The sequence below is a fragment of the Oncorhynchus clarkii genome, chromosome 16 (assembly GCF_045791955.1).
Source record: "Oncorhynchus clarkii lewisi isolate Uvic-CL-2024 chromosome 16, UVic_Ocla_1.0, whole genome shotgun sequence".
NCBI classification, from domain to species: domain Eukaryota; kingdom Metazoa; phylum Chordata; class Actinopteri; order Salmoniformes; family Salmonidae; genus Oncorhynchus; species Oncorhynchus clarkii.
In genome coordinates, this window is record NC_092162.1 from 44406517 (window position 1) to 44478605 (window position 72089).

At 41.6% G+C, this 72089-nt stretch overlaps 4 protein-coding genes and 1 pseudogene across 6 annotated transcripts; 1 reads left to right on the forward strand and 4 right to left on the reverse strand.

The window, feature by feature from the left end:
- Positions 1 to 4563: 4563 nt before the first annotated feature.
- LOC139367319 (osteoclast stimulatory transmembrane protein) lies at positions 4564 to 6650 on the reverse strand. Its single transcript, XM_071105534.1, has 3 exons — positions 6608 to 6650; positions 5102 to 6116; positions 4564 to 4944 (listed from the first exon to the last, which is right to left on the reverse strand). The coding sequence occupies exons 1-3, from the start codon at positions 6628 to 6630 to the stop codon at positions 4564 to 4566; spliced, it is 1419 nt and encodes a 472-aa protein (XP_070961635.1). The 5' UTR covers positions 6631 to 6650.
- A 1955-nt stretch (positions 6651 to 8605) lies between these two features.
- LOC139367631 (solute carrier family 13 member 3) lies at positions 8606 to 20466 on the reverse strand. The gene is made up of 13 exons (XM_071105900.1): positions 20332 to 20466; positions 19451 to 19716; positions 19091 to 19254; positions 16761 to 16821; positions 16470 to 16649; positions 15985 to 16110; positions 15819 to 15911; positions 15441 to 15545; positions 15220 to 15317; positions 10532 to 10644; positions 10146 to 10307; positions 9342 to 9479; positions 8606 to 9226 (listed from the first exon to the last, which is right to left on the reverse strand). Exons 1-13 carry the CDS (start codon positions 20446 to 20448, stop codon positions 9041 to 9043), a joined length of 1809 nt encoding a protein of 602 aa, XP_070962001.1. The 5' UTR covers positions 20449 to 20466; the 3' UTR covers positions 8606 to 9040.
- An 8420-nt stretch (positions 20467 to 28886) lies between these two features.
- Positions 28887 to 29902, forward strand: LOC139367632 (melanocortin receptor 3-like; annotated as a pseudogene).
- A 7128-nt stretch (positions 29903 to 37030) lies between these two features.
- On the reverse strand, positions 37031 to 42471 carry LOC139367633 (uncharacterized). Of its 3 annotated transcripts, none has more exons than XR_011626875.1 (6): positions 42044 to 42263; positions 41647 to 41771; positions 41078 to 41285; positions 40673 to 40836; positions 39443 to 39574; positions 37433 to 39092 (listed from the first exon to the last, which is right to left on the reverse strand). XR_011626875.1 is itself a non-coding variant. In XM_071105901.1 (6 exons), the coding sequence occupies exons 1-6, from the start codon at positions 42078 to 42080 to the stop codon at positions 38882 to 38884; spliced, it is 795 nt and encodes a 264-aa protein (XP_070962002.1). In that variant the 5' UTR covers positions 42081 to 42263; the 3' UTR covers positions 37433 to 38881. The 3 variants fall into 3 exon arrangements, 2 of the variants coding, with proteins under 2 accessions (XP_070962003.1, XP_070962002.1); XM_071105901.1 differs by having other exon boundaries at positions 39525 to 39574; XM_071105902.1 differs by having other exon boundaries at positions 37031 to 39574; positions 42044 to 42471.
- A 10969-nt stretch (positions 42472 to 53440) lies between these two features.
- On the reverse strand, positions 53441 to 55193 carry LOC139367634 (transcription factor 15). Its single transcript, XM_071105903.1, has 2 exons — positions 54584 to 55193; positions 53441 to 53692 (listed from the first exon to the last, which is right to left on the reverse strand). The coding sequence occupies exons 1-2, from the start codon at positions 55070 to 55072 to the stop codon at positions 53627 to 53629; spliced, it is 555 nt and encodes a 184-aa protein (XP_070962004.1). The 5' UTR covers positions 55073 to 55193; the 3' UTR covers positions 53441 to 53626.
- Positions 55194 to 72089: the final 16896 nt, after the last annotated feature.

Genomic DNA, 72089 nt, shown 5'->3' on the forward strand with positions numbered 1-72089 from the left:
GAAAACTAAATGTTAGTCTAAAAGAAATGTAAGATAATGTCTAGAAGCTTTTTATAGTGGAGATCAAGTTTAGAAATTACCTGGCTGGGCTGATGAGACAGTGGATTGCGCAGTCAGATGGAACAGAGTAAATAGGCATTTTAATGTCATAGATGTAGCCGTTGGTAACCTGTGGAATAGCCACCAGATGGAATGCGGTTTTAACCTATCAGCATTCAGGATTAGAACCACCCATTGTATAGTGGGCTGTAAATACAAATTATTTATGGAGATATGGCCATGTGAATCCTGTTCAATTAGAACCTATGTAGCTTGTTGGTGTTCATTTTAGGTTATTACATCTGAAATGGCACTATAGCTAGACATATTTATGGAGTAGTTTACTCACTTTGTGTAAATACTGAAAGGCCTCATCATAATGGGTTACCTGTCTCTCTGCTGGACATATTGCATTCCTATGGGATTTTACCTAAAGTGACATGTAAAGGGCAGGTTTCTTGTCACATTTCTTAAAATTGACACAAAACAGAATAGCGTATTATCTGTATATCACTGCAGTCAGTAGACTTCAGGGAACACCCATACAGTGAGGGAAAAAAGTATTTGATCCCCTGCTGATTTTGTAGGTTTGCCCACTGACAAAGAAATGATCAGTCTATCATTTTAATGGTAGGTTTATTTGAACAGTGAGAGACAGAATAACAACAAAAAAATCCATAAATGTTATAAATTGATTTGCATTTTAATGAGGGAAATACAATGGGGCAAAAAAGTATTTAGTTAGCCACCAATTGTGCAAGTTCTCCCACTTAAAAAGATGAGAGAGGCCTGTAATTTTCATCATGGGTACACTTCAACTATGACAGACAAAATGAGGGAAAAAAATCCAGAAAATCACATTGTAGGATTTTTAATGAATTTATTTGCAAATTATGGTGGAAAATAAGTATTTGGTCAATAACAAAAGTTTATCTCAATACTTTGTTATATACCCTTTGTTGGCAATGACAGAGGTCAAATGTTTTCCTGTATAAAAGACACCTGGGAGACAGAAATCTTTCTGATTGAGAGGGGGTCAAATACTTATTTCCCTCATTAAAATGCAAATCAATTTATAACATTTTTGACATGCGTTTTTCTGGATGTTTTTGTTGTTATTCTGTCTCTCACTGTTCAAATAAACCTACCATCATGGGAAAATCAAAAGAAATCAGCCAAGACCTCAGAAAAAAAATTGTAGACCTCAGCAAGTCTGGTTAATCCGTGGGAGCAATTTCCAAACGCTGAAGGTACCACGTTCATCTGTACAAACAATAGTACACAAGTATAAACACCATGGAACCACACAGCCGTCATACCGCTCAGGAAGGAGACTCGTTCTGTCTCCTAGAGATGAATGTACTTTGGTGCGAAAAGTGCAAATCAATCCCAGAACAACAGCAAAGGACCTTGTGAAGATGCTGGAGGAAACAGGTACAAACGTATCTATATCCACAGTAAAAGCGAGTCCTATATTGACATAACCTGAAAGGCCGCTCAGCAAAGAAGAAGCCACTGCTCCAAAACCAACATAAAAAAGCCAGACTACGATTTGTAACTGCACATGGGGACAAATATCGTACTTTTTGGAGAAATGTCCTCTGGTCTGATGAAACAAAAATAGAACTGTTTGGCCATAATGACCATCGTTATGTTTGGAGGGAAAAGGTGGAGCTGAAGAACATTATCCCAACCGTGAAGCACGGGGGTGGCAGGATCATGCTGTGGGTGTGCATTGCTGCAGGAGGGACTGGTGCACTTCACAAAATAGATGGCATCATGAGGAAGTAAAATTAGGTGGATATATTGAAGCAACATCTCAAGACATCAGTCAGGAAGTTAAACTGGTCGTAAATGGGTCTTCCATATGGACAATTACCCCAAGCAAACTTCCAAAGTTATGGCAAAATGGCTTAAGGACAACAAAGTCAAGGTATTGGAGTGGCCATCATAAAGCCCTGACCTCAATTCTATAGAAAATTTGTGGGCAGAACTGAAAAAGCGTGTGTGAGCAAGGAGGCCTACACACCTGATTCAGTTACACCAGCTCTGTCAGGAGGAATGGGCCAAAGTCACCCAACTTATTGTGGGAAGCTTGTGGTAGGCTACCCAAAACATTTGACCCAAGTTAAACAATTTAAAGGCAATGCTACCAAATACTAATTTTGCGTATGTAAACTTCTGACCCACTGGGAATGTGATGAAAGAAATAAAAGCTGAAATAAATAATTCTCTCTACTATTATTCTGACATTTCACATTCTTAAAATAAAGTGGTGATCCTAACTGACCTAAAACAGGTAATTTTTACTGGGATTAAATGTCAGGAATTATGAAAAACTGAGTTTAAATGTATTTGGCTAAGTGTATGTAAACTTCCGACTTCAACTGTATATGGCATCTTTGGGACATTTTTATTGTTTTACAGACCTCCTCAAACATTTTAAGCCATCATTGTGCTGTATGTACCAATTATTTATGGAAATATGGCCATGTGAATCGTGTCCAGTACAGCCCCATGCAGCTGGTTGGCGGCTGTACAAAAACCCTCAGACTTGATAGAGCTTCATACTACTGCGATGAACTTGATCAATCAAGTTGATTTCACCTGTTGACTCTCTCTCAATCTTAACATTAAGCCTTAACATTAAGATGTCATGTAATTTCCTTATTTTCGTTATTAGTGATCTATTGGTTTAATAAATGCATCCTAATCACCTTTACCTTTTATGTTATGCAACCTGCTTATGATCTCTCTCCTTTGTTGCAGAACCATACTCAAATCCAACTTTACCATGTCAAACCACAAGTCCTTAATAAATATGTGGCACTATCTCTGTCATCCGTTTTCTCTCTGACCGGAGCAGAGCAACCCTGGTGATATCTATCCAACCAGTTACCTATCTTTGGTTCTTAGCCTACGTTTCAGCGGCCATTTTGGAAATGATTGCCAGGGGTAATGGACACAATCTGATATAGCACTATAACCAGAAATACTTCTTTAGACATGACCTAGCTGTGCGTGAAATTTGGCATTTGACAAAGCTGGTCTTACTTTTACATGATGCTTCATTAATGACATTCAATTTCTATGCTAGCTTGGATTTGAATCAAGATATGAAGTTACATCCAAGATATACAATTTATTAACCTTTTATTTTGGTACAGAACCAAAGATTTATGTGAAGAGAAATTATCTGAATTATACATTTTGTTCCAGGCCTCACAGCAACAAAGCATAAAATATTAGACACTTGAATTATGAGGTAAAGATGAAGAAAAAAGAAGACGGGCAAAATGGCTGGATAAAAAATAGATGAACAGGCGTTCTAATAATACTCTAGCTAAAAGTGCCTTCTGATGCCTTCTGGGAGTTGAAAGCAGTGTGCTGCTAAAAACGCTGAAGCATTTTTGTGGTATGACAAAAAAAATACAAATATTAATCACAGAGGTACAGAAACGGTTTTTGCTCTCAGATAAAGTTTAAGTTTTAGGTGTCATATGAAAATGAGTTTCACACAATCTAATCCTTCATTGACCAGAAATAATAAACGGTATAATACCAAAACACTAAAATAATAATTGTGATTGTTATGCACATTTTAAAGCATGATTATATTCATTCATTTGTAATAACATTTGGAAGGCCCACACATGACACGACTATGTGTCACAATATTTGCCCTCTGAACATTCATCTGAGTCTAATTAATTGAATTGGACAAATAGTTTGTTGACACAGATTTTCAATGAGTTTGTTTTACGCTCCTTGTTATGAGAATTTTCATAGCCTATTTGTACCTTAAAAACTTCTCAAATGCACTTAGTGTTAGTGACACCTAGTGGGGCTAGGTGTCACCTAGTCGTCTGTTGATTGTGGAGTTATCCCTTGCTGTAAGAAACAAAGTAATAAATGGTCTTGTTCATTACATGGAGTTAAAAGTAGTTTTAATTTAAAAGGGAACTCAAAGCCATTTTTATCAAATTCTTTAAAAGCATCAACCTTTCACAATATAAAACATTGAGTGAAAACGCTTGTGATTGTCTGTTATATGGTATTTATTTCTTCATTAAGCCTACAAACATGGTTTCATGAGTGTTGTTGAGACGAGGCAACGTGGGCGTAAAAGGGGTGCTCCACGACCAGGACAAAGGTCATATGACTGTGACTCAGTAACAGGATGCCCTGTTCTGTTCTCAACAGGCCCTTTGGCTCACGGAGAGCAGGATGTTGGCACTGAATTCATCAATTGTATTTTAACACAAGGGATAAGCATGCTTGTATCACTTTGAAGTTACATTTTTTATTCCATGTTTTTCATTTGTATATTGCAGAATCAGTTCAATCTGAAAATATGGACAAATCGAATGAACAAATTCTCTCAGCTGACAGCTGGGGAGACTGAGGAGGGTTTTCTCCAATTCTAAAATAAATCTATTATTACGGCAATAGCTCAAGAGGAGCAGTGAACGTATTAAAAGCAGAGGTCTCCCTAAACTACATATAATGACAGCAAGTCAAGCTTCAAATTACGTTTTGGTTTGTGTGAACGCGGGTCTCATTCACAGCTTCAATGAAAAATATATTGTTTTCTCTTGTGTCCTGTTTCGCTTGTATCTTCTTCAATAAGAAATTAATTCTTTTTTCCTCCTGCGTTTTGAAGAAGGATGCAGACACTTTCCTGCGGATGCGCCTGGCGTAGACCTCCAGTAACACCATGATGTAGCTCACCAGACAGAGTAGTCCCAGGAAGACCCTCACTCTCAGGTCTGGTGCAGAGGGCTCAATATAACAGCGTAAAGCCTCTGGGCTAAATGTCCAGTCATACTGCTTGTGGAGGTTTGCCAGTTCTGTATCCCTACAGATAGCTGGGATAATACATAGACCTGGAAAGCGCAGGTGAATCTGTCAGAGAAAAGAGAATCCAGTCCCCATTTGTCCACTGTGTTATTCAATTTCTATATCATTATTGATCTCAAGGCTACACATTATATAATGTCACATTATGTCCTGTGATGTGCCCGACCTCATATAGAAAAGTACTGTATCAATATTGACCTACCTTATATTTCACAGCTATGCTGACAGATGTAGCTGGAACATCCAGCAGCCAAGGCCCACTCACTGTAACTAGATGGTACACAATGTGATCCAAAACCATTATGAAGATAATAACAATAAAATACAAAGTCACCACTACTATGGGAGCAAGACATTTGGTAAATTCCTGTTTTGTTATTTTACAACTTGTGGAATTAACCATATTTTTCAAGTTAGTTGGCTCTATCTGGATTCCATCCTCAGATGCTTTTTGCAGCAACTGTCTGGTGATGTAAACATTGTCAAACTTAACTGAAATGACATATGACTTCAGGTAGTGGGCTGATTCAACTATCAGGTAGATTAGAAAGATGGCCGCCAGAATCCTGTTTGACAGAAGTTTATAATCCTCCAGCAGTTTATTGGCACGTGAAAAGTCACTCTCAATCTGTTTGCTTACAGTAACAAACGTATTTTTGACCTTTGACACATCAATGTGTGTAAAATGATCAAATTTCCTCAACCTGTTAACAATATTCAGTTCTTCCTGTTCCACTTTGATAGCCTCTCTAACAAGATCTCTCTTTGCTTCTTGAAACAGCTCAGATGAGTTTAAAAGAGAGTGGACAAAACCTTCAGAGGTGCACTTTAAAACGTGCATCACCACTCCCATGTTAACGGTTATGTTAACGATGATGCTCAACGCTAACACAATCACAGAGGTGGAAATGATCAGCTTGCGCCCTTGTTTGGTGCCCAGAGTGGGCAGGATCATAGTTAGCACACAACGGAGAGGATGACAGAGGAACGAGAGGAAAAGGATGGACACGCTATAGATGCAGGCAGCAGTGCTGGAGGTACCACTGTCATATCTCAGGATCTCTGTCATCCAATGGTAGAGGAGACCACCAGTCACCATGGCGATAATGAAACACATAGAAAGTAACGTCAGGACCTCCTTGGCAGCCTGGGTCGGTTTTGAGTAAACATCCCACAGATACTGTAGAGTGGTCTTCATGGCACCCCAAGGTTCTTGCCTGAAAACCAATGATTGTGTGAATTCAAGTTTTGTTAGTTGTATGTACAGTATACACGTGGTATACACCGTCAAACGAAGTGCTTACTTGCAGGCTCCTCGACAATGCAACAACAATAACAAATAATAAAAGGTAAGAATACGAACATAAAGTAAATGGCTTATTAGAATAGACTAAACATGAAACACATTTTAGAATTGCACTGTATTCTAACTAGGCTGTGAATTTGATCAAACTGTAATATCCACCATTCTGACTATCATCATGTATTGTTTTAATATCAACATTATCCAAGAGCAGAATAGCTTATTATTGTGTAATTAACACTTTAATAAGCCAGCTTTCTTAATTTCACAAGAAGGACCTAGCACAATTCACTGTGAAAATAATATACATTTTACCATAACATCAATTTCTTAAATCATCTCTTAAATAGCTGTCCAGTAACCTAATGTCTCTTTCACTCAAAAGACTGAAAAATGAACACCTACCTCAATGAAAAGCCAAAGCCCATGCACTCAGTAATGCTCTTCATTCTCCTTGGCAACAGTGCATGTGAAGTTACACAGTTGTCTGATGGGGGTAACTGTAAAGCTTGATACAGGAACTTATCATGCACAGTCATTGCCACATAGATGTGTAAGACGGTTCCCAAAGGGAACAGAAGGGCTCTTGCTCATGCTCACATGCTGACACACACTCCCTGACATTCACAGGCATAACAAATCAACACATGATGGAACATGCAATACTAGGTGACTAATCATTTAGGGAAGTACTGGTGAGTTAAAAGGTTCTATATGAGCATTGTGGTATCCTATTTAAAGGTCGAAAACATAACCCCGTGGGAGGTCATACTACTACTGACTAATAGGAGGGGGGATTGCTATGATCTGGGAAACTATGAGCATGTGAGCAATTGTGCGAGTTTTCCAAAATAAAATGTTTAGCTGGGTCTTTTTAAAAATGTCCCTTTGTATTACAGTCAATTAATAAGTATATTTGATTGGTTGAGCATCAAGGTTGAGCAGTTTCATGTTGGGTCATCATTGGGTTTACTTGATAGCTTCCTACACAAATAGCGAGCTAGAACAAAGTGTTAATAAGATATTCATTTAAAAAGATTAAAAGCCATACAAATAAGTTATTGTCAAACTTCCTTTTCCAAAATGTTGTGTATTCCTTTTCCAACAAGTTCTTCTATTTAACAAAGTGTCATTGTGTTCTGTTGTAGTTCGTCTCATTTAATGGCGGCTCCACCAATGACCCTTCCTCTCTTACACTGAGTAACTACTTCAGAGTTCTGCTGAGTTAACCATGTGCCAGACCTTGAGACTTTACATAGCCAAATAGACACTATAAGGAATGTACAGCCCTTCACCATTCTTTAGAGAAACAGGGGCCAAAGTATCACCGCTTGGTTCCAGACACATGTAGAAATTGTGTTCCAAACAAATTTCAATGCGACTTTCTTTCAAATGTGTTGTTCGCTTGTTTGTTCGCCTCATTTGGCTTATTGGGTATCTTGTTTGGTGCTATCAGGCATAAGGCTGTTGAATGAGACTTGATTCCAGTACATTTTATGCTGTGTCACCTGGGTCAATGATTAAAACTAAAAAGGACTATAGTGGCATGGCCCCCGTCTGAATATCATCTCATGGTTTGAGTTGCTCTGTAGTATATATTACTGTGTGGCATGTCTGTCGGCGCCTGCTCACTGACATCAGCTAAATATACCAATTCCATGGATTGACGAAAAAAGAAAAGAACACATTTGCTGTTGAGTTTTATTTGGTAACAGCAGTAGTATTAAGAAAATAACAAAGCTCCAAAATGTGCATTGATAAAACCTAAACGTACTACACAATATACAAACTACGGTGGAAAATTGTTAATTCGATTTCCACGTACCACATTTCAAATGATTACTTCAAATTAAATAAGGTCAGAAAAGCACGATTTCTGTATTTTAAAGACATGATGAAAAGTAAAAATGACCTTCTGTGCGTAACTTAGAATGTGTTAAAACATGTGCAGCCTGTGACCCCATGGGCTAGGTAAGTATTTTTCCATTAATAATTCACAAACTCCTGTTGTGCATCAAGACAGTCACAGATTATCCAAACTAAAGATCAATGGAGGATCAAGTTCAAGTGTGATTTACTAGTAGGTGGCGGACTTGGAGGTTGAGCGTTCAGTGTGATGAAATGGATTGGGTCTATTATCACCAAGCAGACTGCTAACACCCTAATCAATAAGGATTATCCTCACAAACACTATCTAGGGAATGTTACAGTGACGAATGAGACAGACACTCGCAAAGTGGCACACTGAACACCAGAGGTCACTAAGATGCAAGGCATTTCAGCAAGCATAGCGACAGAATGATGACACAGACATCACCGGTGTCCGGACAAAAACGGTGTCCGACATGACTTGTTGTATAACTGTGGAAGAGAATGTAACAACAGACAGACCAACCACTGTCACCCCCTGCCCTGCCCAAACAAATTAACTTCAAATGGAAACTTGGCATGGGGACCTAAAACAAACCAGGACAAAACATTGGACACATCTGGGAGACCAAGGGTTCGTGGCATGTGACAAGCAAGAAAATTAGCTGATAGAACTTAGTATAATCTACACGACAGAGGAAGTAGAGCACAAGGAGAGCCTGAACAACCAAAAAATCTAAACTCATATAGTATACAGTAGGAAAATGGAAGAATCTAGAAGTGTACAGTACATTCGCAACATGGTCTAGCCATCACACCATAGGCTAAATAACTTAAAGTAACTGCTAATGCTCCCCAAATCTATAGTTGACTTTTGTACATATTCAGAAATGCTGCTCTAGTATTTACTATATAATACCGTATAATACTTTGTATTGGATAAGCTTCAGATCTACAGTATGCAGTGTATCACAAACTAGTAAGGTTGAAAGGTGGGACGGAGGGGAGTTGTATATCTGTGACAGTACTGGACATGTTGACTGGACGGGCCCAGTCTGGATAAGTCTCCAAACTGAACATGGCACGACCCCACGTGTTCATGGCCAGAGAAACTGATAAAATGCCCAAAATGTTCATCACAAAGCCTGTTTTCACCTGGGAACAGAGAAACCAAACAGATGTAAATCACCTATCTACTAGGATAGAGTATGTTTAAGTTTAAGAACAGTCTGAAATATGGTCACACAGTATATTGGCGTGAGGATCTTACCATGTCCTTCACCAGAAGATGGCCAGATGCAAAGGCAATGGAGTTGGGAGGGGTGGAGACTGGCAACATGAAGGCAAATGAACATCCTGTTGTCGCAGGTATCATGAAGTAAAGAGGATTCACCTTGACAAACATAGCCTGTAGAGAGGAGACAAACACAGTCATTGATATTATTTTGCAGAAATATTGTGTTAATGGAGAATAATAATACTTTGAAACAGTTTTCTGCAGATTAACACAAGTAACACAAATGAACAAAGAGTGTGTGAATCCACATCGCATTCAATAAGTGGCAACGATATTCCTAATTCTTAGTAACGTATTTGGCTTAGAAATGTCGCTGGAGATAAGTAACTAGGGTGTCCTTGTCAGGGTGATACTGGTTGGGTGATATTATTGCTTAGATTGAACAATACTGTAAGACATTGGCACAGACAGACGAAGACAACTGGTTACTGATAACTGTGGTTAATGTCCAACCGACCAAACAGCCACGGTGCTAAACTGACAGATCTGTTAACCCCATGACAAACACTAAAAAAGTAAATTGCTGTAGGAGATTAGAGTAGAGAACATCAACTTCCCCATTATCTTTTCCCATGGGGGGGATTAGTAATACAGTGGAGTTCAAGGCTTTATGGTACTGTAGTTCACAAGGGTATTCAAAAATACTACACACAAATACGCCTTTCTTCAAAATGAGTGTCGACTGACCTCTTCATACCCACAGGGTACTTCATTCTTGGAAACATCTAACTAAATGTTGAGTGTTGTGGGCATGTCATACAGTAGCTGACAGCTCACCAGTTCAGCAATGACGGGCAGGAATATGATAATGGTGGCGGTGTTGCTGGCGAACTCTGTGAAGCAGGCCAGGAAAGCGGTGATAAACATGACTGCCACAGCAGGAGGGACCTGAGCGATAGGCTGGAGGTAGGCTCCTATCCACGCCGCCAGTCCTGACTCCTACACCACAGGGACAGAGCATCAAGACAGCCCTTGACTCAGTAGTAGCAGAAATAGGTCAAAAAGTATAGAAATCACCACACAACAGCTATTCGAATGTACACAAATGAGAATGTGAGTTAAAGGGATTTCATATCTATGGTGTGCACCCTTAAACATGAAAGGGGTTTACCCATAGAGATCTTAAGGATGAATGATTCCATATGTAAATGATATGGTTTTACCTCACATCCCTTGGCCATGGCAAAGCCTCCACCCAGCAACAGAATGATATTCCATGGGACACATTCCTGTGCTTTCTTCCATGATAGTAGAGGAACATATGGAGTATTTGGTGCTGTGGAAAACATGACAGGGTATGAAATCGACATCTGCCCAACAGACAAATCCAGGTCAACCACCCAAATATCAGAATATCTAACCTGCAAGGAGCTTTGAAAAGAGGCAATAAAGAAAGAGCTGGAGCGAGGGGTTCGTGGTCAAAGTAACGGTTATCGAATCAAATTGGATTTGTCACATGCGCCGAATACAACAGGTGTAGATTTATAAGCTGTTAACCAACAATGCAGATTAAATTAAAAAAATAAAAGTAACAAATAATTAAAGAGCAGCAGTAAAATAACAGTAGCGAGGCTATATACAGGGGGTACAGGGGGTACCGGTACAGAGTCAATGTGCGGGTGCACAGGTTAGCTGAGGTAATTGAGGTAATATGTACATGTAGGTAGTTATTAAAATGACTATGCATGGATAAAAATAGAGAGTAGCAGCAGCGTAAAAGGGGGGGGGGGGGGGGGGGTCAATGCAAATAGTCTGGATAGACATTTGATTAGATGTTCAGGAGTCTTATGGCTTGGGGGTAGAAGCTGTTAAGAAGCCTCTTGGACCTAGACTTGGCGCTCCGGTACCGCTTGCCGTGCGGTAGCAGAGAGAACAGTCTATGACTAGGGTGGCTGGAGTCTTTGACAATTTTTAGGGCCTTCCTCTGACACAGCCTGGTATAGAGGGCTGAGACGCAAAGAAAGTTCAAGGAGAGGGGCTACAAGAATGATCAGATTAATATTGCCATTGAGAAAATTCAAAACAAATGTGTTTTCGGACCTTCCCTTGGTCGTATTCTCGCGGGGCAGAAATCTCAGAGACCAATTGGTAAACTCTGATTTACCACCCCAAGATATTCCTGAACAACGTCTATCTACTAGATGGAAATTACAAATGTAATGGCTGTGCTCAATGCAATGGCACTTATAAATGTAGATCCTTCAAACACCCACAAACAGGGAAATCAATCCCAATAAAAGGTGTTATTACGTTCTCCACTAAGGCAGTTATTTATATTATAACTTGTCCTTGTGGTAAAAATTACGTAGGTAAAACAAAGAGTGAATTAAAAGTACGTATCTCAGAGCATCGTAGCACCATTAGGTGTAAAAACTTTACTTATCCAGTTGCGGCCCACTTCTTGGTGGCAGGCCACTCGATTTCGTCTCTGCGTTATATTGGCATCGAACATGTCACCCTCCCTAGGAGAGGGGGTGACCTTGATCATTTATTGTTAAAACGAGAGGCTGCCTGGATCTTTAATTTAAAGACCCTTGCGCCCTTCGGTCTCAACGTAGATTTTGATCTGAAGCCATTCTTGTGATTATTGTGACTTTGCCATTGTAATTGTTTGTAAGCTTGTGTAGTCAAATTAATCTATGATCGTATGCTATCCATTTGTTGTTTGTATGCTGTTCTTTGCATGACATTTTAATATTTGAGAATTTACCAATGATATTAGGCCACTCTTGGCCATGATTACAGACACCTGTGTCTTTTGACACTATATAAACGAGTCATCCCGCAGTGTTTGTGATTATACCCTGATGAAGACAGCTTGGCTGTCGAAACGTTGGTAATTACATTTTTGCATCTGAGCTCCTAGAGTGTGTGGCTCTCTTTTATTTTCAAGTTTTCTACTCCGCTAGCCAGCACCTCGTCTTAATAGGTGTGCGTTTCTTTTTCTTCTAGATAGAGGTCGTGGATGACAGGAAGCTTGGCACCAGTGATATGCTGGGCCGTACGCACTACCATCTGCAGTGCTGTGCGGTCGGAGGCCGAGCAGTTGCCATACCAGGCAGTGATGCAACCCATCAGGATGCTCTTGATGGTGCAGCTGTAGAACCTTTTGAAGATTTGAGGACCCACTTAGTGGACAAAATAAGGCTGGTTGGGGTTTTGTTTCTGTCTCGGGTACCGCTCTGCCGGACATTTTTCATTTGTCAATAAGTTAAATGTTTTGCCCGGCAAAACATAAAGTTATGAATATAACTACTGTTCCCTGAAGGGAGGGAACAAGGTACAACATCACTATGGGGAGTTGTGCTTTTGTAGTACAGAGTGAACTGACTGAAAGGGAACTATTACTTCACAGGCGAATTCTTAACATACCTACTCAAAATAGTTTATAATAAAGAACATTAAAGAGCTCAATGCCAAACATGTACATATTCTAATCTCGCTGGAAAAATATGAGGGTAGAACATGAAAACACTGGTATTTCTGTTGCATAAGAAGTTGTGTGCTATGTTAAACCAGTGGGTGAACACAGAGCAAAGTACACAGAGCAAACCAAAGTGTGGCAACACATTTTTGAGGGATTAATAATAAGGGGCGACAGTCTTACCTCACGACGGGACTCTGCTCAGACTCACTAATCTACGTCATTAACATTCCTCGGGTTATTTACAGTACTTTACAACAGAGCCAATACAAGTTCTGCTTCAGAAATGGATTAATGAAATTACCAAAAAATTATTCTGCCTTAATAGGAGTCAATGTTACTGTAATTTCTGTCTGGTGAGGCATGATTGAATAATAATGTGACTTTAAAAACCCAGATCTACAGTGCATCTACAGTGCATTCGGAAAGTATTCAGACCCCTTCCCTTTTTCCACATTTTGTTGCGTTACAGCCTTATTCTAAAATTGATTAAATAAAATACTCCTCAATCTACACACAATACCCCATAATGACAAAGAGAAAACAGGTTTTTATAAAAATTTTAAAACAGAAATACCTTATTTACATAAGTATTCAGAACCCTTTGCTATAAGACTTGAAATTGAGCTCTGGTGCATCATGTTTCCATTGATCATCCTTGAGATGTTTCTACAACTTGATTGGAGTCCACCTGTGGTAAATTAAATTGATTGGACATGATTTGGAAAGGCACACACCTGTTTATATATGGTCCCACAGTTGACAGTGCATGTCAGAGCAAAAAACAAGCCATGAGGTCTAAGAAATTGTCCAAAGAGCTCTGAGACAGGATTGTGTCGAGGCACAGATCTGGGGAAGGGTACCTTTCACGCCCTGACCTTAGAGTGCCATTTTATTTCTCCATTTGGTTAGGTCAGGGTGTGATTTGGGGTGGGCATTCTATGTTGTTTGTTTCTATGTTTTGGCCGGGTATGGTTCTCAATCAGGGACAGCTGTCTATCGTTGTCTCTGATTGGGAATCATACTTAGGCAGCCTTTTTTCCTTTTGGTAGTTGTGGGTAGGTGTCTTTGTTTGTGCATGTATAGCCTTACGGAGCTTCACATTAGTTTTTGTTGTATTATTGTTTTGTTGGCGACATTTGCAAATAAAGGAAAATGTACGCTCACAACGCTGCACCTTGGTCCATTCCATACGACGATCGTGACAGTACCAAAACATTTCTGCAGCATTGAAGGTCCCCAAGAACCCAGTGGACTCCATCATTCTTAAATGGTAGAAGTTTGGGACCACCAAGAACCAGATGGTCACTCTGACAGAGCTCCAGAGTTCCTCTGAGGAGATGGGCAAACCTTCCAGAAGGACAGCTATCTCTGCAGCACTCCACCAATCAGGCCTTTTAGTAGAGTGGCCGGACGGAACCAACTCCTCAGTAAAAGGCACATGACAGCTGGGTTGGAGTTTGCCAAAAGGTACCTAAAGGAACCTCAGACCATGAGAAACAAGATTCTCTGGTATAATGAAACCAAGATTGAACTCTTTGGCATGAATGCCAAGCGTCACGTCTGGAGGAAACCTGGCACCATCCCTACGGTGAAGCATGGTGGTGGCAGCATCATGCTGTGAGAATGTTTTTCAGAGGCAGGGACTGGGAGACTAGACAAGATCAAGGGAAAGATGAACAGAGAAAAGTACAGAGAGATCCTTGATGAAAACATGCTCCAGAGTACTCAGGATCTCAGGTTCACCATCCAACTGGACAACGACCCTGAGTACACAGACAAGACAACGTAGAAGTGGCTTCTGGGACAAGTCTCTAAACGTCCTTGAGTGGCCCAGCCAGAGCCCGGACTTGAACCCAATCGAACATCTCTGGAAAGACCTGAAAATAGCTGTGCATCGACGCTCCCCATCCAAACTGACAGAGATTGAGAGGAAACAGAGAATAATGGGAGAAACTCCCCAAATACAGATGTGCCAAGCTTGTAGCGTCATACCCAAGAAGACTCAAGGCTGCAATCGCTGCCAAAGGTACTTCAACAAAGTACTGAGTAAAGGGTCTGAATACTTATGTAAATGTGATATTTCATTTTTTTATATATATACATTTGCAGAAATGGCTAAAAACCTGTTTCTGTTTTGTTATGATGGCATATTGTGTGTACATTGATGAGGGGAAAAACGATTTAATCAATTTTGGAATAAAGCTGTAACCTAACAAAATGTGGAAAAAAGTCAAGGGGTCTGAATACTTTCCGAATACAATGTATACAGCTGCTTCACTCCATCTAATCTTTTGATTTGAAAAGATACAGTTTTCTCTATATCAGTACAGAAAGGCTGTATGATTTGAGACAGTGGTATTTTAAATTTACATATTCTAAAAATGTATTTGTCATTATTTGGGACATATCCTTTCTGGTACTGACCTCTAGAATCAAACCACCAGCTAAGAGAGGGCTTTTGGGAAGGGAAGAAGAATAGGATTGACACAATGATCACTCCAGTGGTCGCATCTGACACATACCTGCAGGAGGAAGAGAATGAAAGAAGAGGAAGTCATGAAGCGGCTGGTTTCCTCAAGCCTCCAGTGAATTATGCAGACATATCCTAGTTAACGGGCAGTGGATTGTCAGCTTGTCTCTCTTACCCTTTGTTGAAAAACGTGGACCATCCAGTTACAAATTTAGGATCTCTTGTAAACAGGAGAACGGCAAACAGAATGAAAAAGAATGCGATGGCTCCTTCTGCAAAACTAAAATGGAAGATAGGAAATGATTGTCTAAGGAATTCGACATTACCACCGACATATAGTCCAGAGGGTCTAGAACAGGGGTAGTCATCTTTAGTCCTGGAGGGCTGCAGCAGGCGTTTTGTTCCATCCCAGCATTAACGCACTGATTCAAATAAACAATCTAAAACGTGAACAATGTGGCCCTCCTGAACTAGAATTAGCCACCCCTGGTGTAGGGCATGATTTAAGACTGGAGCATGTTGCCTGTGATTTAGTCTAGAGACATGTCCTTACTTTATGGGGCCTAGTTTTCTGTAGTCTTCATCAATTACGGCCTCAGCCTTCACCTCTGCTTGTGCTCTTTCGTCCTGTTTCTTCACACACAACCTGAACACAAAAAAATAGCATGAAAATAATGTGGAAATATCTGACAGGTAGAAGAAGGTATTCACCATCATACCGTGTATTCAAGCCCCCGTAGAGGAAAGAAATCCATATCCATCCCAAGATGAGGAAGAACACCATAAGAGGAAATGCGAATGCAAACCAAGAGCCAAAATTGATCAAGTCGCACTCTGGGAAGTAACTAGAACACAAAAAAGCAACTGTCAGAAACGGTACAGCAAACGTGAATAAAGTAGTTTTTTATGGTCTAAATGTAACATGTTATTCGTACACAGCTATTTGCCAGTTAAATCCTAACAGGCCTCTAAGAGGGACGTCTGAAGTTCTACAATGTCTGAAACATCCCAGTACCTGTGTCACTTGTCTCGTCTTTTTTCATAATGGTTAAAAGTTTGTACGTTGTACAAAACCCTCTACTAGACCTCCTCAGAGAGACATTGTCACCTTACAGATCATTATTGCTCTATCCAATGGGCCTGAGAGGGTATGTTCAGATGCAGTAGGAGAAAGTGAGATCAGCCAAGTCTTCAACTTGGGTACCTCTTAAGTTGTCCAATGAGGATGAGGTTTGGTGCAGTGCCTGTCAGGGTGGCAGTCCCTCCAATACTGGCAGCGTACGGGATACATATCAGGAAGCCTTTCCACACCTTCATCTGGTACTCTGACTCTGTCCTGATCTCCTCTGCAGTACTCCCATCTGAACGCTCCATCCGATCAGGTCTTAAGATATAATTATACCAACATTAGTAAATAGCTACACGATAACCATGAATCCTATTCTAACAACATGAGAGCTTCAATTGTTCAGTTTGTTTGTGTTTTCTTTCTTACCCGTCTATAGACAAGATCTGTTTTTCAGAGGGCAGTGCATGCAGCTTTACTCGTGCTTGACCTGATGGATGTTGAAGTGAACAGGTTGTGTTAGAGTTATTCTCTCCATTGTTTACTCTGCGGTGACAAATGACAAAATATATATATTTTTAAGGACAGGCTTAGACGACATGACAATTCCATATTGAAGACCAATTTGAACGTGATTTAGGCGGTCATCTAAGTGTAAATAATGGCTACATTTTTAAAAATTAAAACGACCTCTACTGAGAATCAACACGTTTCCCATGAACCAATTACTGTGATGCTACAGTATCCATAGCTATAGAATGAATGAGACAAGCTATAACAGAGATATTTAAACATTTCTTTCTCATCAAAGCCTGTGAGTTCCAGTTTTCTAAGTAGGTTGTCTTTAGGCATTCGTCATATTTAATATATGACTTGAAAGGCGGCTAATATGTTTAATCAATTATCATTTGAATATTGACATGTTGTGCACCGAAGTTCCATGTGATGGAACAGGTAGTTGTAAAAAAGTTCACACCTTCAGTTACCTATTACAGTTTTAGTGTGGAAATATCACTCTTGGCTTTAGAAAGTTGAAGTATAGTATGTTTGTTTTTGTAAACACTACAAACAATTTGCTTTACAGTGTCGAAAAGATCAAATCTGTCCTGGCTTGGCTACTTAATATTTTTTATCTTTTCACTCGATGTACACTACTGGCCAAAAGTTTTTGTACACCTACTCATTCAAGGGTTTTTCTTTATTTTACTATTTTCTACATTGTATAATAATAGTGAAGACATCAAAACTAGGAAGTAACACATATGGAATTATGTAGTAACCAAAAAAGTGTTAAACAAATCAAAATATGTTTTATATCTGAGATTCTTCAAATTAGCCACCCTTTGCCTTGATGACAGCTTTGCAAACTCTTGGCATTCTCTCAACCAGCTTCACCTGGAATGCTATTCCAACAGTCTTGAAGGAGTTCTCACATATGCTGAGCACTTGTTGGCTGCTTTTCCTTCACTCTGCGGTCCGACTCAACCCAAACCATCTCAATATGTTTGAGGTCGGGGGATTGTGGAGGCCAGGACATCTGAGGCAGCACTCCATCACTCTCCTTCTTGGTCAAATAGCCCTTACACAGCCTGGAGGTGTGTTTGGTCATTGTCCTGTTGAAAAACAAATGATAGCCCCACTAAGCCCAAACCAGATGGGATGGCGTATCGCTGCAGAATGCTGTGGCAGTCATACTGGTTAAGTGTGCCTTGAATTCTAAATAAATCACAGACAGTGTCACCAGCAAAGAACCCCCACACCATCACACCTCCTCATCCATGCTTTACGGTGGGAAATACACATGCAGAGATAATCCGTTCACCCACACCGTGTCTTACAAAGACACTGCGGTTGGAACCAAAAATCTTCAATTTGGACTTCAGAACAAAGGACAAATTTCTACTGGTCTAATGTCCATTGCTCGTGTTTCTTGGCCCAAGGGAGTCTCTTCTTCTTAATGGTGTCCTTTAGTACTGGTTTCTTTGTATCAATTTGACCATGAAGGCCTGACTCACCCAGTCTCCTCTGAACAGTTGATGTTGAGATGTGTCTGTTACTTGAACTCTGTGAAGCATTTATTTGGGATGCAATTTCTGAGGCTGGTAACTCCAATGAACTTATTCTCTGCAGCAGAGGTAACTTTAGGACTTCCATTCCTATGGCAATCCTAATGAGAGCCAGTTTCATCATAGCGCTTGATGGGTTTTGCGATTGCACTTGAAGAACCTTTCTTCAAATTGTCCATATTGACTGACCTTTATGTCTTAAAGTAATGATGTACTGTCATTTCTCTTTGCTTATTTCAGCTGTTCTTGCCATAATATGGACTTGGTCTTTTACCAAATTGGGCTATCTTCTGTATACCCCCTACCTTGTCACAACACAACTGATTGGCTCAAATGCATTAAGAAGGAAAGAAATTCCACAAATCAACTTTTAACAATGGACACCTGTTAATTGAAATTCATTCCAGGTGACTACCTCATGAAGCTGGTTGAGAAACTGCCAAGAGTGTTTAAAGTTGTCATCAAGGCAGTGTCTATTTGAAAAATATAAAATATATTTTGATTTGTTAAACACTTTTTTGGTTACTACATAATTCCATATGTGTTATTTCATAGTTTTGATGTCTTCACTATTATTCGACAGTGTAGAACATAGTAAACATAAAGAAAAAACATTAAATGAGTAGGTGTTCTAAAAACCTTTGACCGGTAGTGTATATGGGACAGTTGGAGAAACCCTACACAGCAACTCACCCTCTGTCTCGTCTTTCACCTTACAGTTTTCCTTCAGAGTGGCCAGGTCTCCAAAGAGACTCTCCAGGATGGCGTTAGCAATGGGAAGCATCATGGCCGTTGTTGCGGTGTTACTGAGCCACATGGACAGGAAGGCAGAGGTGATCATCATTCCCAAAATCAACCTGCATAGAGAGATGTACATATGGGTCAGGAGTAAGTGGAGTGACACATCAATACATTTAATCTTTCTGATAATATGATTATGTAGGCTATATTTTGCCATATGCAGGGCATTCACATTAGATAATGGAAAATAATCCCAAAATATAAATTATGATGAATTTATTACTGTTGTATATGGCGATATAGTCTTCTCACCAGGCTGGTTTGACTCCAACAATCTTAAGGACTTTCAGAGCTATTCTGCGATGCAGACCCCATTCCTCAATAGCTGACGCCATAACAAGACCACTGAGAAAGAGAAAATTGGTATCGAGGAAGTACTGGGGGCAGACTTTTTTGGATGGAAGAATTCCCATGGTTGGAAAGAGGCAAACAGGTAGCATGGCAGTGACAGCTAAGGGAAGAGCCTCTGTGCACCAGAACACAGCCATCAGCAGCACCACGTACAGGCATTTCCCCTCCTGCAAAACATAACAGAAACATGTTGGTGAACACCCAAGAGGAAAAGCCAACTGTACCATTTACAAAGGTGATCTATTTAATTCATCTTTGTATCATGCTGTGGAAAGTTAAATGTACAAGGAATGTACCTTTTTAATGTGACTGGATTTGCAAAATTAGGGGAGAATTGTAAATGAAGAAGTCTTTGAAGTTATTAGTAAGGGCTCAGATTGGGCTGTGGTTATGATTAAGAAGGGGGGATGGAGTTAAGCCAAGTTATGGATGTAAGGATTGTGTTTTTAGACATATGATGGAGCAGGGCCATGCCCTATACACTGGAATAACATGATCAACCTAAAACAGATCAAAAGTATAGAATTGTAGGTTTTAATCTAATGGGGCACTTATTAGGATCCTGATTCTAATTTCAGTGAAGACCAACAGATATCAGGTTAAAGGGTGTTCGGTTTTAAAGGCAGGTGTGGATATGAATGATAATATCAGTTTTAGGCTTGATATATGGTTTAGCAATTTGGTTAAGGTATAACTTAAAAGTTGAATCTACTTCTTCTTGTAAATTAGAGGAATAAATGATTACAGTAAGAATATCTGTTTATCTTCCAATAACCACGTACCTTTTCTGGTAGCCCGAAAAGTAGCGGGAGAAGAATAAGTGGAGTGAGGAAAAGAATAAGTTGTTTCTTGACACACCAAAGTTTCTTAGCGAATGTTGATATGGTTTCCATTTCCATGTCGAAGATGAGCGTCAAAGCTCGTTATGTTACGCTTTAGTGCAGAACTTGACGCCTCTATCTCTTTTATTACCTTGACTTTGTTGTTTTTGCACTCTTGGAGAAGCTTAACTATTGGCTTACAGTTTAACTCCTAACGCGTTGTTCAAGTTATTATGGATGTGCGCAAATTGAGCCTGTTCTCTGATTGTCCCATCAGGCAGATGATTTATTTTGTTTTACTGATAACAACCAAAATGCAAAGCATTCCAGCAGTCTGGTTGTCTGGTTCCTCCCTGCAAAACAGATGCCATGTCATCGTTAATCAAAAACTGTCAATCATCATGTGATCTTATAGCCAATAACCCATCCATGGAGGATCCCACAAGGAAACGGGCCAAACAGGTAAGACATGTAAAACTGTATTTAAGGGGGTAGGGACTTGAACCAGTGACCTTGCTTGAAGTTATTAAAGGATAAGAGCAACATGCCTCTGTGCCATAAATGTCAGGACCTTTAAGCAGAATTCATACGTTTGGGGAAAAAAATGAAGACCAACTACATGGAGACTACTATTGTAATCAGTAACATTTGATCAAACACAGTTTACGTAGTCTAGTTGTTTTTTGTAGATAATTGAAAGATAGGCCTATGTCCTATTGCATTTGCTGGATAAAGAGGTGACTTCAGTTCATTTGTAATTTCGTTGGCGGCTCCCACAATTGCGCGCACAACAACGCAATATATAAGATGTTATTTTATTAGTCCATAGAGATGGAAATTTGTCTTCTACTTTTTTCTACCCAAACCCTACGACACACACACACATAGGCCTACACACTAGTGATGCGCGTTTTCCTCATAACCCGCAGTCCTCGGGGTTTTACCCGCACGGTGGGTGGTTTATGGTCATGCAACATTGTGTGGATGAAAGGTGGGTGGCGTATAGGTTGGTGGGTGGCGTGTAGGTTAAATAAAGGTAAGAGGATACTTTTTAATTTTTTTTTATCTATGAATGTATAATTATTGTGCAATTGATATATTTAGGCTACAAAGCGTTTTTTATGTTAGGCTATCTGGCATTAGTGCGTAAACCTAGACTTTAGGGCCTAACTGTTGGCGCGCCAAATAGCCCACGTGCCAATAGCCGAATGCTTTTGTGAACTGGCTGAAAAAGTTAACGTAGATCCACTGAGGCAAAAAGGACAATGTCGGCGTTTAATTCAATAAGAGTAAAGCTGCGAAATGGAGAGTTGAAAGAGAAGGGACTGGCAGAATAAATACTTTTGGGAAAGGTAAAAGAGGATGATAGTACCTTGACCAGCTAGGTTATGTGTGATGATTGTGAGGCACTATACACATTCGACAGTCACAAGACGGGGGCTTCAAATAGGCATGGTATGTCAAGGGAACTTTTAAGACTACTGTTCAGATGGGTTCAATGGAAACTGAAATCTGGACACTGACTGTAGATCTATAACCTCTCACATAGCCTTAATATCAACTCCTGCAGAATTAAGCATTTCTTGCAGTATAATTATATAGGCCTACTATTCGTAGGCAACATTTCGTCTTTGCAACAGGAGTGTAGAAAATTACTGAATTCGTTCAGCAACTTGAGAGAATGCGAATGGCATTTAAATACTGTCTGTAGAGGTGCTGTCTTTACCAGCATCATAAAAGCTGATCGTTTTTCAACCACATATAATATGCATCCAAGCCGAACTGAAATCTTATCAGAAACATGTTGGGTCATTTTCACATCTTTATATTTCATTATAACCGGGCAAACTGATGGCATTTGGACATTTTGCACATAAATTTGTTCTCGTTTTTTTGTTTATGTTGTTAGTCCTATTTCATGTTCTCAACGGTCCCTAAACGTTTGTTCTGCAAATGAAGCAAAGATGACAAAGAAAACTTTACCGATGTCAACTAGATTGACGCATTCATTCTATCGATTTATGACATTATTCTGCTGTGCAAGGGTTTATTTAGTTTTCTAGAGAAACTGCTATGTATCTAATTACAGACAATTTGACTAAGAAATAGCCTACCAAAAATGTCCGAAATTATGAGCAGAAACATATCTAAATCATTAAAAATAAAATATTGTACCCCTGTCAAAAAAAAACGTTCCTCCTTCTCTGACAGCAGCCTACATTTTCTTATATTAGCGGTAAGGGTCTGATGCAGGCCTCAGATGTTCACTTTATCACATTGTAGGCGGATGGCGATGGGTTGTTAGCAATTGCGACTGGATGCAGATGGGTTATTAGCAATTGTGTGTACTGTGCCACTACTACACACAAGGTTTAAGAGGCTGCAGCAGAGGTCTCCAAATGTTCCTATAGGCCTAACCATCAATGATATTTCTGCAGGGACAATGTGGAGTGATGTGGAGTGGGCCTACTTTTGTTACATCTGCTCCTGTCATGACCTTTACTGCTCATCCCGTGTCTCCTTGATCTGCCGCCACTCCCCCAGTGCTCTCTCTCTCTCTCTCTCTCTCTCTCTCTCTCTCTCTCTCTCTCTCTCTCTCTCTGTGTGTGTGTGATTGTGGGGGTGGAGACAGGTGTGCTGGAGTCAGAGAAGATCCCCACCAGCTGCAATCTGTTCCATAATCAAGACCTCTACAAATACTCAGTCCTGTCACTTCCACACTGCCAGATCGTAATCTCTGCTCAGTCAGTCTATGGTTCTAGCCGTTTGTTACGATTTAGATCCTGTTGTGCCTGGTTTCCTTGCCTCACTCTGACTCTGGTCCCTGTCTCCAGTCCCACGTCTCCTCATCCTGCTACTCTGCCCTGGATTCCCCGCCTTCCTGCTCTCTTGGATTCCCCTCCGGACCTGCTTACCCTGTCCCAACCCCTATCGCTCCAGCCTCAGCCTCAGCACCTGGTTTCCTGCAACCCGCCCGAGCTTCCCTGGCCACTCCATCTCCCAAGTGTTTCAATAAATACCTTGGTTACTTAATTCCAGTCTACTTGTCTGAGTCTGCTCTTGGGTTTCCCTGTTCCACTCCGCATAACAAATTTAGGCTACTAGCTCTCACAGTCGCATGTCAGAATTAGACATTCCTCCATGTTTCACAAACATAACATTTCGAAGTTGTTTCTAACTTAACATTTCGAAGTGTTTAAGTTTACATTTAGGCATTCACTTTTAAGGTTAGGGTTAAATTCAGGCTTTAACTCCAAAATCTTAAGGTTGGGCATTAACTCCTAATTCCTAAATTTAAAAAATGTTTTTCTATTGCAGGATTCGAACCTGCAACCTTTGGAATCAGATGCTTACTGTTGCCCCTAGTAGCCAGTTTCCATGTCATCTCCCGACATCTTCACACATGGAGGGACCTTGAATACTGACTTGTATCACGGGTGAGCTGGCTTGTTTTAAAAACAAAGTCATAATTATGACTAAACCCTGCCTAGTTCTAAAATGTATATTCTTAAAATCTGATTTTAAACCTAACACTAACCTTAACCACACTGCTAACCTTATGCCTAACCCTTGCTCAAGCACATTTTTACGATATAGTCCATTTTTACATTGTGGCTGTGGTAACTAGTGACAACGTACTCTCTGCTTTGGCACTTCTCAAAAGAAGGTAATGGCAGGCTCACTTCTCTCCCACGGGAATAGCTCCCTCTCTCTTTGACTCTCTAAAGCCATTCATAACTACCCTGGCCTGGCAAGAAACGGTCTCTGCTGGCACCAGTCTGATGGCCTCATAGAGGTCAGAGCCAACCCTCTATTGCTCTTGATCACAGGAATAAGTAGCGCTTTCCACTGTTGAACTATTCTCTGCGATGCAGAGGTGCCATCTAGTGTCAACATGTGTCATACATAAAAACTGAAGGAAAAAAAACGGTTTGTGGGGTACACTCCCTTCCATATGTATTTGGACAGTGAAGCTACACTGTTTTGTTTGGCTGAATAATCCAGCATTTTGGATTTGAGATCAAATGTTTCATATGAGACTACAGTAGCCTACAGAATGTCACATTTGACTTAAAGCAGTAATCAGCAGTAGAAACAACACCAAACCTGCCTCCCCTTCGCTGGTTCCGTAAAAAGCTGAGGGATGGAGCTGGAGAAATTGAATCACTCTCAAATTCATAGACAGAGTTATGATGCAAGGGTTGAACATCCATGATATCAAAATATTATAGTTTTAACCATGTTTTGTTTACATTTTCTTTGTTTACAGACATTGGAGTAAAATACGCTAATATTTTGGGTTCTGATGGGGTATGACAGTTGAACTTAGCTCATGAGTTATATTCATCAAGAATCAAGAATCATGAATTTATAGGTCAAAAAATTGTGGTACTGAAATAACAGCTGATTGTACCTTTAAGGGTATTTTCATACCCGATTTACCGTTTATAAATTAAAGCACTTTCTCTAATTATAAACCCCCATGTGAAGAAGTCATAAGTATTTTTGAAAATGTACTTATGGTGTAGAAAAGCAGTCAAAAGTTTAGTATTTGGGGCGCCTGGGTGGTGCAGTGGTTAAGGGTACTGCAGCGCCAGCTGTGCCATCAGAGACCCTGGGTTCGCGCCCAGGCTCTGTCGTAACCGGCCGCGACCGGGAGGTCCGGGTTAGGGAGGGATCTCCATGTCTCATCGCGCACCAGCGACCCCTGTGGCGGGCTGGGCGCAGTGCGCTCTAGCCAAGGTTGCCAGGTGCACGGCCTCTGGTGCGGCTGGATGCGCGCTGTGTTAAGAAGCAGTACGGCTTCTGTGTATCGGCTTGTGGACGCATGACATTCAGCCTTCGTCTCTCCCGAGCCCGTACGGGAGTTGTAGCAATGAGACAAGATAGTAGCCACTACAACAATTGGATACCACGAAATTGGGGAGAAAAAGGGGTAAAAATAAATAAAAAACTTTAGTATTTGGTCCCATATTCCTTGACTACATCAAGCTTGTGATCTCTAAAAACTAGTGTGGTATGTTTTGGGTTATGTTTTGCCCAATAGTAATAGCTATAGAACAGATTCTTCCAGCTATAGAACATAATCAGAATGACAAGGTGGATGCAGGTCACTGTAAGTGAGAAGATAGTTAGAGACTCAGCCATAGGCACTGGCAGTGGACTAACCATAACCTCGTTTTTAGGGCCTTTCTCTGACACCGCCTGGTAGAGAGGTTCTGGATGGCAGTAAGCTTTGCCCCAGTGATGTACTTCACTACCCTCTGTAGTGCCTTGAGGTTCAGAGACTGAGCATTTGCCATACCAGGCAGTGATGCAACCAGTCTGTATGCTCTCGATGGTGCAGCTGTAGAACATTTTGAGGATCTGAGGACCCATGCCAAATCTTTTCAGTCTCCTGAGAGGGAATAGGTTTTGTCGTGCCCTCTTCACGACTGTCTTGGTGTGCTTGGACCATGTTAGTTTGTTGGTCACCAAGGAACTTGAAGCTCTCAACCAGCTCCACTACAGCCCTGTCGATGAGAATGGGGGCGTGCTCGGTCCTCTTTTTCCTGTAGTCCACAATCATCTCCTTTGTCTTGATCAAGTTGAGGGAGAGGTTGTTGTCCTGGCACCACACGGCTGTCTCATCTTTGTCGGTGATCAGGCCTACCACTGTTGTGATCAGCAAACTTTATGATAGTGTTGGAGTAGTGCCTGGCCGTGCAGTCAAGAGTGAACAGGGAGTACAGGAGGGGACTGAGCACGCACCCCTGAGGGGCCCCTGTGTTGAGGATCAGCGTGGCGGATGTGTTGTTACCTACAGTTGAAGTCAGAAGTTTACATACACCTTAGCCGAATACATTGAAACTCAGTTTTTCACAATTCCTGACATTTAATTTTAGGCCAGTTAGGATCACCACTTTATTTTAAGAATGTGAAATGTCAGAATAATAGTAGAGAGAATTATTTAATTCAGCTTTTATTTCTTTCATCACATTCCCAGTGGGTCAGAAGTTTACATACACAATTGCTTTTTGGTAACATTGCCTTTAAATTGTTTAACTTGGGTCAAACATTTCTGGTAGCCTTCCACAAGCTTCCCACAATAAGTTGGGTGAATTTTGGCCCATTCCTCCTGACAGAGCTGGTGTAACTGAGTCAGGTTTGTAGGCCTCCTTGCTCGCACACGCTTTTTCAGTTCCGCACACAAATTTTCAATAGGATTGAGGTCAGGGCTTTGTGATGGCCACTCCAATTCCTTGACTTTGTTGTCCTTTAGCCATTTTGCCACAACTTTGTAAGTATGCTTGGGGTCATTGTCCATTTGGAAGACCTATTTGCGACCAAGCTTTAACTTGCTGACTGATGTTGCTTCAATATATCTACAGAATTTTCCTCCCTCACTATGCCATATATTTTGTGAAGTGCACCAGTCCCTCTGCAGCAATGCACCCCCACAACATGATGCTGCCACCCCCGTGCTTCACGGTCGGGATGGTGTTCTTCGGCTTGCAAGCCTCCCCCTTTTTCCTCCAAACATAACGATGGTCATTATGGCCAAACAGTTCTATTTTTGTTTCATCAGACCAGAGGACATTTTTCCAAAAAGTACAATCTTTGTCCCCATGTGCAGTTGCAAACCGTAGTCTGGCTTTTTTTATGTTGGGTTTGGAGCAGTGGCTTCTTCTTTGCTGAGCAGCCTTTCAGGTTATGTCGATATAGGACTAGTTTTACTGTGGATATAGATACTTTTGTACCTGTTTCCTCCAGCATCTTCACAAGGTCCTTTGCTGTTGTTCTGGGATTGATTTGCACTTTTCTCACCAAAGTACGTTCATCTCTAGGAGACAGAACGCGTCTCCTTCCTAAGCGGTGTGACGGCTGTGTGGTTCCATGGTGTTTATACCTGCATACTATTGTTTGTACAGATGAACGTGGTACCTTCTGGCGTTTGGAAATTGCTCCCACGGATGAACCAGACTTGTGGAGGTCTACAATTTCTTTCTGAGGTATTGGCTGATTTCTTTTGATTTTCCCTTGATGTCAAGCAAAGAGGCCCTGAGTTTGAAGGTAAGCTGTTTAAAGTCAACTTAGTGTATGTAAACTTCTGACCCACTGGAATTGTGATACAGTGTCTTAACCGACTTGCCAAAACTATAGTTTGTTAACAAGAAATTTGTGGAGTGCTTGAAAAACGAGTTTTAATGACTCCAACCTAAGTGTATGTAAACTTCCGACTTCAATTGTACCCTTACCACCTTGGGTCGGCCCGTTAGGAAGTCCAGGATCCAGTTGCAGAGGCAGGTGTTTAGTCCCGGGGTCCTTAGCATATTGATGAGCTTTGAGGCCACTATGGTGTTGAACGCTGAGCTGTAGTCAATGAATAGCATTTTCACATAGCTGTTCCTTTTGTCCAGTTGTGAAAGGGCAGTATGGAGTGCAATAGCGATGGCATCATCTGTGGATCTGTTAGGGCAGTATGCAAATTGGAGTGGGTCTAGGGTTTCTGGAATAATGGGGTTGATGTGAGCCATGTCCATCCTTTCAATGCACTTCATGGCTACAGACATGAATGCTACGGGTCGGTATTCATGTCCCTGAATATTGGCATCTTCAGCTTGGCTACACATAACCCTGAATATTGGCATCTTCAGCTTGGTTACACATCAACTGTCTGCCCAACTCATTTTTTAAAGATCATAAAAAAGGAAAATCCAGTTGTGTAATGCTATGTTGGATGAAATGCAAACAGACGGTTCCTGAGCCAAGAAAAGGTCGTTGTAATGCCTATATGTTCTGACAAGTTTCATAGAGATTAAGGACATACAGTAGGTCTCAGGTTCTATCCACTGTTAGACCTAAATACAAAAAATGTCTTGAAACACCCTTTTTGCTTTGCTTTGTGTGTGTGTGTGTGTGTGTGTGTGTGTGTGTGTGTGTGTGTGTGTGTGTGTGTGTGTGTGTGTGTGTGTGTGTGTGTGTGTGTGTATAACCACATCGCCTTTGGCTTTACATGATTTGGTGCAAAATACTGTAGCTACTTTTGAAACAATGATACTTCTCTATTTTGATTTTACATGCACCATCGGTTTTGCCAGTTTAATTTACTGTAAGTTTCTCAATTGGCTGGGATATTTTTACCTTCAAGAAGGCAGTCAAATAGAATGAATGTCATCGATGAAGTATTATCAGGTGAAGGGAAAGTTGTATAATGTGAAACAACTTAGTCTATGTCAAACTATTGAATGTGTGTGTGTGTGTGTGTGTCTGTGTGTGCACTTGAGTGAATGTGTGTGTCTGTGTATGTCTGCACAAGCACCCAGGTCCAGGCTGTGTTCATTGGACTGGGGCGGCTGAAAGGGCTCTCAGGGCTCAGGAGAAACCAGAGTTCTCTCTAGCTGTGATCTAAAAGGAGGAGCATCCAGCAGCAGGGGTCCAGAAGAGGTTCTTAAGGGGCAGGTGGCTCTCTCATTACATTGTATTCCTGCATCACGGCATCTCCCTCTGTAAACTGTTGTCTAAATTACCACCAGATGAACAACACTTACAGACATCTGCTGCAGCCGGACCTTCGGCTCGAATGAGACTAATAGGGAGTCTCTGGCCAGGGAAGACCAGCTTGGGAACTGGACCGGCACCGGCATTGAGCCTGGTCTGGGTGAGCTGGTCCACATCCAGGCTGAGGTGTTCCTGATACTAGGGATCGTCAGCCTTCTGGAGAACATCTTGGTGATATCGGCGATGGTAAAGAACAAGAACCTCCATTCACCCATGTACGTCGTCTTTTGCAGTCTTGCTGCTGCTGACATGCTGGTGAGTGTCTCCAACTCACTAGAGACGGTGGTAATCCCTGCACTGAACAGTCGGTTGATAGTGGCGGACGACCACTTTATTCAACTCATGGACAACTTCTATGACTGCACAATCTGTATCTCTATGCTGGCTTCAATTTGTAACCTTCTAATTATCGCCATTGACTGTTACGTGACCATCTTCTATGCCCTGCGCTACCACAGCATCGTGACAATGCGACGGGCTCTCCTGGCCATCGGGGGGGGGGGGGGGGGGGGATCTGGCTGACATGTGTGTCTGTGGGATAGTCTTCATCGTCTACTCAGAGAGCAAGGCAGTCATTGTGTGTCTGATCATCATGTTCTTCACCATGCTGGTGCTCATGGTCACTCTGTACGTTCACATGTTTCTGCTGGCGAGGCTGCACATCAAGCGCATCGCTGCTCTGCCTGTAGAGGGCGTGGTTCCCCAGAGGACCTGCATGAAGGGAGCGGTCACCATCACCATTCTTCTGGGGGTGTTCGTCTGCTGCTGGGCACCTTTCTTCCTCCACCTCATCCTCCTTATCACCTGTCCCAAGGACCCACTCTGTGTCTGCTACATGTCCCACTTCACTACCTACCTGGTGCTCATCATGTGTAACTATGTCATAGACCCCGTCATCTATGCCTTCCGCAGCCTTGAGATGCGCACAAACTTCAAGGAGATCCTGTGTTGTTTCAGTGCAACTTGCAGGATTTTCCACTGTAAATACTGAGTGTTGTAGTTTTTCCACATTTTAGAAATGGCACAGAATAGGCTTTGAAGGTGGAAGTTTTATGTGCTGTGTATTTGGACCTGCAGGTTTGGCTTAGTGGCTTTGTGTTTGTGAAAATGTGAGAAGCAAACAGTAAAAAGTGAATGATTTAACTCCAGTGTGATTTATTTAGTTAAATATTGTAGTGACATTGTGTTTATTAGCGCCGAGATCGACTCTGCCACACAAACTTTATTTTGTGGCACAGTTGATGCCAACTTTAATATTCACATGGAAAAGTCCACAGACCCATTCCAAAAGCCATCATCGACTCGGTGGGTTTTGTCCAACATGTCTCTGGACCTACTCACTGTCACAGTCATACTCTGGACCAAGTTTTGTCCCATGGAATAAATGTTGTGGATCTTAATGTTTTTCCTGTGACGACCCTCCCACTCTGTCTGCCGTATTCTCTCTTTGTTCTTGTTTCGTTATTAGGATGCCGGTGAGCGGCGTTGGGAGGGTCGTCAGCTACATGGGAAACAGCTGGGCCAGGTGTGTCCCAGGATAAATAGACCTCTTCCACATTCATGGTAGAGACTCCCTCCATGCAGACACCTATAGATTTTGTTGTGTTTCTTGGTGGTTTTTTGGTTGTTTGCTTTAGCATCTTTCAACACCCTGCATTATCCCATGCATGCAAAACACTCACACTACTGATTACACACACCATTGTATATTTTACTTAGTTACTTATTTAATAAATATATATTTTGTTAATCCTTATCTCCACGTTGTCTCCCTTTTGTTACGGGCTTTGAGTCGGTTCGTGACATTCCTCATAATCCTGGACTATCGGACCACCATTTTATTACGTTTGCAATTGCAACAAATAATCTGCTCAGACCCCAACCAAGGAGCATCAAAAGTCGTGCTATAAATTCACAGACAACACAAAGATTCCTTGATGCCCTTCCAGACTCCCTCTGCATACCCAAGGATGTCAGATGACAAAAATCAGTTAACCACCTAACTGAGGAACTCAATTTAACCTTGCGCAATACCCTAGATGCAGTTGCACCCCTAAACTAAAAATTTCTCATAAGAAACCAGCTCCATGGTATACAGAAAATACCCGAGCTCTGAAGCAAGCTTCTAGAAAATTGGAACGGAAATGGCGCCACACCAAACTGGAAGTCTTCCGACTAGCTTGGAAAGACAGTACCGTGCAGTGTCGAAGAGCCCTCACTGCTGCTCGATCATCCTATTTTTCCAACTTAATTGAGGAAAATAAGAACAATCCAAAATTTATTTTTAATACTGTCGTAAAGCTATCTAAAAAGCAGCATTCCCCAAGTGAGGATGGCTTTCACTTCAGCAGTAATAAATTCATGAACTTTGAGGAAAAGATCATGATCATAAGAAAGCAAATTACGGACTCTTTAAATCTGCGTATTCCTTCAAAGCTCAGTTGTCCTGAGTCTGCACAACTCTGCCAGGACCTAGGATCAAGGGAGACACTCAAGTGTTTTAGGACTATAACTCTTGACACAATGATTAAAACAATCATGGCCTCTAAACCTTCAAGCTGCGTACTGGACCCTATTCCAACTAAACTACTGAAAGAGCTGCTTCCTGTGCTTAGCCCTCCTATGTTGAACATAATAAACGACTCTCTATCCACCGGATGTGTACCAAACTCACTAAAAGTGGCAGTAATAAAGCCTGTCTTGAAAAAGCCAAACCATGACCCAGAAAATATAAAAAACTATCGGCCTATATCGAATCTTCCATTCCTCAACTTTTAGAAAAGGCTGTTGCGCAGCAACTCACTGCCTTCCTGAAGACAAACAATGTATACGAAATGCTTCAGTCTGGTTTTAGACCCCATCATAGCACTGAGACTGCACTTGTGAAGGTGGTAAATTACCTTTTAATGGCATCAGACCGAGGCTCTGCATCTGTGCTCTTAGACCTTAGTGCTGCTTTTGATACCATCAATCACCACATTCTTTTGGAGAGATTGGAAACCCAAATTGGTCTACACGGACAAGTTCTGGCCTGGTTTAGATCTTATCTGTCGGAAAGATATGTTTGTCTCTGTGAATGGTTTGTCCTCTGACAAATCAACTGTAAATTTTGGTGTTCCTCAAGGTTCCCTTTTAGGACCACTATTGTTTTCAATATATTTTACCTCTTGGGGATGTCATCCGAAAACATAATGTTAACTTTCACTGCTATGCGGATGACACACAGCTGTACATTTCAATGAAACATGGTGAAGCCCCAAAATTGCCCTCGCTAGAAGCCTGTGTTTTAGACATAAGGAAGTGGATGGCTGCAAACTTTCTACTTTTAAACTCGGACAAAAGAGATGCTTGTTCTAGGTCCCAAGAAACAGAGAGATCTTCTGTTGAATCTGACAATTAATATTAATGGTTGTACAGTCGTCTCAAATAAAACTGTGAAGGACCTTGACGGTACTCTGGACCCTGATCTCTCTTTTGACGAACATATCAAGACTGTTTCAAGGACAGCTTTTTTCCATCTATGTAACGTTGCAAAAATCAGAAACTTTCTGTCCAAAAATGATGCAGAAAAATGTATCCATGCTTTTGTTACTTCCCGGATAAAGCACTAAATATACTTCAGTTAGTGCTAAATACAGCTGCTAGAATCCTGACTAGAACCAAAAAAGTTGATCATATTACTCCAGTGCTAGCCTCCCGACACTGGCTTCCTGTTAAGGCAAGGGCTGATTTCAAGGTTTTACTGATAACCTACAAAGCATTACATGGGCTTGCTCCTACCTATCTCTCTGATTTGGTCCTGCCGTACATACCTACACGTACGCCACGGTCACAAGACGCAGGCCTCCTAATTGTGCCTAGAATTTCTAAGCAAACAGCTGGAGGCAGGGCTTTCTCCTATAGAGCTACATTTTTATGGAATGGTCTGCCTACCCATGTGAGAGACGCAGACTCGGTCTCAACCTTTAAGTCTTTACTGAAGACTCATCTCTTCAGTGGGTCATATGATTGAGTGTAGTCTGGCCCAGGAGTGTGAAGGTGAACGGCAAGGCTCTGGAGCAACGCACCGCCCTTGCTGTCTCTGCCTGGCCAGTTCCCCTATTTCCACTGGGATTCTCTGCCTCTAACCCTATTACGGGGGCTGAGTCACTGGCTTACTGGTGCTCTTTCATGCCGTCTCTAGGAGGGGTGCGTCACTTGAGTGGGTTGAGTCACTGATGTGATCTTCCTGTCTGGGTTGGTGCCCCCCTTGGGTTGTGCCGTGGCGATCTTTGTGGGGTATACTCGGCCTTGTCTCAGGATGGTAAGTTGGTGGTTAAAGATATCCCTCTAGTGGTGTGGGGGCTGTGCTTTGGCAAAGTGGGTGGGGTTTTATCCTTCCAGTTTGGCCTTATCTGGGGGTATCCTCGGATGGTGCCACAATGTCTCCTGACCCCTCCTGTCTCAGCCTCCAGTATTTATGCTGCAGTAGTTTATGTTTATGCTGGGGTCAGTTTGTTATATCTGGAGTACTTCTCCTGTCTTATCCGGTGTCTGGTGTGAATTTAAGTATGCTCTCTCTAATTATCTCTTTCTCTCTTTCTTTCTCTCTCTCGGAGGACCTGAGCCCTAGGACCATGCCTCAAGACTACCTGGCATGAGGACTCCTTGCTGTCCCCAGTCCACCTGACCGTGCTGCTGCTCCAGTTTCAACTGTTTTGCCTGCGGCTATGGAATCCTGACCTGTTCACCGGACGTGCTACCTGTCCCAGACATGCTGTTTTCAACTCTCTAGAGACAGCAGGAGTGGTAGAGATACTCTTAATGATCGGCTATGAAAAGCCAACTGACATTTACTCCTGAGGTGCTGACTTGCTGCACCCTCGACAACCACTGTGATTATTATTATTTGACCATGCTGGTCATTTATGAACATTTGAACATCTTGGCCATGTTCTGTTATAATCTCCACCCGGCACAGCCAGAAGAGGACTGGCCACCCCTCAGAGCCTGGTTCCTCTCTAGGTTTCTTTCTAGGTTTTGGCCTTTCTAGGGAGTTTTTCCTAGCCACCGTGCTTCTACACCTGCATTGCTTGCTGTTTGGGGTTTTAGGCTGGGTTTCTGTACAGCACTTTGAGATATCAGCTAATGTACGAAGGGCTATATAAATACATTTGATTTGATTTGATTTGAACTGGGCTACGACCCAGAACGTTGGGGTTTGAATACCACCGCGGACAAGCTCACTCTCCATACCTGTTTTTTTATGATATACACTACCGGTCAAAAGATTTAGAACACCTACTCATTCAAGAGTTTTTCTTTATTTGTACAATTTTCTACATTGTAGAATAACTATGAAAACTATGAAATAACACATATGGAATCATGTAGTAACCAAAAAAGTGTTTTAGATGTTAGGAAAAATATATATAGATGTTAGATTCTTCAATGTAGCCACCCTTTGCCTTGATGACAGCTTTGCACACTCTAGGCAACCAGCTTCATCTGAAATGCTTTTCCAACAGTCTTGAAGAAGTTGTTGTTGGCTGCTTTTCCTTCACTCTGCGGTCTTCATCCCAAACCCTCTCAATTGGGCTGAGGGCAATTCCAAGATGGCATAGCAGTCAGACGTATTTGTCCTTCGTCTTGTCGTGTCCCATGTATATATATTTTTCTTTGCATATCTTTTATATTTTTCTAAACGCTTACTTCAAAATACTCTCCTGCAACCCGCCTCACCCAATGTGGTGTGGACCTGCTTTTTCTCTAAATGACATTGACCTCATCCCGACAGTAGAGGATGCCTGGTTATTCTTTAAAAGTCTTGGTTTCTCAAATGATTGCCTCACCTGGTTCACCAACTACTTCTCTGATAGAGCTCAGTGTGTCAAATCGGAGGGCCTGTTGTCCGGACCTCTGGCAGTCTCTAAGGGGGTACCACAGGGTTCACTTCTCGGGCCGACTCTCTTCTCTGTATACATCAATGATGTCACTCTTGCTGCTGGTGATTCTCTGATCCACCTCTACGCAGACGACATCATTCTGTATACTTCTGGCCCTTCTTTGGACACTGTGTTAACTAACCTCCAGACAAGCTTCAATGCCATACAACTCTCCTTCCGTGGCCTCCAACTGCCGTTAAACACAAATAAAACTAAATGCATGCTATTCAACCGATCATTGCCCGCACCTGCCCGCCCATCCAGCATCACTACTCTGGATGGTTCTGACTTAGAATACGTGGGTAACTACAAATAGCTAGGTGTCTGGCTAGACTGTAAACTCTCCTTCCAGACTCACATTAAACATCTCCAACCAAAAATTAAATCTAGAATCGGCTTCCTATTTCGCAACAAAGCTTACTTCACTCATGCTGCCAAACATACCCTCGTAAAACTGACCATCCTACTGATCCTTGACTTCGGCGATGTCATCTATAAAATAGCCTCCAACACTCTACTCAGCAAACTGGATGTAGTCTATCACAGGGCCATCTGTTTTGCCACCAAAGCCCCATACATTACTCACCACTGCGACCTATACGCTCTCGTTGGCTGGCCCTCGCTTCATACTCGTCGCCAAACCCACTGGCTACAGGTTATCTGCAAGTCTCTGCTAGGTAAAGCCCCGCCCTATCTCAGCTCGCTGGTCACCATAGCAGCACCCACTCGTAGCACGTGCTCCAGCAGGTATATCTCACTGGTCACCCCCAAAGCCAATTCCTCCTTTGGTCGCCTTTCCTTCCAGTTCTCTGCTGCTACTGACTGGAACAAACTGCAAAAATCACTGAAGCTGGAGATTCCCATCTCCCTCACTAGCTTTAAGAACCAGCTGTCAGAGCAGCTCACAGATCACTGCACCTGTTCATAGCCCATCTGTATACAGCCCATCTACCTACCCATCCCCATACTGTATTTATTTATTTTGCTCCCTTTGCACCACAGTATCTCTACTTGCACATCCATCTTTTGCACATCTACCATTCCAGTGTTTAATTGCCATATTGTAATTACTTCGCCACCATGGCCTATTTATTGCCATAACTCCCTTATTTGACCTAATTTGCACTTATATAGACTTTTCTACTGTATTATTGACTGTATGTTTTGTTCATTCCAGGTGTAACTCTGTGTTGTTGTATGTGTCAAACTGCTATGCTTTATCTTGGCCAGGTCACAGTTGCAAATGAGAACTTGTTCTCAACTAGCTTACCTGGTTAAATAAAGGTGAAAAAAAGGTCCAGTGAATGTGGAGGCCAGGTCATCTGAGGCAGCACTCCATTACTCTCCTTCTTTGTCAAGAAAGGGAGGTTGGAACCAAAAATCATACATTTGGACTCATCAGACCAAATGTTACTGTAATTCAGCTTTTAGCTGCCATTATACACATGAAATCAAATGAAATAAACCTAGTTAAGCTGCAGCTAGCCCAGAACAGAGTGGCACGTCTTGCTCTTCATTGTTATCAGAGATCTAATATAAATACTATGCATGCCAGGCTCTCTTGGCTAAGAGTTGAGGAGAGACTGACTGCATCACTTCTTCTTTTTATAAGAAACAATGTGTTGAAAATTCCAAATTGTTTGCATAGTCAACTTACACACAGCTCTGACACACACACTTACCCTACCAGACATGTCACTTGGGGTCTTTTCACAGTCCGCAAATCCAGAACAAATTCTAAAAAGCGTACAGTATTATATAGAGACATTATTGCATGGAACTCGCTTCCATCTCATATTGCTCTAGTGAACAGCAAACTTGGTTTTAAAGCAACACCTCACCCTACAACGCCTCTCCCCTATTAGACCTAGATAGTTTGTGTGTATGTATTGATATGTAGGCTACATGAGCCATTTTTTAAAATGTAGTTCTGTCCTTGAGCTGTTCTTGTCTATTAATGTTCTGTTTTATGTCATGTTTCATGTTTTATGTGGATCCCAGGAAGAGTAGCTGCTGCTTTTGGCCTCCTGTCAGGCTGTATCAAACAGGAGTAATGAATATGATTGCAAGTATTTAAGAAGAAAAAAAGGAACCATAAAAGCTCAACGTGTGTGCATGGTACGATTTGCCATGTATGCATGAGTAGCACATTACGAACCTGTATTAATGTCCACATGATAAACTACAGTACAATATTTCAAATATATTTTTGTACAGTATTTTTATTTAAGAAAAACAACTTTCACACTTTTTTATCCATGTGATATTATCTAAGTTGTTGTGTCACAATTATCTGGTTATCTGATTATTATCTGGTTGTATTTTCAAGAATCACCAACAGGTGGAGTTCTGTACTCATGTTTTCAAATGGTCTATTTCAATCGACCCTCAATGAGAAGACACATCTCTGTAAATGTCAAATCGATGCGTACGGGATCCATAAAACATGTTCCTTTGTTCTGATGCTACCAGGGTAATCTGCTGCAGTACATAGGTCAAGTCATTGGGGAGTCTGCGTTAGCCCCTCTGTGTTCAGTAGATTCTGTCAAGCCAATGCACCCAGAAGGACAGCATCCGAACCAGCTGGATTTCCAATACAGGCTGGAGAACAGTAAGGGAAGATTGACACAGCTCTTTCACTTTCCATAGTTAGGAAAGCAAGAACAGGAACTGAAACAACATTGCACGGGCAGGAGGAGGATTATCAGTGATGAAACACAGAATGATTTTCAACTTGTATTACTTGCTGTTTTAACAGACACGATTTACGTTTAAAAAAAAGGAAAACATATCACAGACAGACCTATACGACAGAGGTTTAAATGCAAGGTGTAAGTGTGTTGTGACATAGTGACATAGTGACAAAGTACCCTCCTAGAAGCGTAGGACGTGAGAGATTCTTATGGAGAAATGTCCGAGTCACCTCACTCACTGTAACTTCTCCATGTTAGGGAGAAAGGGCAATACACTGAACAGGTTAATAGGCCATGGTGTTTTGTGTGCAAACAAAATTGCAAAATGCTAACCCCCCTCCCCCCTCCATTACACACTTCCTGGCAGAAGCATAGATACTTTTGTGAAAAACCACAGACAGTTCTTTGGAAAGTGTTTTTTCGTCTGTATCATACAGGGCACAATACAGTTGAATACAGAAAACAACACACCTGAGCCTCATAACATTTGTATATTCTGGCCTACATAGTTAATAACAATACAGTATCATAGGCAGAGAAATCCCCAAAGCCTGACGCTAAGTCATTACAGCACCCTGCAGTTTGAACAGCAGGGGTTTACTCGATAGGGCATGACCAGCAAGGGCTACCAGCAATCCTGGACATGATTCATACCTCATCAGCATCAAACACTTCACAAAGTGGATCTTGGATCTTCACCAATCAATGGATCTTCACCCATCAACTCCAGTATTGGCAGAATGAAATCAGTACAGTAGTCTCTGATAAGTAGGGTTAACAATCTGTGTAGAACGGCATTTAGTGGATAACTGCTCAGGGTATCATTGCAAGATTTTTGCAACACAAAGCAGAACTTCTGATATACTGTATATTTGAAGCAGATATTTACATCTTTCATTGTATTGTTAGGTTTTACTTTACATTATTGTGTTTGTCATAAATATGAAGTGTATCCAGGTGACCTACAAGTAATTGCCAAAATAAAGGAAACACCAACATAAAAGTGTCTTTATTTTATAGACGGGTTGGATGTTTAGCAACAAAACCAATGTGTGCCCAACTATAGGGCAAAACAGACAGTGTAACTTAGATTGTTTACAACATTTAACCTATATTTAGTCTCCAAATGTGTATAAATTGATGTGCACAATGAGCACTTGTTGTCTCTCAAATACATTGTTGCAGTTGTTGGTTAGCTAGCTAGCAAATTTTTGCCTTTTTAAAATTTGAGCCACCTATGATTCCCCACATGGTAGTTTCTTGTCATTGTTGCTAGCTATCTGACCATTCAGAATCATAACATCACACTGACTTTTGCCTCATTGATGTGCGTGCATCATTCTCGTGACGTTGTCAGCCAGCCCGTCTATAGTGCATTGGTTCACCACAAGCTGCCAGAACAGCTTCAATGCGCCTTGGCATAGATTCTACATCTGTCCGGAACTCTATTGGAGGAATGTGACCACGGGAAATTTCAGAATTAGGTGTTTTGTTGATGGTGGTGGAAAACGCTGTCTTAGGCGCCGCTCCTGAATCTCTGTTGAATTGGGTTGAGATCTGGTGACTGAGATGCACACACACACACACACACACACACACACACACACACACACACACACACACACACACACACACACACACACACACACACACACACACACACACACACACCCTTTCAACCCCCTATACTCCTTTGAGACCCCTCTTTCAAAGTCACTGAGATCTCTTCTAGACATGGTAGTCAAAATAATGGGCAACTGGGCATTTTTATACATGACCGTAAGCATGATGGGATGTTAATTCCTTAATTAACTCAGGAACCACACCTGTGTGGAAGCACCTGCTTCCAATATACTTTGAATCCCTCATTTACTCAAGTGTTTCCTTTTATTTTGCCATCTGCTTGTAGCTAACCTCAGATGTTTTCACAGGCCTAACATGTTTTTGAAATCACTGCACTCGGAACTGTTGACCAAGGCTCAACCATTTTCATTACCACTGCTGTTGTTTGCCCCTGCTATGTCTCCTCTTGATGTTTCGAACAACCTGATGAGAAAAATAAACATTAATATAAAGGCAGCGTCTTTGAGTGGGAAATTATGCCCACATCCAGTATATTTTCCACATTTGGAGAAGAGAAAAGAGGATGTGGGGACAACTGTTTAGTGACGGCTCCCTCTTTGAGAGGAAATGTTACCTCACAGAGTGAATCATCATCCATCTATTAAACTTTTACTGCAGTGGGTGTCACGACTCCCACCAAGGGTGGCTCCCCTTCCTGTTCGGGTGGCGCTCGGCGCTCGGCGTCACCGGCCTACTAGCTGCCACTGATTTTTTTCCTCCCCTTCCTTGTCTGTTTATTAGTTATACTCGTTGTACACGCATGTATGTCACGGTTGTTCGTGTACGTGAGCTGTTTTTTGGGACTGTTTAGTTCCCCTGTGTTTTGGGGTATTTGTTTTGAGTGGCGTCTGTTTTCACCTGGTCGGTGTATAAAGAAGTCGCCTACTCTGAACTCTCTGTCTCCTGCGTCTGACTCCTTCCTCCACTACACCCCGGGCATTACAGTGGGGCGAAATCAAGGTCTTGGTAGTCTTAAACAAATCTACTTTGAAACAAAAGTATTCACCTCACAGACATGGTTATGGGCTTTAAAAAAAAGAAGACGCCTGTACCATGTCAGATAAAGAGTTGAAATGTATAACATCTTGAGTTTACATCCCAATAATACACTTTACGTACATCACAGAAGACTGAAAAATAACAAAAACGTTTGATATAGAAACACCGGATTTCCTGCCTATTGTTTTATTTCTATGTTTATTAACTTTGAAATTCTGAAAAATTTGAATAACACTCTAGCCTTGAGGCCACTAGGTGATTTGACTGCAGGAAAGGGCAACGTCACCTCACATAGATTGTCACAACCGCTGCAGTTATGGAGTTTGGATAGTTCTATGTCATGAAAACAACTCGCATGATTACGGTAAGTACCCTCCACACCCACTAGTTTGTGTCATTGTAGCTATGGTAAATCTGAGGAGGTGAAATTTGAGAAAACCCAGTAAAGAAGCCTATCAACTACATATTCTGCTACAACGACACCACATAGGGTTAAAGGCTATATAAAATATATTGATTTACCTGCATAGAGATGAGGCACAGAGCGATTTTGACAAGGCCAAGAATCAAGAATCCACATAAAGTCCATATGACAGAGACCTCCACCAAATGCATGGTACACTGTGGGGTAGTGTGAGTCACGCCCTGCCATGCTGTCACTGCCACTGTAGTCTGGATAACACAATCTGTGGACATGTGATTAAAGTTAATGAGACCAGGAAAGTTACAGAATGCTCTGTTATTCTCTGGACCTGTTACTGTACTATGAAACCTGGATTTTTGCTTGGCCCAGTGGCTTTTATGGTGATTAAAGCAATGTATCCAAACAATCAATCAATCCATCATCCCTCGTCATACCTAGGTTATAATACTATTCATTTCCATAGCCTACTCTAAGTCAACCCACTATAGTGAGTAATAGTTTACCTGTAGATACACTGAGGGTGACATTTGACTCTCTGTTGGTCTGTCCTATGTTGGCCCTGATGAGACACAGGTAGGTCCCTGCATCCTCAGGTCTGACTCTGGGAAGGACCAGACTGTCCCTCATTCCAAACCTGGCAGGTCGGGGAAATTCATAGAACTGCGGCTTCTCGTCATCACTTCTTCTGATAATACCAGTCCGGTTGTTCAGCTAAGCACAGAGAAAAGAAGATTGTATTTATTGTATATTGATCTATTCTGTTATTTATCAGAGGTATTTTACCAGAAGAAGGGATTCAAATGAGATTTACTGTCTCATACAGTAAAATCTATGAAATTGTTGCTTCTTGCGTTTTATATTTTTGTTCAGTATAATATGTGACACTAGTTACATCAGATCAGAAAACAAAAATAATATTTGCCATTACAATACAACATTATATAGTTTGATTTGAAAGATTTCCTTCTCACCTACTCACATCATCAACAAATACCCAAATGTACTTGAAATAGAGGCATTCACTGATGAAATAGGTTTAACACAGTACCAATAATGGCCTACTGTAGCCTACCTTATACCATGTAATGGATCGATAGCTCTTATCCTCGATAGCGTCACACTTCATAGAGATATCTTCATTGCAGTCTACTTGGATTACTAGACTCTCGGAAAGGACTAAACTGGCCATCATATACACTGTTGTAACAAACAAACACAAAATAAACACACGGAAGACAACTTTTCAATTCTAATGTGTGCCTGATGAAGAAAGATTGTTTGGTTCAAACTAACATTTTTATTTCACAAATATGATTTATTAGGTACGTTCTGACACACGCAACATTCTAACCTTCTAGGTCTGCATTTATGGAGAGCGTTGTGAAAACTATCTTTATGATAATAATGTTACAAATGTATTAATTTGACAATAACTTTGATTATAATTGATTAAACAAATTCACACTTACCCCAACCCAAATTAACATGGAGGTATCTCTTATACATCTTTTGCAGCAGTAATGACTAGAAGACCAGCTTTATAGTAGCAGATGACCGCACAGTTATCAACAGGATGTGTTAAAACAGGTAGGCTAGGGCTAGGTTGTAGCCTATTTTCAGTTCTTATTTCCAAACAAGAGTTGTTGAAATCGGAAAAATAATACGCGCGCACACACACGCATGCACACACACCCACTCACCTCTTCCTATACACAGACTATGCGCAGCTGCTAGGGGGCCCCAAACCCCCAAAAAAGGTTGCAATGGTTTTAGAAACTCAGTCGAGGTCTCAACTTACTGTTGAGAGTTAGAATAGTTGAATACACAAGGTGCAATTTCGAATTTGGTTGTGCATCAGCAGTTTTTCTCTTGTTATGTCACACACAGTCACTCACTCAAAAACGATTTGCCCACACACACATACACAGAGAGGACAGAGAGGACAGAGAGGACAGAGAGAGGTAAAAGTGACTATATCATGCCATCATGTGGCAGTTATCTGTAAATGATTCAATGCTGTTTGATTGCCTGTGATTCAATGTTATTTCCAATACTTCAAAATACAGACTATGGCTTTATCGTTTGCTTTGATAGACCAGCAAGAAAGCAAGCTAAGCAACCCAACTCCCTCCACTCAGGAGTCATCATGATACAGAGCAGGCTGTCTCATCCTGTTGTTTTCATCCAGAGGACTTCCCCATTGTCTCTCCTGAACCATATTATTTGAACGTGTCGCTCTTGTTGACAAAAGAGGTATTCAGATATGAGTTATTATTAGGAGACTGACTTTATGGAGTGAGGCCTTTGGGTTCCTACCATCTGGATAAACAATGCCTCCTCTTTCAGGAGATACTGACACAATGAGCGACTGGGAGGGAGGAATAGCGAGCTGCTGCTGAGGACCAAATAAGATCAATGGAAATGTGGCCACTTCCTATTAAATGTTGGTCGTTGCAGCTATGAGTGTTTACACATTAGCAAGAGGTGGTGATCTTGGAGACGATGCTATAATGCTGGATACGTTTATTTCATTTTCTCCCTGCATGATTCCATGAACCTTAGTAATTAAAGCAATTTCAGAACCCAGTCCCAAATCTCACGTGTGCAGGACTTTTATGTTAAGTATGTGTAACCATGTGCGCTGAGAGTTGGGAAGCAAGTTCAGGGAGTGTTTTAATAAATAAACACAACATAATACAACAAAAAAAGAAACACTAACAACGCACAGACAGGGAACTGAAACAGAAACAATGACACCTGGGGAAGGAACCAAAGGGAGTGACATAGATAGGGAAGGAAATCAAGGAAGTGATGGAGTCCAGGTGAGTCTGATGATGCGCAGGTGCGCGTAACGATGGTGACAGGTGTGCTCCATAACGAGCAGCCTGGTGACCTGGAGAGGGAGCACACGTGACAGTACGTCACGAGAGACTAAAATTGAAGTACTGTAAAGGCCATAAAATTTTGTTAAAATTGCTTTTGTATTCTTCTAGAATGAACATAGAAAACTTACTGCAATAAAGTGGAATGGAATATTCCACACCACTTGGTCTAACAAATATGTTCCCAATTATTTTGGTGCTGAGGCTTGCAACACTTTGTCAAAATAATATTTTCCTCGTTAGACCATGCGAACGTCCAGGTGTTCCGATGTTAGGCTCAGTAAAACATCTTATTCAAATGCTGTGGAACGAGCTGCAACTGATACAACATGTCACGGTGTGCAAAACAGAGGACCAAAGGCTGTACAGATATCAACAGAAGTTGCATCCGCATGTAGTCTAAATACAGTCACTGCAACATCTCCCAGCGGAGTAGGTGTGTCTGTGTTTTTGTGGGGTGGAGAGTAATTCTGTTCTTTACTGTGTCACACTACAGTAAATCCCTGAGGTTGTTAACATGCCCAGCTGCAAGTGTAGGGCTCCATTTTTCTGTCAACAAGGTTGTTCATTGCACACTCTCTGGCCCCTGATTAAGGATATCCTCTGAGTTTTTGCTCTTGTGCGAAATGTAATAAGCCAATGGTTCCGCTCTAGGTCTCTAGCAGGCCTAGCGCCTAACACAGCTGGGAAAATTTCCCATGTGACACATACACACACATACCATCCTGATCTCACCAGACATGTAGATATTGTCTGACACACACTTGCAACTCATCCCCCCCCAAAAATCTTAATTTTCACATTAGAAGATAGAAATTGCTTTATGAAATACTCCAACCATGTTACTTGTGTTGCAGAAAGAATGCTGTCATCATCTTGGTCTAATTATAACTCACCCATGCATCCTTTCGCTGACATGGACAATAAACAGTCCCTATCATAATAGTTCATAGATTGATTAAATTACCTCATCTTTGGAACAGGATAGTGTGAGCACACACAGTCCTGTCTCGCATTGTTCAATTGTTTTCCACAAGGAAGCGTTTTCTTAGAATGGCTGTTGCAGACTTCTCACCTCTGCCTCTGTACATGGACACAGATTCTGAAGGTGGGTCACAGCAGCCTGTGCCAGAGTAAAGCAATAGTGGGATAGCCTGCATTGTTCCGCGCGGACCTTCTCTGGGAATTCCTCAGCTTCCCGACTGACCATCCCCTCCAAACACTCATAAACACACACACACACACACACGCTTTCAATCCCCCTGCCAAACTCAGCAGCACATAAAAGCAATGGTTCTTGTGTACATGTGCTCATGGGAGGGTACTGCTACAGTCATGACCAATTCAGGTGCACAACCTCATCTGCTTGGTCAGACGTCCTCCTCCTCCTACTTCTTCTCTGGAGAGTTGTTCATAAAATATCAAAGGGTGAAGGGGTGTATCCAAGCCGCTGAACGGAGAGCCACAACAAGTGTCCGACAGCCATTAAAATCTCTGCCATGCAGGTTGAGCAAGAGGACATCTCCCCTGTCAATGGGTGTTTGAAATGTGATGATATTGTGTTTACTTCAGTATGTTATTAAAACATTACCTCTGCGCACCATTTTCCATCTACAACTGTTTAGCGAGGCCCTCTGGGCTACAAACTTCTGGAAGTAACCATACTGTACGGTAGAGAATTGAGACAGTGCTCCCTTATGGTGTTGACAAAATTCTTTCCCTTTTCTAGATACACTGTTTTAGTTTTTCTTGTAGGGGAGAGTGGGGAAAGGAGATATTAGAGTGGTCCATGACAGATTAAATCAATAAATCAAATGTATTTAATAAATCCATTTTATGTCAGCAGTATACATAAACCCAACCTAAAACCCCAAAGAGAAAGCAATGCAGATGCACAGCAGTTAGTAAAAATTCCCTAGAGGGCAGGAACCTAGGAAAACCTAGAGAGGAACCAGGCTCAGAGGGGAGGCCAGTTTTCTTCTGGCTGTGCCAGGTGGCAATTATAAGAGTACATGGCCATTAAAGCCAGCTCGTTCTTCAAAATGTTCAAACGTTCATGGATGACCAAATAATAATCACAGTGGTTATAGAGGATGCAACAGGTCAGCACCTCAGGAGTAAATGTCAGTTGGCTTTTCATAGCCGAGCAATCAGAGATCGAGACAGCAGGTCCGGTATAGAGAGAAGGAGCGAGCGAGAGAGAGAAATAAAGAGAGAGAAATAGAGAGAGACGGCCGAGGTAGCAGGTCCGGTGAACAGGTCTGGATCAGCAGCATGACAAGGTTGACTGGGGACAGAGACAGCCAGGAGTCGTCATGGTCCTAGGGCTCATGTCCTCCAGGGGGGGAGACAGAGAGAGCGAGAGAAAGAGAGAGAAGATATACTACTTAGGTCTGTCTTGTAGTCCTAGTTCACGTTAAATGCTGAGCAACCAAAAACTCTGTTCTTGAGTAGGCTATTAGGTGAAAGCTCTCCTTTCTTGAGGTCTGTGAGGTGTCCCACTGGGCAAAATCTGGTTCAATCAATGTTGTTTCCACGTCATTTCAACAACAAAAATTCAATGTGACGACGTTGAATCAACGTGGAAAACCATGACAGAGATGCAAACATTTGAACCCATGCTCCAACTATGTCAACAGAGTTGACATTAACTCCCACCCAAATAAACTGCAAAATAATCACTCTACAGTTAGGGTCACTGAAAGAATTGTTGCTCAAATTAAGAAAAATAAGTTGAAAAGTTACTCAGTATGATTTTCTTATTTTTGGTTGTTTCTTCCCTCCTCGTTCACTGATAATAGAACACACACAGTATGCAGGCTGTTTTTTTTATTATTATTTTTTATCTCAGTGAGAAGTGCTGTCTAGCTCCATTTCACCCCTGCTGAAAGTCTTCCTGTAGGATATACTTTGGGGGCAGTGGGGAAACACAAGCAGAAATTTAACTCCATGCATTTGTGACCTTCCATATTCTGCTACCTTTGCTTTTCTCCTTTTTTCCTCTTAAGGGTTATCATCAATTTCTCCCTGTCATCCCTGGAAAAGCTTCCTGAATTTGTTGGTTTAAAAACACACTTTTTCGTTCATTCAGGTGAACCACAGAGAGCCGTACATCTGGGTCTCACCGCCGGATGATGTCAAGACTGGAGCTGACCCAAAGCCTGCCGCACAGAGAGTAGCTCCGAGAGGTCGGCCCTGCGTGTTTTTCCTTCCTGTGCCTCTGTGACATCTTCATGCCGGAGGGAGCCTCGGGGAGCAATTTGGGGAGGCCTGGGTCCGGAGCACAAGGGGCTGAGCACAGAAAATTCAAATTAGGCTGAGTCCCTGACAGGGCAGGTGGGGAGAGGAGAATAGGAGAGGGGATGGACCCGGATCCCAAGCCTGTGTGAACTGTTTACTGTCTGGAAATTGACTTTCCATATACCACAATCAACACCAGGGAGCCTTCCTCAGCCATACGGTGCTCTGCACTCTGATCCATCTGCAATCTCATTCAAAGTGATCCCAGACAGGAGTGAATGTGAGCACTGAGCTTGTGTGTCTGTGTGTCTACTCTCTGCCTGCTGAAACCATCAGCATGTTGAACAGGTTCAAACTTAGCCAAACTTTCCATGGCAACAAGATTAGGGCACAGTATCCTCCTGGTATCATGCGAGGACAATGTATATATTTCAACAACATTTTTCCTGGACTGTGACTTCATGTCAACAGGGTCTTATTGCACTTCTTTAGCCCTGTCCCCTCTTGCTCCACAAAGACATCCAACTTCTTAAGCTCCCTCCTCCTCCATTGGGCCACTGCAGTGATTTATACCTCTGACATCCCAACAGCTGTGTCAGGGTCTCGGAGCAGAGTGCGGGTTACTATTTGCCGTGACTAATCGATACCAGGCTTCAAATAAGGCAACCGTGAGATTTGCAAAAATACACCAGTCAATGAATAACACAAGAAACCATGATCCTTAGCTATGCATCTACAGACTTAACCAAAAACGTGTTGGCACAGCTATTGGAAACAATGGAATGGGAATTACAAGTATGTAAGAGATCACCAGCCACACCCCAACCAGTTAAGACCACCCCAAGTAAACCCTGGCCACACCCTATATTGGACCCCCCCATATCAGACCTATGCCCCTTCTGCCCACTCCATGCCACCTATACCCCCCCAATAGAATCTCCATAGTTTAACGATGACAGCTTCTCCATCCTAGAGGGTGAGATCAACTATTTCCAGGCCCAGGGACATGTACTGGTCTGTGGTAACCGAAATGCCAGAAGTGCCAGAACTGGACAAGCACACAGAGGGACTAACGCCTGCCTGGGGGTGACAACATTCCCTCCCCCATATGCCCCCCCTAGACACAACTACAACAACATAACCAACAAAAGCAGATCACAACTCCTGCAGCTCTGTCAGAGGGTGGGTATGTACATACTCAATGGTAGCTTTTGAGGGGACTCCTATGGTAGGTACACCTATAGCTCATTTCTTGGCAATAGTACTGTAGACTACTTTATCACTGACCTCAACCCAGATCTCTTAAACCGTTCACATTCAGTCCACTGACACCCCTATCTGATCACAGTAAAACACACTCTACTTGAACAGAGCTGTGCTGAATCATGAGGCATCAAAGCCAAAGGAACTGAATAATATTAAGAAATGCTATAGATGGAAAGAAAATAGTGTGGAAATCGACCAAAAAACAATCAGGCAACAACAAATTCAATCCCTTCTAAACAATTTCCTGGACAAAATATTTCACTGTAATAGTGAAGGTGTAAACTTGGCAGTAGAAAACCTAAACAGTATATTTGACCTCTCAGCTTCCAAATCAAATTAAAAAATTAACAATGACAGATGGTTTGATTGTCACGGCCGTTGAATGAAGAGGACCAAGGTGCAGCGTGGTGAGCGTACCAATCTTTTATTTAGAAAAGACGCCGAACAAAACAATAAACACTACACAGCAAACCGTGCCGCTAAAGGCTACGTGCCATAAACAAAGTCAACTTCCCACAACCACAGGTGGGAAAAAGTGCTGCCTAAGTATGGTTCTCAATCAGAGGCAACGATAGACAGCTGTCAAAACATAGAACTACACAACATAGAACATAGAATACCCACACCAACTCATGCCCTGACCAAACCAAAATAGAGACATAAAAAGGATCTCTATGGTCAGGGCGTGAGATTGATGAAGAATGCAAAAACCTAAGAAATTAATGGAGAAACCTATCCATTGAGAAAACCTGAGCCTATGCCTTCACTATTGTGAATCACAAAAAACTACAGAAATACACTACGGAAAAAGAAGTAACAGCACGTCAGAAATCAGCTCAATGTAACTGAAGAATCCATAGAATCTAACCACTTCTGGGAAAACATCAATACAGGGCTAAGATTGAATCATACTACACCGGCTCCAACACTCGTCTTGTGTGGCAGGGCTTTCAAACTATTACATACTACAAAGGGAAGCACAGCCGCGAGCTGCCCAGTGACACAAGCCTACCAGACGAGCTAAATCACTTCTACCCTCGCTTCGAGGCAAGCAACACTGAGGCATGCATGAGAGCATGAGCTGTTCCGGATGACTGTGTGATCACTCTCTCCGTAGCCGACGTGAGTAAGACCTTTAAACAGGTCAACATACACAAGGCTGCGGGGCCAGACGGATTACCAGGACCTGTGTTCCGGGCATGTGCTGACCAACTAGCAGGTGTCTTCACTGACATTTTCAACATGTCCCTGATTGAGTCTGTAATACCAACATGTTTCAAGCAGACCACCATAGTCCTGTGCCCAAGAACACAAAGGCAACCTACCTAAATGACTACAGACCTGTAGCACTCACGTCCGTAGCCATGAAGTGCTTTGAAAGGTTGGTAATGGCTCACATCAACACCATTATCCCAGAAACCCACTCCAATTTGCATACTGCCCAAACAGATCCACAGATGATGCAATCTCTATTGCACTCCACACTGCCCTTTCCCACCTGGACAAAACGAACACTAATGTGAGAATGCTATTCATTGACTACAGCTCAGCGTTCAACACCAAAGTACCCTCAAAGCTCATCGCTAAGCTAAGGATCCTGGGACTAAACACCTCCCTTTGCAACTGGATCCTGGACTTCCTGATGGGCCGCCCCCAGGTGGTAAGGGTAGGTAGCAACACATCTGCCACGCTGATCCTCAACACTGGAGCTCCTCAGAGGTGCGTGCTCAGTCCCCTCCTGTACTCCCTGTTCACCCACGACTGCATGGCCAGGCACGACTCCAACACCATAGTTTAGTTTGCCGATGACACAACAGTGGTAGACCTGATCACTGACAACGACGAGACAACCTATAGGGAGAAGGTCAGAGACCTGGCTGGGTGGTGCCAGAATAACAACCTATCCCTCAACGTAACCAAGACTAAGGAGATGATTGTGGACTACAGGAAAAGGAGAACCGAGCACGCCCCCATTCTCATCGATGGGGCTGTAGTGGAGCAGGTTGAGAGCTTCAAGTCCCATGGTGTCCACATCAACAACAAACTAGAATGGTCCAAACACACCAAGAAAGTCGTGAAGAGGGCACGACAAAGTCTATTCCCCCTCACAAAACTAAAAAGATTTGGCATGGGTACTGAGATCCTCAAAAGGTTCTACAGCTGCAACAGTTGCATCACTGCCTGGTACGGCAATTGCTCGGCCTCTGACCGCAAGGCACTACAGAGGGTCGTGAAGCGGCCCAGTACATCACTGGGGCTAAGCTGCCTGCTATCCAGGACCTCTACACCAGGCGCTGTCAGAGGAAGGCCCTAAAAATTGTCAAAGACCCCAGCCATCGGCAAGCGGTACCTGAGTGTCAAGTCTTGGACAAAAATGCTTCTCAACAGTTTTACCCTCAAGCCATAAGACTCCTGAACAGGTAATTAAATGGCTACCCCGACTATTTGCATTGTGTGCCCCCCCAACCCCTCTTTTACACTGATGCTCCTCTATGTTCATCATATATGCATAGTCACTTTAACTATACATTCATGTACATACTACCTCAATTGGGCCGGCCAACCAGTGCTCCCCACATTGGCTATCCGGGCTATCTGCATTGTGTCCCGCCACCCACCACCCGACAACCCATCTTTGTCACGCCCTGGCCATAGAGGCTTTTTATTCTCTATTTTGGTTTGGCCAGGGTGTGACTAAGGTGGGTATTCTATGTTCCTTTGTCTATGTTTTTATATTTCTTTGTTTTTGGCCGGATATGGTTCTCAATCAGGGACAGCTGTCTGTCGTTGTCTCTGATTGAGAACCATACTTAGGTAACTCTTGCCCACATGGGTTTTGTGGGTAGTTGTTTTCTGTTTAGTGTTTGTATCACCTTTCCGTACTGTTTCGGTTATTCCTTTTGTTACTTTGTGTTTAGTGTTCAGTTCTATTTAATAAATATGAACACGTACCACGCTGCATCTTGGTCCTCACCTTCTTCCTCTGAATGCCGTTACACTCTTTTACGCTACTGCTACTCTCTGTTCATCATATATGCATCGTCACTTTAACCATATCTACATGTACATACTACCTCAATAAACCTGACTAACCGGTGTCTGTATGTAGCTTCTATTTCTACTTCTATAGCCTCACTGCTGTACTGTATATAGCCTGTCTTTTTTACTGTTTTATTTCTTTACTTACCTATTGATCACCTAATACCTTTTTTGCACTATTGGTTAGAGCCTGTAAGTAAGCATTTCATTTCAGGTGAAACTTTGATTTTGATTTGATTGCACACAGGTGGAATTTTTTCAGCTAATTATGTGACTTCTGACAGTAATTGGTTGCACCAGATCTTATTTAGGGGCTTCATAGCAAAGGGGGTGAATACATAGGCACGCACCACTTTTCCATTTTTTATTTTTTATTATTTTTTTATTATTTTTATTTTCACTTCACCAATTTGGACTATTTTGTGTATGTCCATTACATGATAAAAATCCATTTAAATTACAGGTTCTAATGCAAAACAAAATAGGAAAAATGCCAAGGGGGCTGAATATTTTTGCAAGGCACTGTATACATACCTCAACCTAAACATCAACGCCACAGGTAACTTCCACGAATCTGTGAACGATCTGAGAGACAAGGCAAGAAGGGTCTGCTATGCCATCAAAAGGAACATAACATTTGACATACCAATTACTGATTTCTTGAATCAGTTATATAACCAATTGCCTTTTATGCATGCAGAGCAGAATTAGGCCGATTCCCGCTAATTATCAAAATCCAGAAAAGAGCTATTAAATTCTACAACCACCTAAAAGGAAGTGATTCCCAAACCTTCCATAACAAAGCGATTAGCTACAGAGAAATTAACCTGGAGAAGAGCCCCCTAAGCAAGCTGGTCCTGGGGCTCTGTTCAGAAACACAAACAGAACCCACAGAGCCCCAGGACAGCAAAACAATTAGACCCAACCAAATCATGAGAAAACAAAAAGATAATTACTTCACAAATTGTATAGAATTTACAAAAAAACGGAGCAAACTAGAATAGTATTTGGCCCTAAACAGAGAGTACACAGTAGCAGAATAACAGACCACTGTGACTGACCCAAAATTAAGGAAATATTTGACTATGTACAGACTCAGTGAGCATAGCCTTGCTATTGAGAAAGGCAGCCGAAGGCAGACCTGGCTCTCAAGAGAAGACAGGCTATGTGCACACTGCCCACAAAATGAGGTGGAAACTGATCTGCACTTCTTAACCTCCTGCCAAATGTACGACCATATTAGAGACACATATTTCCCTCAAATTACACAGACTCACAAAGAATTCGAAAACAATCATATTTTTATAAACTTCCATATATAATGGGTAAAAAAACACAGTGTGCAATTGCAGCAGCAAGATTTGTGACCTGTTGCCACAAGAAAAGGGCAAATATGACGTTTGAAATGTCTTTATTCTTTCGGAACTTTTGTGAGTGTAATGTTTACTGTTCATTTGTTATTGTTTATTTTACTATTATCTACTTCACTTGCTTCAGCAATGTAAACAAATGTTTCCCATGCCAATAAAGCCCCTTAAATTGAAATTGAATAGAGAGAGAGAGAGAGAGAGAGAGAGAGAGAGAGAGAGAGAGAGAGAAAAACTTTAAATTGAGCTCCTGATTGTTTGACTGAAACTGAAATAGATTTGAGTCTAATCAAGGATATCTAGATAAGTGCTTAATGTAGAGGGTTCCTTTCTCTTTATCTTTCCTGTGTAACTGTTAAGACCAAATAAACCTGCCATTAGAGGTATTTATTGGCAAGCCTCTTGGACATGCCACCCAGCAGACGATGGCGCCCAGCTTAATTCTCTTGAGGATGTTAACCTTATTTTGTACTCTTAAACTGTTGGACTCATTTTCCCGGGGTTTTGTTTTGAATGCAGTAAATGTCATGTTCTTGTACCATACAGTACACACACATACATGCTTGTACCACCTCCAAAGCTTTTATAGTTTTACATTGCATTAACACAAACATTTACAATCAATACCTGACCCTACATGCTTTAATTGTAAATGCTGTTTTAGTCAATGTAACATTTCTCATGACATTGTAACCTTGTGCCCTAGCTGACCGTCTGCCATCTGCTCTGGCACAGGGGTTGCCATGAGGAAATCCTTAGCAACATAAAGAATAAATATGGAAAAGTCCTCAAATCTCAGTCTCAACGTTTTCCTGTTTTTCTGTGCCCTGGCATGAACTAGACAAGGAATCAAGTGAATAGGTCTGTCATATGTGTCTTTAAATGAATCTTAACTGCAACAACAAAGGAGGAATATACACACGTGTTCAAATGAAAGAAAACTACTAGGAGAAATTTCATTCAGATAAAACAATTGTTTTATTTAAAAATGTAATACATGTACAACACAAATATCACACAAATATACACATCTATAATTTCTCTATCTATAAATGCACTGCATTTGTTAAAGGCTTCACATTGGACATTGGTTTGTTCCATGCCTCTCACAGCATTCTCTCAAGCATAAATAGTCTCTTGTTATATAATGTTCTCCAGCATGATGAGAATGGTTCTGTTACGGCCTGCTTTTAGTGTTCCCTGAGTTTGTGGATGAGGAGTTCTGGTTCTGGTTCTTGCTGTTGTGTTTCACGGTCTTCTATCTACGGTTCACCCTCAGAGAATCAACGCCTCGCATCTTCAGACAGTCTTTGCTATCCTTTATCTGGAAAAAATAAAGCACATTTTTGGGGACAATTAATAAGTGAACAACTTCCAAATGGCACTGAATATCACCACAACCAACAACAACAACAAAACATAAACAACAGTATACAGTATATGGTAATAATGATGACAATGATGACAATGATAATAATGATGATGATGATGATGACAATGATAATAATGATGGCGATGCTGATATAGTATTAGCGCCACTGATTTAAGGTTACTTAAAGTGTATTACATAAATGTAATACTATTCTGTTATAAATGTGTATTGAATATTGCATTAGGCATACATTCAAATCAATTAAAAAAACTTGTGCAAACAATGTACGTTTTCTTTTTACAAAATAATAGGCTATCCTATATATTTTAAATACTTTGTTCTTCAAAATGCTAATTACATGAAACAATGTCAGTGGAAGAAAGAGGCGTCATCTTGAGGAAACACCGATGAACAAATTCAATATCCTTGAATTAATTAAAACACATTGTAAAAGAAAAGTTAAAGAAATAGTTAAATCACATTTATCAAATTTAGGGGTCGCGTTGACCCCTCAGTATGGGCATAATGACGCCTCGTGCGAAGATGGGGGAAATATTGTTTTACGTGCGAAGATGGGGGAAATATTATTTTACGCGCGAAGATTTCGATACAGAATAGAACAAATAATAATTTTGAAATGTCAATCAGTGTCAAATGTAAGTCTTCCAAAAACAAATAATTCCATATTACTTCCCAACAACGTGATAGGCAGGGCCTGTCTATAATTGAATTGCTATTTGCCTGACGTTCAGCCATGTTTTCAAGCTATTGTTTTCTTCACTGATCTAAACCTTTTCCACTTGAATTGTGGACAATAATTTTTTATAAAACGCATTGAATTACCCCTTTTCTTTGGTTGCTCAAACAGAAGGTGCAGATGGTGCGAGGCTGCTTTCCTCTGCTCTCTCCTTGCGCGTAAACCGCGCCAAGACAAGTTTGTCCATCTCCATTCCCGTCACGGAGCAGCAGGGTGTTGGCGAGGTGGGAGATGTAGCTTGATGCTAGGCGAAGCGTCTCAATCTTGGAGAGCTTTCTGTCCACTGGCTCAGTGGGTATTAGAGTCCGAAGTGCAGTAAATGCAGTGTTGACACTTTGGGTTCGGTCGCGCTCCCTGGCATTTGCTGCGTTCCGCTGTTTCACAATGACAACACTGCTGCCTCCCGACTTTAGAGAAATCCTCCGCCGTTTGTCCGCGGCTGCGCAGCATCCATAGCTCTGATCCGAGCTGCCGTCGCTCTCGCTGCGGTTCTCCTCGTCCTCGGACATCATACTCAGGTCCGGGTAGCTGATCAGATGAGTCGCAATTGGCCGCAGCATGGCAAAGGTCATCATCGAAATGTTTTGGGTCTGGGTCTCTAAAACGATGGCCCAAGAAAAAATAAGAGGAGCAAACAAATCCCTAAACGAATGAATCTTCTATGCATGCATCTTGGTGGCCTAATGTAGACTTGGCCTATGTCTAAAATAGGCCTAATGGTAGTTCCAAAACGAGTTTTAAATTTCTAGTTTTCCTCAGCCACGTGTTTTTTCAAAGTCTTGAGCATCTCATAGTCAGTGTACCGGCCCACATAGCTCTTATAGTTGGATGGGAGGAGTTGTTCAGTGCATGGAATGTTCAGCCTCCAATCGAGATGTAGGCCCTATAACCAGCCTATTGCAGACTACTACAGTAAATACGATCTATTTTTCATCATCTTATTTTTCAATTGCCTGTATTGTCTATTTAATTGGATTTAATTGGATTTTAAAGTGTTTAATAATAATATAATTAATAGGCCTGTAATGATAGTAATACCATTTATTATTGTCAATAATAAGTAGCCTGGCAATTAATATTTTAATACAATAAGTTTGTTATAGTCATGCATGGTAAATGTATTATTATTATGCATATCACAGTTTAAAAGTACAATTTCTTTTGGTAACCCTTTACATTAAGGTACAATTTAAAGGTGGCTGTAAACGGTTTATATGTTGTCGACAGTAAAAAAAAAAAAAAAGTATATGTATTTGATAGATCACTAATGAACCCTTATAGGCCTAATTAATTGTTTAAAATAAGGACAATAAAGATGGCACTGACTGAGAAGGTCAACATCTTATGAGTTCCAACCTTGCCATATAGTGACTTTTATCTTGTTTATCTTTACTTTTTTTGTACAGAAAGTTCATATGATTATCACATTTGACCGCCAAGCACTTCTGGACATCAGATCGCCAGTTTCACCTCAATTTCGAATTCAAATACGTCTTCAACTCCAAATCAGCTGTTCCACTGTTCATACTGGATCCTATTATTTGTTCCATGGGCTACCAAAACGCTGCAGGTGTAGACGCCGGAGATGAGGTGGAGTCCTAGTGAAATTTAGGCAAAGAGAAAACTGAACGGCGCTCCTCTCCGTTCTATTGGCAAATGTTCAGTCACTCGAGAATAAGATGGATGAGCTTCGTTCTAGTCTCCTATCAGAGAGACTTGAAAAGCAGCAATATTATGTCTTACTGAAACGTGGCTGGATGATGACGCTATGCACGTAGTACTCAGTGGATTCTCTATGCAGCCGCAGGATCAGACGCCGGCTTCGGGGTAGTCAAAAAGAGGTTGAGTGTGTTTTTTCATAAATAACAACTGGTGTTCTGCTTCAAGTGTGAAGGAAATCTCGAGCTTTTGCTCACCTGATGTAGAATACCTCATGGTAAGCTGCAGACCGTTTTATCTACCAAGAGAGTTCGCATTCGTAATTATCACAGCTGTCTACATCGCTCCACAAGTCAATACCACTCTGACACTCAACAAACTGTATGGGGTCATAAAAAAACAAGAAACCGTTCACCGAGAGGCAGCGTTTCCGGTGGGTTAAGACTTTAACACGGGAAGACTTAAAACCGTCCTACCTCACTTTTACCAACACGTCTCCTGTGCCCCTAGGACTTCTAAAACTTTAGACCACTTTAATTCTACCCACAGAAAAGCAAACAATGCCCTCCCTCATCCTCCCTTTGGCAAATCTGACCTTGACTCCATTCTTCTGCTTCCTGTTTACAAACAAAAGTTCAAACATTAAGTACCTGTGATGTGCTCAATACAGAAGTGGTCGGAAGAAGCTACAAGACAAGGCTACAAGATTGCTTTGCTAGTTCAGACTGTGATATGTTCTGGGATTTATTCGATAGCATTGAGGAGTTTACCATAACAGTCACAGGCTTCATCAATACGTGCATAGACAATGTTTTCCCCACAGTGACTATAAGAGCGTATCCAAATCAAAAACCATGGATTACAGGCAATATCCGAACTGGGCTAAAGGCTACAGTTACCGCTTACAATGAACGAAAGACAGACATGGATACATACAAGAAAGCCCGCTACGACATCTGACGAGACATCAAACATGCAAAAGGACAATATAGGAGGAAGGCTGAATCCTATTACACCGGCTCTGACGCTCATCGTATGTGGCAGGGCTTGCAGACGATAACGGGGGAAACAAAGGGAAACCCAGCCATGAGTTGTCCAGCGATGCAGAACTCCCAAACGAGCTAAATGCCTTTTATGCTCTCTTCGGGGAATATAACACTGTGCCTTGCATGAAAGCCCATGTTTTTATGGATGACTGTGTGATCTCGCTCTCCCTGGCCGATGTGAGCAAAACGTTTAAACAGGTTAACAATCACAAGGCCACCGGGTCAGACGGAATACCAGGGCACGTTCTCAAAGCATGCACAGACCAGCTGGCAGGTGTCTTCACAGACATCATCAATCTGTCCTTGTCCCAGTCTGTAATCCCAACATGTTTCAACCTGACCACCATTGTCCATGTTCCCAAGAGCGCCAAGGTAACCTGCTTAAATTACTATTGCCCTGTAGCACTTGCATCTAAAATACTATGAAGTGGGCATAGAAAGGCTGGTCATTACACACATAAACACCATCATCCCAGACACCCTAGACCCACTCCAATTTGCAGACCGCCCCAACACTGCCCTCTCTCAACTGGATAAGAGGGGTAATAACTATGTAAAAATGCTCATAGACAACAGCTCAGTGTTCAACACCACAGTTCCCTCCAAGCTCATCACCAAGCTAGGGACCCTGGTACTGAACCCCTCCCTCTGCAACTGGACCCTGGACTTCCTAACAGGCAGGTCCAAGGTGGCGAGGGTAGGCAACAACACCACCACGCTGACCCTCAATAAGGGGGCCCCTCAGGGATGTGTGCTTAGTCCCCTCCTGTCCTCCCTGTTCACCCATGACTGTGTGGCCACGCACGACTCCAACACCATCATCAAGTTTGCTGACGACATGACGGTGGTATGCCTGATCACCGACGGCGATGAGTCAGTCTACAGGGAGGAGATCAGAGACTTAGCAATGTGTTGCCAGGACAACAAACTCTCCCTCAACTTCAGTAAGACTACAGAGTAGATGATAGATTATAGAAGAAAGAGGGGAGAGCATGTCCCCATCCACATTGACGAGGCTGTTGTGGAGTGGGTCGAGAGCTTCAAGTTCCTTGGCGTGCACATCACTAAAGACTTAACATGGTCCACACACACCCGCACAGTCATGAAGAGGGCACGGCAGGACCTTTTCCCTCTCAGGAGGCTGAAAATATTTGGTTTGGGCCCTCGGATCCTCAAAATGTTCTACAGTTTTGGATGGTCTATCAATATAGCCAGTCACTACAAAGATACAGGCATTCTTCCAAAGTCAGTTGCCGGAGAGAAAGGAAACCACTCAGGGAATTTAAAACACTTGAAGTTTAATGGCTGTGATAGAAGAAAACTGAGGATGGATCAACAACATTGTAGTTACTCCAAATAGTAACCTAAATGACAGAGTAAAAAGAAGGAAGCCTGTATAGAATAAAAAATATTCCAAAACATGCTTCCTGTTTGCAATAAGACACTAAAGTAAAACTGCAAAGAATGCATCAAAGAAATGAACTTCATGTCCTGAATACAAAGTGTTATGTTTGGGAAAAACACAACACTGAGTACCACTCTTCATATTTTCAAGCATGGTGGCGGCTGCATTATGTTATGGGTATGCAGCTAAGCACAGCTAAGCATAAGAAAAATCCTGGAGGAAAATCTGGTTCAGTCTGCTTTCCAACAGATACTGGGAGATAAATTATCCTTCAGCAGGACAACCTAAAACACAAGGACAAATATACACTGGAGTTGGTTTCCAAGCGAACATTGAATGTTTTTGAGTGGCCTAGTTACAGTTTTGACTTAAATCGGCTTGAAAATCTACGGCAATACTTGAAAATGGCTGTCTAGCAATGATCAACAACCAAATTGACAGAGCTTGAAGAATTCATAAAATAATAAGTTACAAATATTGTAGACTCCTGGTGTGCAGAGCTCTTAGAGACTTACCCAGAAAGACTCACAGCTGTACTCGATGCCAAAGGTGATTCTAACATTCAGGGTTGTGAATACTTATGTAAATGAGACATTTCGGTATTTTATTTTGAATAGATTTGCTAACATTTCTAAAAACCTGATTTCACTTTGTCATTATAGGGTATTGTGTGTAGATGGTTAAGAGATTCCTCTTGTGTAACTATTTTACTTTAATTTGTATTATTATTTTTAAACTGCCTGGTTGGGAAAGGCTCGTAAGCAAGCATTTCACGGTAAAGTCTACACCAGTTATATTCAGCGCATGGAACAATTACATTTGATTTGATTCATTGTGTGACCTTTCACTTCGGTGCTTCCCAAAGTGTGCAGCACTAAACCCATTATTTAGCTATCATCAAAACGATAATCACACAATTTAATCTAGGCTATTTATATTTATTGAATACTTACTTTTCTCCATTGATTATTTTGAGCTGAGATAGTTAAGAGAGGTTTACACATTTTTGAAGAGAGAAGAGAGAGGAAACGTGGTCCTGCGTGACTGGCATGTTTGTCTGAAGTTTATGGTCCTGTCATCTGCTGAGGTTTGTTTTCTCACTGTCACAAACAGCTCCTGTAGGCCCAGTGGAATAAGCTGTAGTCAGTGAGGTGGAGAGGTCTGTCTTATGTCGAAGAGAACCCCCGCCCAAACCCTTCAAATTTGAGCCTCAAAATTTGCTAACACAATATAAATAATCTGTCACGAACGAACAATTAATTAAAAAAAACATGTAAACAGTTAATAAAACATTATTCATAAAAATAGGTATAGTCTGTATCAAGGACAAAATTATATTATTTCTTGGTAAACTTAAAATAAAAAAAATAAAAAAGTGATTTCTTTCCTAAACCCCATCTCCCTCAGTAGCTAACATACCCTCACCCCATGCTGAGAGGGTTTTCTTGGGCGGTGGGAGAAAGTGAAGTGTTGAGTAAATAAACGTTGAGCAGATGTCCGACTGACCGTCCAGGGGTGAACCAGGGACACCCGTCCACTTTCTGGGGCCAGCTTTGACAAAACAAAGTGAGGACTGAGGCAAATGGGTGCTAGCCTAGAAACCCTGACTTTAAAACAGCCACCAGTCACCAGGGCAGCTTTCACAAACATGTCCCCACCACCTCCTGCTTGCCAACCGACACATCAAACCACTGCTATGTGCCTCAGCTGCATCAACAATGCTGACCCACCAGACATTCAAACCCACTATAAAGAAGCACTGACTGAGACCATTTTAAGCGTTATTTTAAGGACAGGGCACGACAAGTACAATGACACGAAATACGTTCTTACTTTACTATGACCTCATCAAGCCAAGTGGCACAGAATGCCTCTACAAAGTCCCTCCATTGACCCAAAATAACTTTGTAAAAAAATATATATAATATGCTGTATACCATTCTGTAAATACACTCTTCTTCCTAAAGAGAATTGAAGCAGGGAATTGTACAGGGAGCACTAATTAATAGAGTAATTTATTATCCATGGAAATAATCCGCGATAATTGACAAAAATAGTGAGGTGTTTGAAATATGCCTTAATTGTCAGCATGTGGGTTGGTTAAGAGATGCTTATGAACAACACACATTTTTCACAGGATTTCTCAAGGCTCTTAATGTCCATCCGGAGGAAGTGTTCCCATTTATCCATGGTGGTGAGGTGACAGCTCATTGGTTTCACCACCTGCAGAGGCCCCTGTTATTCAGCCGGGGAATAACATGGGAACTGAGAAGCAGCGTAGAGTCAGAAAGGAGGTAACCTCAAACTGTCAAAAATATATATTTCAGAGAGCATCCCTCACTAAGTCTCACTGAACTCTATAAAAAGGGTCAGGCGTAGGAACCAACTAAAGATGGACAAAAGCACATTCATGTGTAGTGTAGGATCTCAACATTGTTGTTGTTTTTGGAGATAAAGCAATACTATGGAGTGGGCATAGAAATTTAAGTATTGACTACAGAAGAGACCAACTACTTACTATATGTTTTAAGATAGAGATGTGACTTATCTTAAACTGTAAATACCCTACAACCACAGTTCAACATCAGTTGACATTTGTAGTTTAAAATCAGTCTAATGTTCTAGCCAAGGCAGAATTATACATGAGTTTGCAATGCGGTCAAGAAGGCATTGGAAACACTGGTCTGGCATGAATTACACGCCTGTGGTGGCCAGCAGTCGGAAGGAATTCCTGATAGGGAGCCCTGGAGAGGCATAACCCCTCAGCCGAACAAACAGGGCTACATCCAAATGGCACCCTATTCCCTATATAGTGCACTCCTTTTGACCACAGCCCTATGGGCCCTGGTCAAAGGGAGTGCACTATAGACCTATAGGAAATAGGGTGCCATTTAGGACACAGCTCAGGCCTCAAAAGGACTTGGACGTAATCCCTCCCTAAGTGGAACAAATGGGTGAGCTGGTTTACCGTCCGGAGGTCACTGATCACCTGTTTTATTGAGACTCACTCTGCAAGGCAATAAGGATCAAGAAGAGCAATTAAAGACTCCTGTTTGGAGTTGGGTACAGGGAGGAAAGGAGAAATGACACGGTTCTTAGAGGAACTTTTTTTATTTCACAACTGGAATGGATCATGTTGCAGACCCACCAGTGATCAAGAAGTTATCATAGAACACATGAACCACTGCATTACTAGAGATTACTAATTCAAAATGTATTGTTGGCTATTTAGAGCAAGAATGAGAAAGAATGGGACCACACTTTCTCTAAATAAACACTTCCTTCAACTTTCCACCTGATCCCCATATCGTTTATAAAACCTCAAAGATACAGCATCTAGCACCCATGGAATGAACCCCCTAAAGTAACAGGTGCAATCTCTAAAGGCCATGGACGTTAAGGAAAAAAATTATGAACAAGGATTTTGCGTGTCAAGAACCCTGTGAGGATATGGTTACTTCCAGGCAGTGAGGGAGCAACAGGAAATCGTCTCACACGCGACGATTATTTGGAGAAATTTAGTCCTTTAGATCTATTCAGCAAAAGCTGCCCCCAGTCTCCCTTCACTTCCTCCATGGCTGCAGAGGGAGGCGAAGAGGCAGGTCTGAGCTTGCAAAGACTAGAGATATGGATGGATGGAGACCCTTATCTTGGTGTTTTATTATTTTTTAGTTTTTCCTAGCCACCGTCCTTCTACACCTGCATTGCTTGCTGTTTGGGGTTTTAGGCTGGGTTTCAGTACAGCACTTTGAGATATCAGCTGATGTACGAAGGGCTATATAAATACATTTGATTTGATTTAGATGGTACTTTTTGGAGAAATGTTCTCTGGTCTGATGAAACAAAAAATATAACTGTTTGGCCATAATGACCATTGTTATGTTTGGAGGAAAAAGGGCGAGGCTTGCAAGCCGAAGAACACCATCCCAACCGTGAAGCACGGGTGTCACGCCCTGGTCTAAGTTTTTTGTGTTTTTCTTCATGTATTGGGTCAGGCCAGGGTGTGACATGGGGTTTTTGTATTGTGGTGTGTTTTGTCTTGGGGTGTTGGTGTGTATGTATTGGGATTGTAGCTAGTGGGGTTATCTAGCAAAGTCTATGGCTGTCTGGAGTGGTTCTCAATCAGAGGCAGGTGTTTATCGTTGTCTCTGATTGGGAACCATATTTAGGCAGCCATATTCTTTGAGTTTGTTGTGGGTGATTGTCCTATGTGTCGTTATTCCTGGCTATGCGTTAGTTTTCACTAGTATAGGCTGTTTTGGTTTTCGTTACGTTTATTGTTTTGTAGTGTTTGTATTTAGATTCGTGTTTCGTTTGTTGAATAAACATGGATCGCAATCTACACGCTGCATTTTGGTCCGACTCTCCTTCTCACCAAGAAAACCGTTACAACGGGGGTGACAGCATCATGTTGTGGGGGTGCTTTGCTGCAGGAGGGACTGGTGCACTTCACAAAATAGATGGCATCATGAGTAAGTAAAATTAGGTGGATATATTGAAGCAACATCTCAAGACATCAATCAGGAAGTTAAAGCTTGGTCGCAAATGGGTCTTCCAAATGGACAAAGACCCCAAGCATACTTACAGAGTTGTGGCAAAATGGCTTAAGGACAACAAAGTCAAGGTATTGGAGTGGCGATCACAAAGCCCTGACCTCAATCCTATTGAAAATGTGTGGGCAGAACTGAAAAAGCGTGTGCGAGCAAGGAGGACTACAAAACTGACTCAGTTACACCAGCTCTGTCAGGAGGAATGGGCCAAAATTCATCCAACTTATTGTGGGAAGCTTATGGAAGGCTACCTGAAACGTTTGACCCAAGTTAAACAATTTAAAGGCAATGCTACCAAATACCAATTGAGTCTATGTAAACTTCTGACCCACTGGGAATGTGATGAAAGAAATAAAAGCTTAAATAAATTATTCTCTCTACTATTATTCTGACATTTCACATTCTTAAAATAGTGGTGATCCTAACTGGCCAAAGACAGGTCATTTTTACTGGGATTAAATGTCAGGAATTGTGAAAGAGTTTAAATGTATTTGGCAAACTTCCGACTTCACCTGTACATAAACCTGCATACCAAAGTGATGCACTTCTTTGTCCTTGAAGAGACTATACTGAACTTTTTTCTCTAGAGATATACAGAACTATTGCCCCTAAATGGACATAAATAACATCCAGAAATGACCCCATTAGACAGAAATATGTCAAGACATATTTAGAAATCAAAGAGCAAAAGAAAAATGGGGCCTTGTTGTGAAGGTTTTCTTCCTTATGAATTCACCTTCGGCCACACATCCCCTGAGAAAGCTAAAAATACTCCTCATCCCTCGCCCACTATGGCAAACACAACCTAGAGGAGGTTAACAAAAGGCGTCCTTTTTACAGACTTTGGTTGGCTGGGTAAGACCAATGGCCAGCCACAGAGGAAGGGGGCATGCATACCTCAAAATAGCATCCTGTAGTGTGGAGCGAGTAAATCCTGTTTGGAGCTTGGAGGCACTCTGTTCTTATGGAATCTGACCCTTGACCTCTTCTCGTCATCCTGTCCATGAGCTCATATCACGGACTAATGGAGACGCAGGGCCATATTCTGACTTTTGTGTGGTTAACTCAGGTTTTCGTTCAAATCTTCCATTGACTTCAATAAATGATTTAAGTCTTGTTGTTGACTTTACACTGTCTTTAATTGCATCATAATCATTTAACTTAACATTTACATTGCAGATAGAAACACCAGCCAGAATAGAATACAAGTAAGTTTACAACTTCAAATTAAGTTAATCTCTTCATGAATCTTTTTTTAAATTCTGATATATAATTGTGGAAATATGTTCCAGCTTTCGGCGTCTAAAGTGATACATGAGGGAAATTAATTTAATGGCATGATATAAAACAGTCACATCTCCACCTGCTGGCCAGTACTTACAAACAATTATGACTGAAACCCCTGATCTGCATACACTGAGTGTACAAAACATTAGGAACACCTCCCTAATATTGACTCCCCTTTTCTACTCAGAACAGCCTTAATTCGTCAGGGCATGGACTCTACAAGGTGTCAAAAGCATTCCACAGGGATGTTGGCCCATATTAACGCCAATGCTTCTCACAGTTGTGTCAAGTTAGCTGGATGTCCTTTGGGTGGTGGACCATTCTTGATACACACTGGAAACTGTTGAGCGTAAAAAAAACAGCAGCGTTGCAGTTCTTGACACACTCAAGTTGGTGCACCAGGCATCTACTACCACTTAAATATTTTGTTTTGCCCATTCACGCTCTAAATGGCACACATACACAACCCATGTCTCAATTGTCTCAAGGCTTAAAAATACTTCTTTAATCTGTCTCCTCCTCTTCATCTGCACTGATTGAAGTGGATTTAACAAGTGACATCAATAAGGGATCATAGCTTTCACCTGGTCAGTCTGTCTCATGGAAAGAGCAGGTGTTCCTAATGTTTTGTACACTCTGTGTAGAGTATACCCACATCTACAGTCCTCATACTGACTATGACTCAAAAACAGTCCTCAGTTAATTCATTTTTTTTTTTACCTTTATTTCACTAGGAACAAATTCTTATTTTCAACTGCCTTGTTCAGGGGCAGAACGACAGATTTGTACCTTGTCAGCTCAGGGATTTGAACTTGCAACCTTTTGGTTACTAGTACAACACTCTAACCGCTAGGCTACCCTACCGCCCCAACTTCAATGTAGGTCTGGGGTTGAAGAGCCCAAGTAAGTGCGTAGGTCTGCAACATTTGATTTGAAGATCTTTGCTGGAATGGTGTTCATTTTCAACCGTTTGTATGCCTCAAACCGGTGACAGCCTCCAAAGGAGTAGTAGTAATTCCCTCCTTCCCTGCCCTTGATCCAGAGTATATCAATAGGAGGAACAATGCTGATGTCTGTAGATTCCTATGAGGAAAAATAATAAGTGAGGATATATTGTCGCACATTCTTACCTGCAATAAGACCAACCACACAGACAACCGGTAAAGTAAGTTAAAATACGATTTTATTCAGCACTCTTGCTTGTCTGGTGAAAATGTCCAAACAAATTAATGGCATTAATAATCTCAGACCGTGAACCAGAGGTATCAGTCTGATTGTCAGGCAATCTGCAGAGCTGCTTCCAGAACAAGATTCATGACGAAAAACGCTAACCTGCTTTTGATACATTAAACATGGAAAAAATGTAATTCCCCCTAGAGGGTTTAAGGCTTACAAATACTGTCAGATGTTTCCCAATCAACAAGAGAATCTTCACAATTTTCTTGCTGCAATCTGTTTTAACATCAGCACTTATCTGAACTCTATGGTTTGATCTTGGCAGAACTAGAACACATTTTTACCTGGATTGTACCCATAAGGCTCTGAACTTTGGACTCATCTAGTAGAGGAGGGATTGGTCGTATGATAACTTCCATTGGCACGTTATGAACTTCCTCGACGTTGTCCGAGTGAATAGACCTATTTTCAATGTTCTTCTCACTGTCCATTCTATTACGAGAGATGTTCAACTGTCTGATAGGTAAACATGTGTGGTTTCCACTGCACCCACTCCTTAACAATCGAAATGTGTAATTTAGTTGGAGCCTTACGGTTTTGTAAACGAGGAAGTAGTGTAAACTCATGCGTAGTGGCGCATGCAGCTTTCCATTCGCCAACACCATTGTCGTAACCCAGGATATCACCGTTTCCTATGGGAACAGATTAGTCACAGTGAACATAACAAACAAGGAGGGGCGGAGTCAAGCACGAGCTAGCGATATTCTATTGGCGCGTTCTAGCATATTTTCATGTTTCCGTTAGGTAACGCCTACTCTGTGAAGTGCTCGTGTTCAATAACTAAATTCGCCCTGGCAAAGGGTGAAATCTACACAACTTAGTCCACTCTATTCGTAACAGATTGTAGTTTTGGGACAGAAAACTGTATTGAGATTCAACGTTTCATTGATGAGAAAATTAACATTAATGTCGGGCACTCGGCTTCCTCTCATCACCATATTTGGTAGTGAGTGGAAACGCCAACCGGATGCTTCACACTTATACATCTGGTGAAATATCTGGATCATTGTTCTATCTGTGTCGCCAGTTTGTAGCACAATGAGCCAGATATTTTACAGGCTGTGTAAATGTGAATCATCCAGTTGGCGTTTCCACTCATTACCAAATATGGTGATGAGAGGAAGCCCAGTGGCCAGCATGCGAGAAGATGGATTTTGCACGACATTGTGCACATTTTCTCATTGAAGAAACATTTGATCTCCATACAGTTTTGTTTCCAAAATTACAAATTGTAGTAAACAGAGTGGACTGCGTTTTGTAGACTTTACACTTTTCCAAAGTTGAAAAAAAGTTGCGTTGTTTAGGAGTGTGAGGGAGAATTCAGTTTTTGCACACGCGCACTTTACAGTAGGCGTTCTCTAACGGAAATATGCAAATAAATGCTAGATCACACCAATAGGATCTCACTAGCTCGTGCTTGACTCTTCCAACCTTTTTGCTTGATCCGGCCACTATGATTAATTTGTTCCCATTGTGACCAGAGCCTGTCGTTAATCTTGTGTCAGTTATAAAAAATATTTGCTTGTAGTCCTAAAACCCGGAAATGTGTTACTTCTGGTTCGTTCATCCATCCCTATGGGAAAAATGAATGGGAAAGAATATAATTATTTTCAAATAAATGCTAAAAATAAGGTCTGAGGTTAACACAGGTTTATGAGATTTTATACGTGTTGTTCTATGAGGCACTAGCAGTCAATTAACATAACCATTATGAAGCCTTTATGGGATTTGTTTTTTAAAATTATTTTAACATAAATTCTTCAAAATTCACAAAAAGTGATGTTAGCTGATGAAAATGATCTCATAGAACAAAACGTATAAAATCTCCTAAACCTGTGTTTAACACATCCCTTATTTTCATTTATCTAAAAACCCTACCAAAAAGCCATTCATTTTCCTCGTAGGCTTTGTCCAACAAACCATGGTGGAGTTAGTGCCTACAAAAAGACGCCATTCTAGCCTGCTGATCGTGCCAGTAGGCACAGGTTTCCATTAACCCGGGTTCATTCAACAAAAGCAATGTCGCAATTTTTTTTTATTGCAACATGTGTAATAGACACGGCAGATATAGGAGACATTTTCCAAAGATCAACATTTTTATTTGTTCGACAGGGGATGATTTTTCTCTTAACTTTTTTTATTACGAGAAATTATGGTAGAAATTGTGTTTTTCAAATCAATTATGAATGCTGAATACTTTTGAAGGTATGTGGGGAATGTATTCAATCAAATGTATCTATAAAGACCTTTTTACAGCAGCCGATTTCACAAAGTGCTATACAGAAACTCATGCTAAAACCCCAAACAGCAAGCAATGCACATGTAGAAGTACGGTGGCTAGGAAAAACTCCCTAGAAAGGAAGGAACCTAGGAAGAAACCTAGAGAGGAACCAGGCTCTGAGGGGTGGCGAGTCCTCTTCTGGCTGTGCCGGGTTGAGATTATAACAGTATATGTCCAAGATGTTCAAACGTTCATAGATGACCAGCAGGGTCAAATAATAATAATAATAATAATAATAATCACAGTGGTTGCAGAGGGTGCAACAGGTCAGCACCTCAGGAGTAAATGTCAGCCGAGCATTCAGAGAGAGTCAAAACAGCAGGTCCGGGACAAGGTAGCACGTCCGGTGAACAGGTCAGGGTTCCATAGCTGCAGGCAGAACAATTGAAACTGGAGCAGCAGCACGACCAGGTGGACTGAGGACTGCAAGGAGACATTAGGCCTGGTAGTCCTGAGGCAAGGTCCCAGGGCTCAGGTCCTCCGGGAGGGGAGGGAGAGGGAGATAAAGAGAATTAGAGCGAGCGTACTTAAATTCACACAGGACACCGGATAAGACAGGAGAAATACTCCAGATATAACAGACTGACCTTAGCCCCGCAACAGATAAACTATTACAGCATAAATATTGGAGGCTGAGACAGGAGGGGTAGGGAGACGCTGTGGCCCTGTCTGACAATAACCCCGGACAAGGCCAACCAGGCAGGCTATAACCCACCCACTTTACCAAAGCACAGCCCCCACACACTAGAGGGATATCTTCAAACCACCAACTTACAGTACTGCCCTGAGACAAGGCTGAGTATAGCCCACAAAGATCTCCCCCACGGCACGAACCCGAGACGGACCCCAGCCCAGACAGGAAGATCACGTCAGTGATTCAACCCCCTCAAGAGACGCACCCCTCCTAGGGAGGTCATGGAAGAGCACCAGTAAACTAGTGACTAATCCCCCGTAATAGGGTTTGAGGCATCACGTCAACTATAAACTCTACAATAATGTTTCATTGTAGGTCAAGGATTGTTCTGAATTGGTTGACCTTAAAATGAATGAATAATCACATTAAATAAATAATAATCTTCAGAAATGAATTTGTCAAAGCAACAAAATAACAAAGATTTTACAATAATGGTGAAAACTTGGGGAAATGTTGGGGTTATGTGGGTTAAAATCTTCCTGGAAGTAACAGAGGGGTGCATGAACGGACATGTCAAAATAGTTTATTGAATTCTCCATGTGGTCTATATTGAAACGCACTTCATTGAATATAACAGGCTATTCATTCAATATTGTTGCACAATTTCTACTTAAAATATCAAAGGGACACAAAAGGTACTCATTTTGTGGAACGACCCTGATACCAAGCGGTCTCAGTTATCAGCCATAACTTTATTTCTCTGATTTGTTAAGTGACAAAGGAAAAACTATGGAGTTGGATTATTCTGCATTATTGCATTACTATACAAATCATAAAAAATACATTTGCTGTGAATGAAAATAAGTTATTTCACCAAAGTTAATTGTGTCACTTCTCAACATGATGGAGAGAAATTTCAAAGCGCTGATATGTATCCTTTTTATATATATATATCTATATTTATTTATTTAACTAGGCAAGTCAGTTAAGAACAAATTCTTATTTACAATGACTGCCTACACCAGCCAAACCCAGACAACGCTGGGACAATTGTGCGCCGCCCTACGGGACTCCCAATCACGGCTGGGTTGCCTGTAGTGACCAGGTTGTCTGTAGTGACGCCTCTAGCACTGAGATGCAGTGCCTTAGACCGCTGCGCCCTAAGGAGTGTAGTTCAACAAACAAACTGAAATGTCACAGGAACTTTTGTAAATATTCTGCTTCTATAGATAATACACCTTTTAATCAGAACCTGCAGTCAATTTACTCATATCCCAACTCATTAACATTAATCTTAGCAATTAGTCATACAGTTGAAAAGAATAAACAAACAGAATAAATATGCAAGCAGAATCTTTAGGTGACTAAATTTTTATAATGAGGTGAGGGCATGTTTTGAATTGTGAAGTATTACAGTAGTAATACTACTGAAGTATGAAGTATGTGAAGTATTACAGTAGTACATGATATAATGCCTTTTCCGTCAAAGAACACTTGGAGTACTAGGAGCGATAAAAATCATATTTTTGAAAGGGATTTCAAAGAGCCAGCTAGGTTGCTGTGGTGACTAAAAGGACATCTGGGCTCAGTGCTTTACCTATGCAGGTATTACTGGGAAGCTGCAAAGTAGTGAGGACGATAGAACAATTGTTGGTTTCTCCAACCCAGTCAGGTTATAACACAAATGAGACAATTATAAATTATTTATTGGAAAGACGAGCATGTCACTGCATTAAATCATCATAAATACTTTGAACTACAATATGATAGTGCATTAAGTATGTTAGTTTTATGTTGGGGCTACAGGTAGCCTAGTGGTTAGAGCATTGGACTAGTAACCGAAAGGTTGCAAGATTGAATCCCTGAGCTGACAAGGTAAAAATCTGCTGCTGTTCTGCCCCTGAAGAAGGCAGTTAACCCACTGTTCCTAGGCTGTCATTGAAAATAAGAATTTGTTCTTAACTGACTTGCCTAGTTAAAGAAAGGTAAAATAAATCAAATTCATTAATTGGTCACAAGGGGGATCAGCTGCAATTTATGGCCCACTTGTATTGTATCTTCAAAAGTGTTGAAAAACAAAAAAGCTTATCAACAATGTAATAGAACAAAGCAAAATACATATATAGTTTTAAGGATATGCTCAGTGCTCAAAGCATTGGCCTACTATTCTGTGGAATATAATGACACAGATGTTCAGGTAACTGCCAAAATAGAGGAAACGTCAACATAAGGTGTCTTAATAGGGCATTTTGGGCCGCCAGAACAGCTTCAATGCGCCTTGGCATAGATTCTACAAGTGTCTGGAACTCTATTGGTCAACTCACTCTATTGGAGGGATGCAACACCATCCTTCCAAGAGAAAATTCATGTGGTGTTTTGTTGATGGTGGTTAAAAAAAACGCTGTCTCATGAACCACTCCAGAATCTCCAATAATAAGTGTTAAATTGGAATGAGATCTGATGACTGACACACACACACACACACACACACACACACACACACACACACACACACACACACACACACACACACACACACACACACACACACACACACACACACACACACACCCTTTCAACCCCTTATGTTCCTTTGAGACCCCTCTTTCAAAGTGAGATCTCTTCTTCTAGCCATGGTAGTCAAAATAATGGGCAACTGGGCGTTTTTATACATGAACCTAAGCATGATGGGATGTTAATTCCTTAATTAACTCAGGAACCACACCTGTGTGCAAGCACCTGCTTTCAATATACAAAACATTACCAAAAGTATGTGGACACCTCCTTGTCGAACATCTCATTCCAAAATCATGGGCATTAACGTGGAGTTGGTCCCTTCTTTGCTGCTCTTGGCATCCGCCAGATGGTGAAGTGTGATTCATCACTCCAAAGAAAGCGTTTCCACTGCTCCCGAGTTCAATGACAGTGAACTTTACACCACTCCAGCCGACGCATGGCATTGTGCATGGTGATCTTAGGCTTGTGTGCGGCTGCTCGGCCATGAAAACTAATTTCATGAAGCTCCCAACAAGCAGTTATTGTGCTGACGTTACTTCCAAAGGCAGTTTGGAACTCAGAAGTGAGTGTTGCACCCGAGGACAGATGATTTTTACTCGCTATGTGCTTCAGCACTTGCCGATCCCGTTCTGTGAGCTTGTGTGGCCTACCACCTCGTGGCTGGGCCGTTGTTGCTCTTAGATGGTTCCACTTCACAATTGCAGCACTTACAGTTAACAGGGGAAGCTCTAGCAGGGCAGAAATTTGACGAACTGACTTATTGGAAAGGTGGCATCGTATGACAGTGCCATGTTGAAAGTTCATGTGCTCTTCAATAAGGCCATTCTACTGCTAATGCTTGTCTATGGAGATTGCATGGCGGTGTGCTCGATTTTATACACCTGTCAGCAACACGTGTGGCTGAAAAAGCCAAATCCACTCATTTAAAGGGGTGTCCACATACTTTTGTATATATAGTGTACTTTGTATCCCTCATT

Bases quoted from the DNA above. Each gene is read 5' to 3' on its own strand.
- LOC139367319 (XM_071105534.1), bottom strand. From the start codon at position 6,630: ATGGGCTTTGGCTTTTCATTGAG. The intron at 6,117-6,607 runs GTAGGTGTTCAT...ATTGGTTTTCAG, and splicing joins GGCTTTGGCTTTTCATTGAG to GCAAGAACCTTGGGGTGCCA. The intron at 4,945-5,101 runs GTAGGTCAATAT...TTTCTCTGACAG, and splicing joins GCATAGCTGTGAAATATAAG to ATTCACCTGCGCTTTCCAGG.
- LOC139367631 (XM_071105900.1), bottom strand. From the start codon at position 20,448: ATGGAAATGGAAACCATATCAACATTCGCTAAGAAACTTTGGTGTGTC. The intron at 16,650-16,760 runs GTAAGAAAGAAA...TTATATCTTAAG, and splicing joins CAGATCTTGTCTATAGACGG to ACCTGATCGGATGGAGCGTT. The intron at 10,645-15,219 runs GTCAGTACCAGA...TGTTTTCCACAG, and splicing joins CTGGTGGTTTGATTCTAGAG to CACCAAATACTCCATATGTT.
- LOC139367633 (XM_071105901.1), bottom strand. From the start codon at position 42,080: ATGTATAAGAGATACCTCCATGTTAATTTGGGTTGGG. The intron at 41,772-42,043 runs GTAAGTGTGAAT...TTGTTACAACAG, and splicing joins CCATGTTAATTTGGGTTGGG to TGTATATGATGGCCAGTTTA. The intron at 40,837-41,077 runs GTAAACTATTAC...ACATGTCCACAG, and splicing joins CACCCTCAGTGTATCTACAG to ATTGTGTTATCCAGACTACA.
- LOC139367634 (XM_071105903.1), bottom strand. From the start codon at position 55,072: ATGATGACCTTTGCCATGCTGCGGCCAATTGCGACTCATCTGATCAGC. The intron at 53,693-54,583 runs GTAATTCAATGC...TATTTTTTCCAG, and splicing joins TGAGCAACCAAAGAAAAGGG to ATAAAGGATAGCAAAGACTG.